General features: G+C 38.8%; 2 protein-coding genes across 2 annotated transcripts; both read left to right on the top strand.

Moving 5' to 3' along the window:
- The first annotated feature begins 11,557 nt into the window (after nucleotides 1-11,557).
- LOC103105059 (beta-microseminoprotein A1-like) lies at nucleotides 11,558-15,073 on the top strand. Its single transcript, XM_007478049.2, has 3 exons — nucleotides 11,558-12,055; nucleotides 13,143-13,248; nucleotides 14,588-15,073. Exons 1-3 carry the CDS (start codon nucleotides 12,025-12,027, stop codon nucleotides 14,715-14,717), a joined length of 267 nt encoding a protein of 88 aa, XP_007478111.2. The 5' UTR covers nucleotides 11,558-12,024; the 3' UTR covers nucleotides 14,718-15,073.
- A 1,950-nt stretch (nucleotides 15,074-17,023) lies between these two features.
- On the top strand, nucleotides 17,024-60,025 carry LOC103104884 (beta-microseminoprotein-like). The gene is made up of 5 exons (XM_056815157.1): nucleotides 17,024-17,121; nucleotides 37,008-37,095; nucleotides 53,647-53,752; nucleotides 54,823-54,928; nucleotides 59,598-60,025. Exons 1-5 carry the CDS (start codon nucleotides 17,024-17,026, stop codon nucleotides 59,725-59,727), a joined length of 528 nt encoding a protein of 175 aa, XP_056671135.1. The 3' UTR covers nucleotides 59,728-60,025.
- The last annotated feature ends 12,064 nt before the right edge of the window (nucleotides 60,026-72,089 follow it).

Raw genomic sequence — 72,089 nt, 5'->3', positions numbered from 1 at the left:
ACAGGTCAAACTGACCCTGTCTCTAGAGTGAACCACTGGTAGATACTGCAGCAAAACTCACTGTCTTAGAAGGGCACCTTGACAAATAGTAATAATTCAAATTTACCCATTTATTACAATGAACAGGAAGTGGAAAAATGGAAACAAAAGTTCAAACAAGACAGATCATTGGAGTGTGGGTGTCATGTGAAGGAAAGCCCCAGCTCCCTAGAAGTTTTTATCATCAATTTTGTTTATCCATTTACAAAAAAAAGTCACTTTGCCACCCAGGGCATTGTAGACTCTGTTAAAATAGTATGGATAGCCCCTGATTTTCTTCCTTTTTTATTTCTTGTTCTTGAAGTATATGTGACCAGTATTAATAACGTTTTAATTTTGAAGGATAAGTGTACAATCTATATTATCCCTAATATCAATGCATATCCAAAAACTTTAGACTATAGAAAACTGCCGTAAATCATTAAATATTGTGGGAATGTGATTCATAATTGTGTCTGATTCCAGGGGAAGGGATCACAAAAGAGCCATTGAACAGTTCCAGCAAAGCACAAGGTCAAGGAGACCAACAATCCTTGTGGGATTAATGAGATTTGCTCCAAGATAGAGGACTTGTTTGAGACTCAAGGTAGCAGGCTGTTTGACATATGTAAGAGGCAGGTATTTCTTGTGCAACATTTTGACTAGTACCTTAGTTTGACTGCCATTTTGGTTTCCAATCCCTGAGTGAAGGTAAAATCAGACCAGGGAAACATACTTCCCCTTTACATCAAAATCTAGTCCCTTTTTCTCTCTTGTAGAATGGCAACATTCTGTAGTTCTGGCTGCCAATGGATAAGGGCTTTATTACTACATTTCTTCTATAGACCTATGGGACAAAAATCACTAATTCAGCCCTAATGCAAAGACCTGTTATGGATTTACTCATAATTTTTATATACATATATTGTGATATTTTGGTTTTGATTTTAATTTTTCTCCCAAAATTTAATTTTTTTCTATTATGTTTTTGGTTTTTCTTTTGATGTTAAAAGTGTTAAAATTAATGATTTGACTAAATATATGAAAATTATAAATATTTTATTTACAAAAGAGGTAGAAAGAGTGAAAGAAGAGAAATACAAAAGGGTAGAGAAGACATTAACCTATCTATCAAAATATTGTTCCAGTGCTTGGCTCAGCCAGGACTTGTTAACCTTCAACTAGAATTAAACTATCTCCAGAAGACAGGAAGGGAAAACTAGCTATCCACTCATCCAAGTTCTCTTCAAGAGGTAGGTCAAGATGCTGACTAGAGCTGAAGGTGACTCCTGAGGTCAACTTTCTTCTTTGAGTTGACCTTCTTGGAGTGATTCTCTTCTTGGAGTACATTCCCCTTTAACTTCAGAAATTTAGGGCCTTTTACAGTGGCTTCTTGTCTCCTCCCCTCTTCAGAGGGGCCAACCACAGCTTCCAAATTGTCTAGCACTGCCCAGGGGGTTCAACGTTTCTGAGGGTATGAACTCTTTACAAGTTAGTTTCTGAGGGTGTGAACTCTCTTGTGAATTCTTTAAAAGGAAGTTTCTGACTTTGTGAGTTAGAAAAAAGGGTGGAGCTCTAAGTATCTTGCTGGTTTCTCACCTAGCACTAGGTATGAATTTACTAAGTGGTTTGCAAACTCTTCCAACTAGTTCAATCTTGTGTTGTTTCAAAGTTAGTGTTAAGCAAAGTGTTAACATCAACAAGCCAAAGACAATAAATGATTCCCTTTTCACAAGTGTGAATTCAAAGAGAACAAAAAGAACCAAGAATTTCCTTTCATAATACTTGACTCATATACTCCATAACTTAATCATGTACTACCCTGAGTTGATATGGGTGTTGGTCAACACCCTCCTGGGGGGGGGGGGGATTATATAACTTTCGTAAAATCCAAGATTAAAATTATTTTAGAGAAATTTCAGTAAAAGAAACTCTCTAACACCTTGAATTGGGAAAGCGAACTGTTTGGAGAGTGCTATAAGGAAACCTACACTGCATCAGAAGATCCAGAATGAACTTTGGGGCGTAATTGATTGAACAGAAGGGGTTTGACTAAATATATGAATTTATTTTGAATTGCCCCAATAGGCTTTTTATTAATGCCCCTAGCAAACATTGGTTTTGTTCTCTCTCTTTTATTTTCCTCTTATCTCCAACTATTGTAGTTTCCTCTTAGAAACTGCAATATTGTATGCACCTTTAGTTAGAAGATCTTTAGAGTTATAAGCTAGTTATGTTAAATGATTCATTGGGGATACTAGTCTCCCATAGAATCACAGGGGGAATGTGAAAATAGGATTAATTCTCACCTTACCTATTATTAGATAATCAAATCAAGAACTTAAAGTATCCCTACTTACAATTAAGTATAAGAGTTCACAAGTCACTTAATATAGTAAGCTCATACCTCCAAAGGCCACTGTTCCCCCCACCCCCATCCCCAACTTGGGCAGTGCTAGGCAAATTTAAAGACTGCCATTGGTCTCTGTGAATGAGGAGTGACAGGAAGTGATGTGGAAAAGAGGGGCATAAAAGAAGAGAACAGCATGGTCTTTTCTTCCTGGTGTTTGGAGTGAGTGACTGAGATCTCTGCCTTGGTTTTGAGGAGATTTTTCCCCTGGATCCTGCCTTAGCTTGCTGGATAAGTGGCTCAGATTCCTTCTGTGATATTGAAAAAGACTGCACTTGTGGAACTCTGGCTGAATACACTATGGGGACTTCTGAATGAGGATTTCTGGGAAATCCAGGTGGAGACAAGGGCTGGACTTCACCAGAGAAAGGCTGGTAGGCTTGTTAGGAATCTGTCTCCTTATTTAAAAATTTTCCACTTTTGCTCTTTCCACCTCTTTGTAAATAAAAGCTGCTAAAAGTCATTTTGACTTAAGCCATGATATTTTAAACCTAGTGACCATCGCATTACTTTATAACTCTCATATTTAGCATAAAACCCTAAATTTAAACCTTACAATTGCTATGATGAGTCCTTTTGGGACTGGACTGTGTTGGGGATCCCCTAAGTATTTAATTCATGCATTTCCTTGTCACCATGTCCTTGTGCTTGAGAAAGTGGGTCTTAGCCAGACCAGCTGTTGAATGACTGCCTGTAAATACTCCTCTGACTCAGTCCCTGCAAATTTGCCTAGAAAACACATTCATCTCTAAAGGCAGTGCCCCAGGAGAGGTGAGATCTTGATGGTCACCCACTGCCAGAGCTCCTGAGGTGTATCCATGGGCCTGCAGTGAGGAAGTCACTTTCATTCCTGGCAGTAACAGTCTGACTGAATGCAGATCTTTTGAGTATGAACATTCCTTCTGCATATTCTTCACATATGATTGCACAAAGACAATCCAAAATAGGCCCATAACATGATTTACTCTGAACTTAATAGATAACTGAGAAAGGAAAAACTTGAGGTCATCGTCCATTCTGATCCCCAGGATCGGGACTCAGGTTTCAACAGCAGTCACAGCTGTCAACAAGTGATGTGGGGCCTGAAATGCTCAGCCTGGCCTTGAAAGCCCTACATAGCTGGCCATTGCCCATGTTCCTGTCTACTTGAAATCTGGAGACCCCAAGTTTTCCCCTGTCCCATGAGAATTTAATCCCAGGGGAGTCTCAGATAGGCAGCTTCCAAATGAAGAATAGACTTTAAAATATGTGATTATATCAGCTAGGAGGGCTAGCAGATCTAATCCAATGTTAAGTACCTTTTGGTCTTAGTAGTTTCTCCCATTTTATCAAAGTCCTCTCCCAGGAGTCCTGGCCCTTGACTGGAACTTACGCTTTTGTGTCCATAGCAACACATCAGTCTCTCCCTGATAATCCTGTCTTGGACTTCTCATTTCCTTGTAACCATGTGTTAAATTTAAATTGTGGTTGGGACTGAAAATTTATATAGGTGGTTTTATTAGGTGGTCTCCTGGGATTTAATTTCTAAATCCCAAAATGAATTACTAAAGTACATGGAATTTATGGTAGTTTATTTACAATATTTACAATAGAAGGAAGATTATTAATGAGAGAGAGAGAGAGAGAGAGAGAGAGAGAGAGAGAGAGAGAGAGAGAGAGAGAGAGAGAGAGAGAGAGAGAGAGAGAGAGACTCTGGTTTCTTCTGATACCAGTTAGAATCTCTAAGCTCCAGCCAGGGGAAGAGAGTCTCAAGGAGATGGGCCTTATCTGGAGGTTTCACACCTCCAGAAAGGCGGGGTCACTATATCAGTTAGAATGTCTAAGTCCCAGCCAAGGGAAGAGAAAAGCAAATCCACTAAGTCAGTCTTTTACTCACCAATGATGACAGTCTAAAAAAGAAGTCTGGGTGTCAGTCTTCCACTTTCTCCTCTGTCCTTCACTCCAAGACTGGGTGACTGACTGTCTTTCTTCAGTCTTTGTTTCCTCTATTTAAAGACCTTTTTCTCTTGTGTCACCTCCCCTAAATTTTCACATCTACCAATTACAGCAGACGCTTTTCTCCAGGACTGCCCATTCTTTAGTTCTCACCTTCTTTGCTTAGATTTTCTCCAGGACTGCCCATTCTTTAGTTTTCACCTTCTTTGCTTAGATTATATCCTTTTGGGTTACTTAACACCTCTTTTGGTAAGTTCTCCTTTTGTAGTTATTAATACCTTTGTGGTTAATTCACCTTTTGTAGTTACTTAACACCTTTTGTAGTTAAAATCTAAAAATAGATTGTAGCTTACAATCTAGCTTCATTATAAAGGAAGAGCTAAGAACCTTCATTGTTACAATCAGGAGATAGCTAAATCCAATCTTCACACATAGAAATGTCAACCAATCATACTTCCTGGTTCTTAATTCCCCAAATGGTATATAAGTTCCCCAAGTTCTATTGTTCTTTGAAGAAATCATCTAGGGAGTTGCAATTTCCCAGCAATACATTCCCAGAGTCCCCAAGGAATAAGCCTGATGTAGTTTTCGGTACTGGGCTTGGTGTAGTGGCTTATCATTGAACCAAAATACTTTCCTAATTAAAGACTTAGTTTTTCTGAACTTTAATAGTTTTGTATTATTCTCCTGTTACCAAATGGAGGCCCCAGTGAGATTTGAAGTTGTGTCAACCTAATCTGGCTGCCAGGAGACTCCAGATATGTGGTACCCATGGAAACCACTGAAGTTCCCCTCCGGATTCAGTTTAACAGGTTGACTGGATAAATCATCACTTTGAAATAGAGAATTCAATCTTGTGTATTTTGGGAAGTGAACCACTCTTTAATCAGGACATAAATGGGCAACCATAGTTCTACAGGGGCCCTGGTGGACTCATTAGTGGGACTACTGCTATGGAGTTTATGTCCATAAAATATGGATCAGGTATATGTGAATGTTTGGAACAGTGCCAAAAATTCATAACTCTGATCTCAAATATATTTCTTAGGTGGAGGTATCTCTAATAATGATCTGCCATCTTGTAGACACAAAAGAGCAGGGCCATTTCCTCCAGAATCTAAGAAATACAGAGACTACTAAGCCACAGAGAAAGTGATCTGAGCACTAGATACCAAGGTGCAAAATTGTGCAATAGAGAGCTTTAGATAACCAGTTTTCCTATTGTATTTTAGCCAGCAAGGTGGCACAGGGGAGTTTTTGGAGACAGGAAGACCTGACTTCAAATTCTGCCTCAGGATGTTATTAGCTGTGTAGCTTTGGGTAAGTCATCTAATATTTGAGACCCCTTTTATCCTCAGCATCCCTACTTGTCAAGTTGGCAAAATGAGAGGACTCATCTCACAGGGTTTTTGTAAGGATAACATGAAATACCCCATGGAAAGCTTTGTAACTCTTAAACTGCTCTATCGATGTTTGCTGTTATATATGCCCCTGGGAAAACTCTCTGAGGGTCAGAAAAGGGGCCAAGTTTCTGATCATCAGCAGGGAGGGACATTCTAGGTTGCCTTCGCCATAAGTAAGAGCCAAGAAAGGGGCGGCATCTCTGTACTAGTATTTTTATTGGGAAGAGGAAAGAAAAAGGGGAGGTAGGGACAAACTCCACACATAGATATCTCAGGCAAAGGTTTTATAAGTCATAAAACACTTAATAAATCTGAGCTATTAAGGTCCTATGAAGGACATGGCCCTATAAAACTGCTTTGATGGTTGGCAAAGGAGCCAAGTTTCTTATCAGCATCAGTGAGAGACCTTGTAGGCTGGCTTTGGCACAGCAAAGGAGGGTCTGCATCTCTGCAGGGTGTAAAGATTAAAATTTAGGGGAGATGGGGAGATTGAGGCAGGTAGAAATTAGTTTCTCTCTGCAAGGAGTATTATATTTTTTAGAGGTTTATTAAAGTTAAGGATTAAAAGAAAATACAGGATAAGAAAAAACACGTGTCTAGGCCAGAGGCCTAGACAAGATAACCTAACTTACATTATGGAAAGAGCCATGTCTGCTCCAAAACGGAAGTCCAAAAAGAGCCAAGAGCCCTCAAAAGCCTTTGAATCAGCTTAAATGCCTTCTGGATCTCGGCCCAGGTGAGATTACAAGGCATCCTGGGGAAGTGGAGCAAAGGCTCATGGGGATTGTAGTCCTGTATTCGAGTCTATTTTTTACAAGGATAATTTCTATGGGGAAGAGTAAAGAAAAAAGAGGGACAGAGACAGGAAGCCCCCACTGAGGGCCCTGGAAGCTCTCTGATGCCTATGGTTGCTAGAAGTACTTACATCTGCTTCTAAAGACTTCCTGAAGCTGTGACATATCTCTTACTTGTAGAGATTTTAAGCAGAAATAATGGAACTTTTCCAGTGAAATATGATACAGAGAAGATGAGCTCTAAGGTCAAACAAGGGCCCACGTGGCACTGACTCTGACTGCTTCCATCCCTAATCTTAACTTCTCTTTCACTCCTCCCTCCTCTGAAGTTCCCAGTCCCCAGCTTGCTGCCCAGGAAATCCATTTGTGTGACATAAACCAAGCCTCCTCTGGGCCTTTTCCTGATAGAAAAAATTCCTGTCCTGCTCCATTTCCACTGAGCCTTGCTCCTACCTAATTGTGCTCCTGGGAAGCAGCGAGGTAGAGAAGGGAATAAATATTTACATAGCAATTACTATGGAACACATCCTGTACTAAATACTTTTAATAAACATCTGATTTGATGCTTCCCAAATCCCTGTGAGGTAGGTGTGGTTATTAATCCCATTTTAGAGTTGGGGAAACTGAGGCAAAGGAAGGTTAAGTGACTTGTATCAGGTCACACATCATTTTTTCAGAGACCAAATTTGAATTCAGATCTTCCTGACTCAATCTTTCAAACTCACAACCATCTACAGCCTCAGAAACATCTTCAGCCTAAACTGTTTCTCCCCTGGTGGTGCTCACATTCTAAGAGAAGGAATACTGGAGACATACAAAATATTTATATGCATAGTCAAGGATACATACCAAAGGGTACATAACTAAAAGAATATAGACATTCTCAGAAAGGAGGAAATTAAGAAAAGCTTCTGGCAGGATCACTCATGCATCTTGAAAGGAAGGAGGGGTTTCCAGAAGATAAGGAGAGGAGAAAAAGTCATTTCCAAGAATTGACAATGGGGACAAGAGCCTCATGCAATGGCTTGGAGATAGGAAATCAGAAAGGGTTTTAGGGGAACTTTTCTCTACAGAATGAATTATTTATGGAGAGAATTATGTTAAGTGTGGAGAGGAGCTCCTAAGTTTTTGAGGGTCATACAATGGTAGATGACCATGTTCTCACAAAACATTCCTTCAAAGCATTGTCAGAGCCATAATCCTGTACCATGTGAGACCATCATTTTGATCCAATGTGGTGATAATGGTATTTTAATATTTTATAGGGGCATAGAGAATTTAATATTAAATTAAATTAAATATTTTAATTTAATTAAATACAATTAATACTCCATTGTATAAACTAAAATTCATATTAAAATATAGGGTAATTTTAGTGAGGTTGAAGAGCAAGTTGATAATACATGGAATAATTCACATTCTCTCCAATTCTTTCCATTTGGCAATTTCCCTATGTTTATACAATAGTATTTGTCACTTTTTTGTGATGTGTTAGATTTCCTCTTTGTTATTGCGAAATGATTGCAATCACCCTCTATATAATCCTGACTTGGCTCCCTGTAAGACCAACATCTCTGTGGAAGAGAGAGACTGCAAAGACACCATGGTAAGTGACAGGTTCATATTGGAGAGGGAAGAGAAGGAAAACTGATGATTTGGGGGGAGTTTCTGCTGAAAGCTGGCAGAGCTCCCTGGGGCTGCTTGGTGATTTTTCTCCTGGGCTCTCTGAGGAGAGGCAGCATGATATAGTGGATGGGCAGCTGTCCTGGGAGTCAGGGTTCTGGTCCTGACTCTCATATATATCATTTGTCAATCTGCTGCTTAAATATCTCAGGCTAAAAGTAGCCAAGTAGTCCACTTGCCTTGGTAGAGACAATTGTTCCCTTGGAGCCCTCTACTGTCCCTTAAATCTCAGATGTTATTTTTTTTAAAACTCAATTGTAAACTGTCCCTTGGCACAATTACTACCAGGGTGGGCCATACCTAAAGTCTCATTGCCATAATGCCCCTCGCTCAGACCCCCACCCTACCAAGAATCTACCCACTCCCCTAATATGTAATTTGTAACATGAGATTACTAGAATCACTCGCCTAGAAGTTCCTCTCTAGCTCTATATCGATGGGGCTGGGACCAGTGAGACATGGGTTGAACTGGATTGACTGACACTGCTGTGCTGTTTTATGTCTTGCTACCCTTATTGTAGTTAACAGCTCAGAGAATTTTTTGAATATTCCCTCATTTGATCCACACAAAAACCCTGGGAAGCTATCATTGTGCCCATTTAACACACGAGGAAACTGATGCAAAATTGCTAAATGACTTGTCAGGGGACACACAACTAATTGTCTGAGACCAAATTTAATGACTTCCCCTCCAGTGTCCTAATGACTGAACTTCCTTGTAGTTATAAAAATCCCAAGGCTTTTCAGTCAAAAACAAGAAAAAGAAATACAAAATTAGAACCCATATTTTTTTTTTGGAAAGATAGTTGATTTTTTATTTAAAGAAACATTAACCAGTAGCACTCATCCATTTTATTCAGAATCTTAATAAGGAGTATGGGAGGACCTTGCATAAGCTTAATTGATGCATTAATTTTTTTTAAAGTACTTAAAATTTTTTCTTCCTTATTTATTTATTTTCAAATATTTTTCCATGTTTACATAATTAATTTTTTTCCTTTTCCCTCCCAGAGCCAACAAGCATTTCCACTGGGTTGTAAAATGTTGTCCCATGGTACCGATTTTTCATTTTATTCATTTTTGATAAAGAGTGATTTTTAAGGCCTAAACTCCAAATTACATACTCCTATATACATGTGATAAATGATTTATATGTTTTGCCTTTATATTTCTATTTCTATAGTACTTTCTCTCATTGTGGGCCACGTTCTTTCACATAAGTCCTTCAGGAGTGTCCTATTTTGTCACATTGCTACTAGTACAAAGTCCGTTACATTGGATTTTATTAAAATGTTTTGCTTTCTGTGCCCAATGTTCTTCTGGTTTTGCTTATTTCACTCTGCATCAGTTCATTGAGGTTCTCCCAGTTCACATGGAAAGCTTCCAGATCATCAATTCTTACAGAACAATATTATTCCATCACCATTATATACCACAATTTATTTAGCCATTCTCCAATCAAGGGAATGTCCTCTCATTTTCCACTTTTTGGTACCACAAAGAGCGCAGCTATGAATATTTTTGTATATGTATTTTTCCCCTTTATCTTTTTGAGGTACCATCCAGGCAGTCTTTTTTTTTTTAACAAAAAAAATTTAAAACCCTTACCTTCCATCTTGGAATTAATACTGTGTATTGGTTCCAAGGCAGAAGAGTGGTAAGGGCTAGGCAATGGGGGTCAAGTGACTTGCCCAGGGTAACACAGCTAGGAAGTGGCTGAGGCCAGATTTGAACCTAGGACCACCCATCTCTAGGCTTGGCTCTCAATCCACTGAGCCACCCAGCTGCTCCCCTCCCCTCCTTAATCCAGACAGTCTTTTAAAGTCCTTTGGCCATAATTCCAAATTGCCTTCCAGTATAGCTGGATTAATTTGCAAATTCAGCAGCAATATATTTGTGTCTCTATTTTGTCACATCCCCTCCAACATTTATTATTTTCCTTTTTTTTCATATTGGTGAATCTGCTTTGTGTGAGGTGGTACCTCAGTGTTGTTTTGGTTTGCATTTCTCAAATTACAAGACATTTAGAACACTATTTCATGTGCTTATTGATAGTTCTGATTTATTTATCTGAAAACTACCTATTCATGGCCTTTGGCCATTTGTCAATTGGGGAAATGTCTTGATTTTTTGTAAAATTGATTCAGCTCCTTATAAATGTAATAAATGAGAACTTTGTCAGAGGTTTTTGTTATAAAATTTCCCTCCAATCTGTTGTTTCACTTCTAATTTTGGTTGCACTGGTTTTGTTTGTACAGAAACTTTTTCAATTAATAAAATCATCAAAATTATTTATTTTATATTTTGTAGTGTTCTCTATCTCCTGTTTGGCCTTAAATTCCTTCTTTTCCCATAGATCTGAGAGATATGCTATTCTATGTTCATCTAATTTCTTTATGGTTTCCCTTTTTATATTTAAGGCATTTACCCAACTTAATCTTGGTAAAGGGTGTAAGATGTTGATCTAAGCCTAATGTCTCTAAGTCAGTACCATATAGTTTTGATGATCACTGCTTAACAGTTTGAGATCTGGTAAAGCTAGGCCACCCTCCACATTTTTTTTATGATTATGATTTATGATATTCTTGATCTTTTGTTCTTCCAGTTGTACTTTGTAATAATTTTTTTCTAATTCTATAAAAACAGTGTTTTGGTAGTTTGATAGATCTAGAACTGAATAAGTGAATTAATTTAGGTAGAATTGTCATTTTTATGATATGATCCCATCCTATCCAGGAGCAATTGATATTTTTCCAATAGTTTAGATCTAGTTTTATTTGTGGGAAGAGTGTTTCATAGTTGGGTTCATATAACTCCTGCATTTGTCATGGCAATTATATTCCCAGGTATTTTATTTTGTGTAGAGTAATTTTAAATGGAGTTTCTATTTATGACACTTGCTGATGGATTTTACTGGGAAAATGTAGGAATGCTGATGATTTATATGGATCTTTTTGTATCCTGCAACTTTGCTAAAGTTATTGAACCATCATGCCATCTGCAAAGAGTGATAGTTCCTCATTGCCTACTTTGATTCCTTAAATTTCTTTTTCTTCTCTGATTGCTATTGCTAGCATTTCTAGTACAATATTAAATAGTAGTGATGAGAATGGACACACCAGCTTCACTCCTGATCTTATTGGGAAGATCTTATCCACATTGCAGATGATACTCAAGCAGCTATATCTTAAAGGCCTGTTAAGATAGATGAGAGAAGTGGATCTTGCTCATTTCATTCACAAACTTCATGGAACTTATTGACCTACTCCTTGTAGTTCTAGAACACAGGAGACAGGAGTCCACATCACCTTGGGCTTTGGAGGACAGGCTTAAGCAGAATGGGAGTTATCACCATGGCCCTTCTCTCCTCAGTCCAGTTGCCCTACCTCTGAAGACTTGTGCCCAATAGGGGTGGACATGGTAGGGAAGAACTGTAGTGTGGCACCACCAGTTTCCTTTTGCAGATAAATGCCCAGATCTATTCAGGTGAAACCTGCTGGACCTCAGGGTTCTCATTCCCACTGCTTCTTCCATGTGTAGCTGAAACTGAGTCATAAAGGAAGAGTTTGTTGCTGGGAAGAGGATGAGTATATTGGGAGGTGAATGTTGAAAAAAAAAAGAGATGGTCAGAAATTAAAAAACAAAAACAACCAATTATTCTTCAACCTGACTAGCCTTATATTTTCCTTTTTTTTAAAAAAAATAGAATGCTCTACTAGCTGTTCTCCTTTCCTGGACTATCTTTGTGACATTGTGTGATGCTAACTGCACCTTTACTCAAATGAAGATCAATGGAGGCAATGAATCAGAAGGTAAATCTTTGATCACTATTTCTATTTTTAGGGGTAGGAGAATTTGTTTAGTATGAAAAAAGTGACTGGGACAGGCTTGGATAGTGTATCTGTGTCCATTGGTCCCAAGATCCATGGAATAGAAATAGTGGACAAAGGGTGGGAAAAGTGGATTTAAGCTATAGATGTGCCTGAGATGGAGAAAAGAAGCAAGTGTTAAAACACACATAAAAGGTCTTTCCTCCCCAATTTCCTTCTCTCCTAAAATGTCAAGATATGACATCTTTGTATGATATATTTTATACAAGGAAGCATGGTATAATGGATAGAGAGCTACAATTGGGGTCAGGAAGACCTAAGTTTAAGTCCCACCTCTGGCCCTGGGCTGCCTTTGGGCTGCTGGGTCAATCAAGAGACCTCCCTGTGACTCAGGCATTTACTTAGTCACTCAATTCAACAATCATCTATTAAGCAACTCCTGGGTGCAAAAGGTTGAAGCTTCAAAGCCAAAATTAATCATGGGAAGAAAATTAAGATGGAAAGAAAAAGAAACCCTAAGAAAAATCCTTGCCTTCATGGAGTTTATGTCCCACTGTTGATCTGCTATCATATATCTTCCAAAGAAGAGTATTGGACATTTCCACTTGTTACTATGAAGGCTTATTAACTGATTTTAGGGCTGTTGTTGACTTGATGGGCTGTGAAGTGTAGGAGGATGTTGCCAAGGGAAACTGTAGAACTTCCTTTGGAAGTCTTTAATAATGACCCATATTCGAGCAGCTATATGTCTCAGAGGATAGAATGCTAGGCCTAGAAGTGGGAGATCCTGGGTTCAAATCTGTCCTTAAGCACTTCCAAATTGTGTGACACTGGGCAAATACCTTTATACCCATTATCTAGCACTTATTGTTCTTCTGTCTTGGAAGGGATAGACACTATTGATTCTAAGATGGAAGGTAAGAGTTTTTTTTTTTTTTTAATGGCCCATATTTTCCATTGTTGGGGTGTTTGGATGTACTATTCAAGATAACCTTAAGAACTTGGTAAAATCTTTTCTAGAGGCATTATTTGCAGTTTAACAGAGGATTTGCCATTTGTTCTCTCTTAGGTTGCACAGATGGTCAAGGTGTATTTCATTACTTGTATTCTACATGGAGTGATGATGAATGTGAAACATGTGATTGTCTTGAAAATGGAATTGAGTGCTGTAACATGTGAGTTCAAAGCAAACCCTAAATGGTCAGACATAAAATCACAACATCCCTGAGTGGAAAGGGACTTCTTAGGCCATGGAGTAGAATTTGTCTGGGAACTAGAAGCCCTCACCTAATAAGTGGCCATTTGGCTTTTGTTGAATGCCTTTAGTGAGGGTAACGCTTCCTCCTTCTGGAGAGCTTTCAGGGTTTGGAAGCTTTCTTCACTTTGCCCTTCAAAACAAACTCTTCTAAGCCTTCATCCAGAGATCTCAGTTCTGCCCCTTGAGGCCAAGTAAGCTGAGCCAGTCTCTTCTTTCTTCCCTGAGTCACACATTTCCTTTCTCTGAGCTAGGATTCCTGCATTGACCCTTTTAGGGCATGTTTTATTTCCTATCATTTTGGTCCTCCTGTAAATAGGCAAGAGAATATGAAATTCTGGATGTGATTGCATCAGGGCAGGATACTGCAAGACTTTAACCTCCCCAGTGCAAACAATGCAAAGAGCATTGGGATTGGCATTGTGAAGGCCTGAGTTCAAGAATTTGCTCAGACATATACATTTTATCTGTGTGATAGTGGAATATTCATTTGATGTCTGTCAGTCTCTGTTTCCTCCTCTTAAAAAAGAGGAGTTTGGAATTGATTACTTCTAAAGTCCCTTCCTTTTTGAATGTAGCATCTATAATTCTTTTCTATTTAAATTCCAATTCATCACCTCATTATCCCTGTGACTCTGGCCAAGTTCTTTCTCTCTTCTCAGTTTCAGATTCCTAATTTGTCAAAAAAGATGGAGAAGGAGCATAATGAGCAGGAAGGGAAGAGGAGGGAAAGGAAGTGAAGCAGGAAGAGAAGGGAGGAGCGAGAGAAAAGTTTAGACTTGATGATTTCTAAGGTCCATTAATATTTGAAATCTAGGACCTGCAATACTTTTTCTATTTAAATCTCCAAAATTGATCATCTGTGTGACCTGACCAAGTTTCTTGACCACTTAGTCTCAGATTAGTGTCATATGTTAAAAAAAAAGGAAAGTTTGGACTTAGGTTCTTTCCTTTTTGTAATCTAATTTCTATTAGTCTTCTCTATTCAAATCCAAGATGAGAAGCTTATTAGTCATGTGACTCAGGACAAGTTTGGTGTTTAACTCTCAGCTTTAGAGCATACTAACTAGCACCTAGTGTCTATTGGGCTCTCCATCTATACTTCTGGGAGGATTAAAATGACTTCAGATGTGGCTGAAGAGAGAGAGAGAGTGGTTCATGATCAGAGGCTGTCTGGAATAAGGTTAAGAGTCTTAATAAATTGTTCATCAGTTTCACAAAATCCATTCTAATCTTTGCCCATTTTTTTCTGCCAACAGCATTATGAGGCCTATCGGGTATGATGAAGAAAAATGTGAGGAATTTCTGGACAAAAAGTTATGTCTTTACAGAGCTGTAGAGAAAGAAAACCACACTCAACTCTGTGAAATATCAGAATATATTATTTAGCCATTCTAGCTCCTGTTTTTGCTGCCTAAAGTCATCACCTCCCAATGGAACTCGTCCTCACTTCAAGCAATGATTCTCTTCCTGGAATTCAGAATAACAGGAGTTAATTATTAAAATGACTTTGGATTTCCATTCTACTGAGGCCTTTTTAAGTCTTAGGCACCCTGATTCAGACAAAAATTTGTCACCTCTCTGGCTTCTGAAATCCTTTTGGTACCTATGTCATGCACCTATCTCCAGTAACCTTTTGTCTAATGAATATCTAAAGAAATATATGTTCCTTTAGAATGAAATTGAAATAGCATGGAATTCGTCTCTTTTTTCTTTATAGCAATCGACATTCAAACTCATTACAGTAGTGGTAGCTTTTTCTATGGTTTTTCTTTGAGGCAATCCTAGGAGGTACTCTTTGAGGCTCAAAGGTTCAATGGTTTTTTGTGTCTACTCACCTCCCATTTTTGTGTTTGAGAATCATGGCACCACAAACCTGGTAGAATCAAGATTCCAAATAATCTAAGAGAAAATAGAGAGATACCATGTTCAAGGTGGTATATTTACCAATGACGATGACTTTCAATTGGGTATTATGACTAAAGATATCAAGTATGTATAGGAGTGATAGGGCCTCTAAGTTATAGGGTCCCTAAGTAAAGGACCAAATACATTGAAGATACGTGAATGAACTAGGAATGACCTAGGACTGAACCTAAGACATATTTGGGGTAAGAAGGGTGTGTTTAGGCTAACAGAACATGTTTGGGCTAGCAGAAGAGATATCATCTTGTGTGTGTTTTCCTGTATCTTATGGATACCCCTGAATCCTCTAATCACAGTGCAGATTGTACCCAATAGATTAATAACCTGACAGGTTGTATTGTCCTCCTCAAGACTCTCTGTGATTGGCTATCTGTTCCTATGAAAATATTGCCTGCAACCATGTGGATGGATATGTTTGGATAGTAACCCAGCTGCCTATAAATGTCAGCACTCCCCTCAATGAACTTGGCTTTGATTGTCAATGCATCACTGGTTCTCCTGGTTCTTTATTCACCTCACCACCTCTAGAAGACCCCCAGACTGTTGGTAGAGGCAGGGCATTGGCCAGCTAGCTCTTCCTGTCACTGTCATAGGAGGAGAAAGGAAGGTATCTCATTTATATAGTGAGAATGAGAAAAAAACAGATGGGCATACTTAACATTTCACTGGTATCCTTGAAATAATAAGTGAATGATAGCATATTTATTTTCCCTCCCACTCTAAGCCAAATATAGTTTGGGAAGTTTCTTTAAGACTTCTAGCAAGATAGCATGATATTATGTAAAAAGTGATGGATTTGGATTTAAGGAAATCTAGTTAGTGGTTATCCATCCTCTGATTGATGGTCCCCATGGAGGGAGACATCACCTATCTAGGGAACATCTTCCACTTCTAGAAAGCTCAAATTATTAGTATAAGAATTAAAATGAAGAGACTGGCCCTTGGAATTTTATAAAGTTTATTAGAATGATTTGGATAGGTAAGGGATGAGAAATATAAGAGATTTTAGCCTCATCTAAGTTCCCACATGGGTGCTCCCAACATGGCCTTTCATAGCTATCTTTTTGACCAGGAAGCAGACAAAGAGTATGAGAACTTCCTCCTTCAATTCTTTTTAACCTCTCCCTCTACATCTAGTTCAAATTCAGAGTCATGCAAATTAGGTTACATAACTAAGTGACCAGTCTAGTTGACATAATTGATGTAGCTCCAGGAAAGCAGAGATGCAGGCAGGACAACATCCTATATGTGATACTAGGAGATGATGTCCTTCACACAATTACCCCCCTTTGATTCTTTGGGAGACCAACATGTTAAAATCTCCTCACTTGGAGTTTCTGGGAGATGAACATGTCAGGTCTCCCCAATGAATCATTCCCCATATGTAGCATATACATCTAAAGATTATCAAACTAGAGGTGTATGAAATATTGTACCTTGAATAGAGGGAATTACAACTATTTTAGGGATAAGGTGGGAAGAAAAGAAAAAGGAGACAGGAAACCAAAAATATGATTGACAGATGCATTCAGAAAAACCCAATTAGGGGGCATTCCTTTTGGCATAAATTTACATTCAGAATAAATGATTTGTTCAACCTCTTTTAGTTCAGTTCCTTATATCCCAGAGTTCACTTTGGATCTTTTGATGTAGTGTGTGATTTCTATAGAAATCCTTATAATGTCTTCTATAGAAGATCCACTTTTCTTGATTCAGGATGTTGTGTAAGGGCAGGTTGCAAAGGAAAAGATGGAACATTTAATGAAGAGATGATTGACAGCCAGAGACTGTTGGTAATAGAGGATCATGGGAGGAACCTGGGGGAACTCTGGGAGGAACTCAGAGCCCTTGGTGTTGGGATTTCAAGGTGAGTGGAAATATCTCACCTTACCAGAGATTGGCCAAAAGTCTTACCAAAGATTTCCAAGTGTCCAGCTCCAGGATTTCTCCTGTAGAGTATTTCACCATCATTGTATAACTTCTAACTATAGTGTCAAGTTTCTTCAGACCTGTGAAGGTCTAGGATTCTCAGCCAGAGAGGGCCAGATTCTCCCTTAGGCTATTGCACCTACTCTGTTTATTCTTTGACTCTGTTGTACTAAATTAGGAGTGAGAGATAGAGGGAAAGGGAGGTGAAATTCTGGATTTTGCTTTGCAGCTGCCAGAAGCAAGGACCTCTTGGGATTAGAAATCAGGGACCCCAATGTCCTCAACCCAGCTCCCCATCTTTCTTTATATTCATTGTCCATTAAATCATTTTACTCACAGTCAAATATTTTCAAGTGGCTTATTCAAGGAGTTAAGGGAAAGCAACTTGTTGAGGCTACAGATCAGCCATAACCCGCAGATCAAGACTCCTCCCCTGCCGAGTTAGAAGACTGGGAGAGGCTTATCCTTCTGACCATTTTGTTCAAGGGAATTTGGGGGTACACCTTATACCACCTGATCAGGGAGACTTTCCTTCATCTTCCCATCACCCACTCATAACAGGAGAACCCCAATTTCTTGAGTAATGCCCCTTGACGGCACAACCCAGGAAGAGTGACAGAGAGTAGGAGCCTCTTCATCAAGGCTTCTACCACTCAACACCTCACCTCCTCTTCAACTAGCTCCTTTAGACCATCAAACATCATCCCCTAAGAAGCATCAGTGTCTGTTTCATAAATAATCATTACAGTTGGTGATTTTCTGTTCCTAAAATTGCTTTAAAAGATCTAAAACCTTGGATTTTAGGATAAATATACAATCCCTTCCTCAGGAAGTTGTTGACCAACACTCAAATTACCCTAGAATACATGACAGAGCTATGAGGTATATGTATTAATTCCCCCCCCCCCAAAAAAAAACCCTAAACTCCCCAAAAAAACCAAATAGAAGAGAAAAATATTAAATTCTGGGTAAAAATACATATACATCAAAATCCTATATGTATAAAATTATGAGTATAAATAAAACTGTAACAGATCCTTGAATCATGAGCAGGGTCAAATTAAAGTGGCTTATGTCTTACAAGCATGCAGAATAAGTGCAACAATATTGTACTTATCCATTGGCATACCGGATTATAAAAAATTGCCATTTTACAAAAGAAAAAGAGGACAAAAGTCTGAGGCAAAAAGGGAAGTATGATTCCTTGGTCTGATTTTATCTTCAGTCTTAGGGAAAGAAAGAATGTGGGTCACCTTTTGTTTTAATCTGAACAAGAACAGATGAATTGAGTAGGTCTTCATCAGAAGAAGATGTGGTCCAGAGAAACTTAGGTATATCAGCTGGGATTTCTAAGGTGGGGGTTTCTTTTGCCCCATGGCTGTCTGAAAGGAGGACTGGAAACAAAGTTAAGGATTACTCAGGCAATTCTGACATCATAGAACCATCTGGGGAGCTTGTTACTGTGGCTCTAATTTTGCATAAAGGATCTCTCCCTAACAAGTTTATAGGGGAATCAGGCATTAAAGGAAAGAATGTTCTACTGATAGGGGTTCCACAGATACTATTTGATTAGAGAGTTTTGGGACATTTTGGGATGTTCCTGACACACCTACTTTATTTAAAGAACCAATAGAATTACATTCAGAATCAGGTTTACTCAGCCAAACTGATCAGGTGGCAATCATAATATGTGTTCCCAACTTTCATGGTCATGTGAGGCTCTTTATTGTGGGGAAGAGAATGGCCTGTGATAACTGGCATTAATTCAATCTCTAATGCCAGGATTCCTTTCCCACCTCATACCATCATGAATATCTCTGTATATTACTCTGGGCCTTCCCACATTGAGAGAGGTTCCCATACTGCACACAGTGAGATCAAGCCCCATGATGGATGTTTGAGTGTCAGTTATGATTTGCTTCATTCAAATTATTAGCCCTATTGGGGTTTCTGTCATTATTATAATTCATCCAACTTCTGTTTTGTTGCAAAAATTTTCTCTTTGAGATAAGCAATTTAGATAAAATAAGTAAAATCTTCCAAACTATGGTAGTTTTTTATTGGAAAAGTGCCAAGTCCCCCAACAAAACTGGACCCTGAGCATCACACATCATGATAGTCATCAAGGACCTAGAAAAATGGGAGAGACTGATTTATATATGTTTACAATAAAGTTCTGAATATTTTCTTACAAGTATAAACTTTTTATCACAAGATATAGCATCATTTGACCTACTTAGGAAACAGTTACCTAATAGCAAAGCTGATTGGTTACTTCATTTAGGAAACTCCATATTAGTCCAAAGGATAGATCACAAGGCATTATCCTAATTTAGAGAAACATTAAGACTATTACATGAGACTCATTTGATCTCGGGGGAGAAGGATGTTGCTTGTGGTTAATTCCAAAAAGTGAAGGGTGTAGGTGTTGATTCTATATCTGGACATGAAACTCAGAGGTCAGCATCTTATGACTAAGAAAAGTGATTGCACTGTAACTAAGAAAAAAGGGACTGAAAATCCCTCTGCAAGCAGTTTTATGCTTTAGAAAACTATCAATTAGAAATTCTTATAAAAACCATGAATAATACTAATTGCAATTAGGATTATGATGGGATTGTACTGATCACTTTAGAATCCCAATATTGATTAGCTCAAAATTATCACTAATACTAAAATACAATCAAGTAAAGGGGGGTCTATCTCATCCACAATTTCTATTGTCCTCATTCCTCCTACAATTCAGAGCAACATTACCTTCTTTCCCACAAAAAGAGCAAGCCATTGGTTGCCTTGTGTATTCCTTTAAAGGAGCTATGACCTCTGTCTGTATTCCACCACTTTCTTTTAGTTTATTCTCTAATTAAGCATTTTACTTCTGTAATTTCTCCTCTAAATCAGTTTTTTCTTTCTTTAATCTCTCCTCTAATGCAGTTTTTTCCTTCCTTAATCTCTCTACTTCTCTACTAAACTCTCTCTTACTACTTTACTTTTGTAAAATAGTTCTTAATATCTTGAGAGCTGTACTTTACAAAATACAAAAAATCAGTCTAACATCTGATTCTCTGGAAAGGTCTGTGCCAAGATATCTAGATCCTAGTTCATCAAGTCTGTCAGAAAAATCTCTCTCTGGAGATGGAGCTGGCTGAACTGGTGTCTCTCTGAACACTAGAATCTTGCTTGGGACAAATCCTGTGGTGAGTGGATAAAAAACTGACTGATTTCTCTCTTAAGGCTGGCCTAAGCTGGTCTAGTCCTTTTCCTATTATTTTTTCTCTCTCTCTCTTTCATTTATTCCTTAATTTTGTATTAATTAAAATCTCTATAAAACCCAGCTGTCTTGGGTATATTTTAGTAATTGGGAATTTTTCCCTGGCAACCACCTTGTCTTGAAACCATATTTTCTGTGGTCACAATTTTAACAACCATTCTTATATCTACTACAGTTTATGTATTCCACTATTTTAATTATTACAGTTTATGGCTGACCACGAAGTTGGTGAGAAAACCCTCAAAAAGTTTCTGTGAAATCTCTTTCCTTTCTCTCTTTGCTCTATCAGTCAGTTTTTTTTTAAACATTGCTAATTTGGCTTGAAGAACACAGCTGCAAGAGCGAGTGAGTAAAAAACATTTTTAAATCTCCTTTCCTTTAGGGAACAACTGCCTAAATTAAGATTAAGACAAACCTTGGGAAAGTTTTGGCCTTGTCCTGCTCCCCATGTGTTTACTTTAGAAATATGGAGTTACAGCCAGTTCAGAACTTAGTTAACAACTAGCATTTCAGTAAATACTTTTTTTTTTAGTATAAGCATTGATCTGCAACTTACTTAACAGCTGGCTCATCAGCTCCATGACCAATCTTATAAATACAGAATTCCTTGTCTCTCTGAAAGGACTCAATCCATGGAACTTATGGCAAAATCTAATTGACATACTACTTTCCCTTGAGTTTTTGATTGTTGTAATTGTAATATTGGATCTCCTTGAAGAACTCATTTCTCAGTCAAACCAACCAATTGCTCCCTCTAACATTCAACAAAATGCAGAACTAAATACTTAGCAGGAGCTTAAAATCATTAAAAGAGAGTTAAGAACATTATCAGAATCTCTGTCCCAACTTGCCCTGGAAAATAACCCTCCTAGTCAACCCACTGCTCCTCCTGCCAACTCTGCCTTGGAACTCCCTGCTTTTAACCAACCCACCACTCCCCCTGCCCCATCAGCCTCAGAAAACCCTATATCTAACCAACCCACCCCTCCCCCTGCCCCACCAGCCTCAGAAAACCCTAGTTCTAGCCAACCCACTCCTCCCACTACTCATGCTTTGGACCCCACACCCTCAACTCTAAGTACACACCCCACCCATGCTTCCAACCCCACACCCATGCTTCTGACCCTACACAATCCATTCTAAGTACACACCCCACCCATGCTTCTAGCCCTACACAATCCACTCTAAGTTTACACACCACCCATGCTTCTGATCCTAATGCCTCCACATCACACCTTGCTGATTCCTCCAACCCTAACACCTCTGTATCCTTTCACAATTCTTCCTTAGCTCCTCCTTCCCACCCTGCTCAATTCAATTCTCAGATCCTTCTTACCTCTGATCTTTCTGGCACTATGAGACAACAACAAACTCTCTCCCTCAATGTGCCCAACTCTTCTATTTCTCATACTTACCCCACTGAGAATGGAGCAAGAAGCCTAGAAACAGGAGTACCAAATAATTCAGATAAGTTATTTCCTTTAAGGGAAGTACCCACTTTTAATAAAAATGGAAACTTGGTATCTGTGAGACATCATACACCTTTTAGCCCTGAGGATTTAAGTAAATTGAAGGAAGATATGCCATCATTTGAGGAAGAACCAATATTAATTATTAAAAAATTAGAGAACATATTCAGAACTTTTGACCCTACTTGGATGGATGTTGAGAATTTTTTAGAAGCATTTTCGACAAAGGGAGAGAAAAATAACATCGTCTTTCTGGCTAATCAAAAACGAGGTAGAAGAGGACATTATTGGCCAACTGAAGATCCACATTGGAACCCCAATGTTGAACTAGATCACACAAAACTAAACCAGGACAGAGAAGCATTATTGACAGCCATGAGAGCTTGCTCTGATCGACCTGAAAAATGGTCAAAATTTGAAAGAACCCGACAAGATATTGATGAAACACCCTCCCAGTTTATGGACAGACTTATTGACGTAGGGAATATATATATGGACCTTGATTTATCCAGAGAAAGAGACATTAAGCAAATACATAGGCAATTCGTTGAGAATTGTTGTTCAGTGCTAAAAGACTACTTTAAAACTAGCTGTCCTAATTGAGACTCTATGGACTTTGAAGAATTGAGGAGAGTAGCAACCTATGTTTATAAAGGCTGTGTAAAAAGACCTGGGGAAGGCAATATTTTAGTGGAAGACTTAAAGAAATTGAAATGTTAAAGAGACAATTGAAAAATAAGGGAGAGACTAGACTATAGCCCCTTTGTGGGAATTCACAAATAAATCAGTAACCTGCCACTTCTGTGAGAAGAAGGGCCACAAAATGATGGAATGTAAAACCTTTTTTAAGATGATTGGAAGGAATACACAGTTTAATAACAACTTTAAAAATAATAACTATAGAAATGATGATAATGATCATAGAAACCAGAATTTTAGAAATTTTAAAAATTATAACGATGATTATGGAAATAACTATAATGAATATAGAAATAAGAACTTTAGAAACCAGAATTTTAGAAATAGGAATTGGGAAAATAACAACAATGATCAAAATGAAGAAAATGATAATACCCAACAACAATATATAAGAAATGGTGCTCGTCTAAAAAATACTCGAGGTGCTAATGACCCTCAGAGGGGTGCCCTTCAGGGGATGCCCAAGATATATCCCAAACACAATGAAGGTGTCGGGGGGTGAATTTTAAAAGTCTCCATCTTGGTCTAGCACCCAAAAATTGTGCACACCCACACTACCCAGGCATGTGCTAGTCAATGACAAATCAGAAATAACTAACTGCCCACCTGGGCTGTCCTTAGCCAAGCTAGAGCCATCATTGGCACTTGTGAGGCACAGGAAGTGAGGTAGGGAATAGCCTCTGGAATTTGCGCACTTCCTGTGGAGAGAGTGAGACAGCAGTGGGTGTTAGGAGCTTGAACAGAGAGGAGGCCCGCAGACAGCTTCCCTTCAGATCGGTCACGTGAGTCAAGGACTAATTCCTTCCACCTTGGCCTTTGGGCCTAAACTCCCTCTGCCTTGGTCAGAGGTTGAGTAACCCCTTTCCCTTTTCTCCTCTCTCCTTCTCTCCCTCTCCTTTTCCCTACTCCCATTGTGATTAAACCTCCATAAACTCCATTCTGACTTGAGTGTTTCATTTTAGGAATTTCATAAGTAAATTCCTTGGCGGCCATTGTTCATTATAACAATCTTAAAAGGTGAAATTTTCTCCACCGGGGGTGGGGGGGGAGTGGGCTAGGGCACAGGAATCAGAGGATACAACCTTTGATTTTCCGTACCCTGATGTCCTACAACCCATTGTCCCCACCCACTGCCCTCCCCATACTAATGAACCCCATGTTACCTTAAAGGTGGGTAACACTTATAATGATTGCCTCTTAGACACTGGAGCTACCAGGTCTGTATTGAAGAATGTACAAGATTTAAATTGTTATTCCATTGACACACAAAGTGTAGTGGGAGTATCAGGAATACCCCAAAGAGTTAAAAAACTTGCACTTAGAATGGTGTCTGTAGGACCCCCAGAGGTACAACATTCCTTTCTTTCAATGCCTGACTCCCCTCTAAATTTGCTGGGGAGGGACCTTCTATGCAAACTCAGAGCCACAACAACTTGCTCCCCAGATGGTTCTTTAACATTGGAAGTACCAGAGGAATCCTTAAATTTACTTCCTGTACTTCTCTCAGAGAACCATGAGACAAAAGAGCCTTCCACTTTTGAAATATCTAAGGATATACTGGAGTCTCTTTGGGCCACATCTTCTTGTGATGTAGGCTTACTTAATTCTGCTGTTCCTGTGCAGATAAAAATTAAATCTAGTCTACCTCCTTCCTTTCCGCAGTATCCCCTCTCAAAGGAGGCAATTGAGGGTAGTACACTAGTTATTAACTCATTAATTGATCAGGGAATAATAATCCCTTGCAAATCTGAATACAACAGCCCATCCTGCCAGTTAAGAAACCAAAAAGGGGGCCTGATGGCAAGTACCTCTATAGATTTGTACAGGATCTGAGGGTGGTGAATAATCATGTTAAAAAGACACTCCGTAGTTTCTAACATAGGTGTATGGGGTGCTCAGGGAGAAGTAGTATCTCTGGTATGGAAGGCTTGTCGTGCCCTCCTAGGGCAGCTCTCCAACCTCTGACCCTCACCTGATACCCAGCTCTCACTTGTGGCTCCCAGTAGCTGCTAGCATGAGGCAGCGGCCACACCCCAGGCAACAGCTTCAACAGGCCGGCGAAACCTTGTGAGGGTAGCCATCAGGTCATTGTGGACCCCTAGTGAACCAGGGCTTTGCTCACCCAGCTTGTGAACACTGCTTAGGCCAAACAGATGGAAGAAACCAATAAGAAAGTTCAATGGCTGAGATGGCGATGCAGCAAAGCACGGTGGAGTGCTTAGGGCATGTTGGAGCACAAAAGACAACACAGCCATTCATTGCAGCTGAGGGAGTCTCCAGGTGTAACGACTTTTTGTGCCACTGGAACCAGGCTTCCAATGCCGAGAGAGTGGAACTGTCTCTGTGCATTGACTTTTCCACTTAAATCTTCATGCACAAGTGTCTTTGTGCACAAAAACACACAAAGACAATAGTCATCCTCGGTTACCGAGAGACTACTACTACTACAGTTTCTAACATAAATACTATTATTTCCTTTATTTCTAGCACAGCTACATACTTTACAGTAGTAGACCTGTGCTCAGCTTTCTTTTCCATACCTATACATGAGAACTCCAGGCATATTTTTGCTTTTACCTGGAAGGGCTCACATTTTACATGGAGTCTTCTGCCACAGGGTTATGTGGAAAGCCCGAGTTTATTTGAGCAAATTTTGATCCAAGACACAGACAATATAACATTTAAAAATAGTAAATTGATCAAATATGTAGATTATCTACTCTTGGCTTCAACAGAAGCAGAAACATGTCAAGAAGATAGTAAACACCTTCTTTTGGAATTGCACAAAAGAGAACATAAAATCTCAAAGGATAAGGTTCAGTGGTGTCTCCCTAAAGTAGAATATTTGGGATTCGTCCTGACTGTGGGTGCTCGTTATATTTCTCCAAAAAGAATTGAGAATATTCAAAATTTAAGCACTCCTACTACTAAGAAACAGTTGAGAGCAATTTTAGGAGCAACAGGGTTTTGCAGACAATGGATTCCTTGCTATAGGGAAATTACTAAACCCCATATAGCATTAACAAAGGATTAGGTTCCTGAACCCCTCAAATTAGAGCATGAACACTTGTCAACTCTATCAGATCTAAAAAAGGCTATCATGTCTTCCCCTACTCTAGGCATCCCAGATTATAAGGCATTTACTTTGTATGTACATGAGTGAAAAGGAATAGCTTCTGGTGTTTTAACTCAGACTTTGGGACCTTATCAGCGCCCAATTGCTTATTATTCTGCTCAACTTAACCCAGTAGCATCAGAAGCACTGCTATGTCTTAGAGGAGTAGCTGCTACAGCCTTACTAGTGACAAAAACTGTTGATCTAGTATTGGGATGTCCATTAACAATTTTGTTCCCACATGAGGTAGAAGCATTATTGCTAAAGCATAGAACACAGGCATTCTCGGATCAGAGAATTACAAGATATGAAATAACCTTATTAAATAGCGAAAACATTACCTTAAAATGTTGTACAACCCTTAACCCTGCCACCTTGCTTCCAGATTTTCCAACTTCAGGAGAACCATTACACAATTGTGAAACATTAGTGTCCATGGTAGAAAAGCCTCGAGATAATCTATTGGACACTCTCTTAAACAATGCAGATCTGATCTTATTTACTGATGGTTCCTCTTTTATGAGGGATGGCACACAATACACTGGAGCTGCCGTAGTCTCAGAATTTGCCACTGAATGGTCAGCTTCATTACCATGTAACATTAGTGTTCAAGCAGCAGAACTCATAGCTCTGAAGCACGATTGTATAATTGCCAAGGATAAAAAGGCAACAATTTATACGGATTCTAGATATGCTTTTGGAATTTGTCATTCAGTTGGAATGCTATGGCTCCAGAGAGGATTTTTAACCTCAGCTGGAAAATCTATAGCTAATGCAGAATTATTAATGAAGTTCTTTCTGCTGTCCAGCTTCCTGAAGCCCTAGCTTTAGTTCATTGCTCTGCCCATACAGGTGGCACTGACCCTGTCTCTAGAGGAAATGATTGAGTAGATGCCGCTGCAAAGCTAGCAGCCATAGAAGGGCCTGAATTAATTTTAACATTAACAACCACTGATGATTTAAATTTGTCACTTTCCTATAATGAAAAGGAAGTGGAAAAATGGAAACAAAAATTTAAAGCAAAACAGATTAATGGAGTATGGGTATCATCTGAAGGAAAACCCCTGCTCCCTAGAAGTTTCTATAACCAAATTTGCCAATCTATTCATAAAAATGGTCATTTTGGCAACCAGGGCATCGTGGACTCTGTTAAGAGAGTATGGATAGCCCCTGGTATAACTACCATAGCCTCTAAAGTGTATTCAGCCTGCTCTACCTGCCAGGCATATACCAACATACCTTTTGTGGCATAGCTTTCGGTGGGCGTCCTCTGGCTTACACACCTTTTTTTTTTTTAATTTTATAGTATTTTATTTGATCATTTCCATGTGTTTTTCATTAAAGACAAAGATCATTTTATTTTCCTCCCTCCCACCCCCCGTGGCTGACGCGTGATTCCACTGGTATCATATGTGTTCTTGACTCGAACCCATTGCCATGTTGTTAGGATTTGCATCAGAGTGTTTGCTCAGAGTCTTTCCTCTGTCATGTCCCCTCAGCCATTGTAGTCAGGCAGTTGCTTTTCCTCGGTGTTTCTGCTCCCTCAGTTTGTCCTCTGCTTATGGATGGTGGTTTTTTCTCCTTGATCCCTGCAGATTGTGCAGGGGCATTACACTGCCACTAATGGAGAAGTCCAGTACATTCGATTATACCACAGTGTGTCAATCTCTGTGTACAATGTTCTCCTGGTTCTGCTCCTTTCACTCTGCATCACTTCCTGGAGGTCGTTCAAGTCTCCATGGAACTCCTCCACTTTATTATTCCTTTTAGCACAATAGTATTCCATCACCAACATATACCACAGTTTGTTCAGCCACTCCCCAATTGATGGGCATCCCCTCGTTTTCCAATTTTTGGCCACCACAAAGAGCGCAGCTATGAATATTTTGGTACAAGTCTTTTTGTCCATTATCTCTTTGGGGTACAGACCCAGCAGTGCTATGGCTGGATCAAAGGGTAGACATTCTTTTATCGCCCTTTGTGCATAGTTCCAAATTGCCCTCCAGAATGGCTGGATCAGTTCACAACTCCACCAGCAATGAATTAATGTCCCCACTTTGCCACATCCCCTCCAGCATTCATTACTTTCCATAGCTGTCATGTTAGCCAATCTGCTAGGTGTGAGGTGATACCTCAGAGTTGTTTTGATTTGCATCTCTCTGATTATAAGAGATGTGGAGCACTTCTTCATGTGCTTATTAATAGTTTTGATTTCTTTATCTGAAAACTGCCTATCCATGTCCCTTGCCCATTTATCAATTGGGGAATGGCTTGATTTTTTGTACAATTGATTTAGCTCTTTATAAATTTGAGTAATTAAACCTTTGTCAGAGGTTTTTATGAAGATTTTTTCCCAATTTGTTGTTTTCCTTCTGATTTTAGTTACATTGGTTTTCTTTGTACAAAAGCCTTTTAATTTGATGTAGTCGAAATTATTTATTTTACATTTTGTGATTCTTTCTATGTCTTGCTTGGTTTTAAAGTCTTTCCCTTCCCAAAGGTCTGACATGTATACTATTCTGTGTTTACCCAATTTACTTATGGTTTCCTTCTTTATGTTTAAGTCTTTCACCCATTTTGAATATATCTTGGTGTAGGGTGTCAGGTGTTGATCAATTCCTAATCTCTTCCACACTGTCTTCCAATTTTCCCAGCAGTTCTTATCGAATAGTGGATTTTTGTCCCAAGACCTGGGATCTTTGGGTTTATCGTATACTATCTGGCTGAGGTCACTTGCCCCCAGTCTATTCCACTGATCCTCCTTTCTGTCTCTTAGCCAGTACCAAATTGTTTTGATGACTGCTGCTTTATAATATAGTTTGAGGTCTGGGACTGCTAGGCCCCCCTCATTAGTGTTTTTTTTTTCATTATTTCCCTGGATATCCTTGATCTTTTGTTATTCCAAATGAACTTTGTTATGGTTTTTTTCCAAATCAGTAAAGAAATTTTTTGGGAGTTCCATGGGTATGGCACTAAATAGATAAATAAGTTTGGGTAGGATGGTCATTTTTTATTATATTGGCTCGTCCTACCCATGAGCAGTTAATGTTTTTCCAATTGCTCAAGTCTAGTTTTAGTTGTGTGGCGAGTGTTTTGTAGTTGTATTCATATAGTTCCTGTGTTTGTCTTGGGAGGTATATTCCTAGGTATTTTATTTTGTCTAAGATGATTTTGAATGGGATTTCTCTTTCTAGTTTTTGCTGCTGAGCTGTGTTGGAGATATATAGAAAAGCTGATGACTTATGTGGGTTTATTTTGTATCCTGCAACTTTGCTAAAGTTGTTGATTATTTCAATTAGCTTTTTGGTTGAATCTCTAGTATTCTTTAAGTAGACCATCATGTCATCTGCAAAGAGTGATAACTTGGTCTCCTCCTTGCCTATTTTGATGCCTTCGATTTCTTTTTCTTCTCTAATTGCTACTGCTAGTGTTTCTAGTACGATGTCAAATAATAGAGGTGATAATGGGCATCCTTGTTTCACTCCTGATCTTATTGGGAATGCATCTAGTTTATCCCCATTGCAAATGATATTAGCTGATGGTTTTAGATATATGCTGTTTATTATTTTTAGGAATGACCCTTCTATTCCTATGCTTTCTAGTGTTTTTAATAGGAATGGGTGTTGTATTTTATCAAAGGCTTTTTCTGCATCTATTGAGATAATCATGTGGTTCTTGTTGGTTTGCTTGTTGATGTGGTCAATTATGTGGATGGTTTTTCTAATATTGAACCAGCCCTGCATCCCTGGTAAAAATCCTACTTGATCATGGTGGATGACCCTTCTGATCACTTGCTGAAGTCTTTTTGCTAGTATCCTATTTAAGATTTTTGCATCTATATTCATTAGGGAGATTGGTCTATAGTTTTCTTTCTCTGTTTTTGACCTGCCTGGTTTTGGAATCAGTACCATGTTTGTGTCGTAAAAGGAGTTTGGTAGAACTTCCTCTTTGCTTATTATGTCAAATAGTTTGTATAGTATTGGGATTAACTGTTCTCTGAATGTTTGATAGAATTCACTGGTGAATCCATCAGGCCCTGGGGATTTTTTCTTAGGGAGTGCTTTGATGGCCTGTTGGATTTCATTTTCTGATATGGGATTATTTAAGAATTCTATTTCCTCTTCTGTTAGTCTAGGCAGTTTGTATTTTTGTATATATTCATCCATATCACTTAAATTGGTATATTTATTGCCATATAATTGGGCAAAGTAATTTTTAATGATTGCCTTTCCTCTTCCTCAGGGGTGATGTCCCCCTTTTCATCTTTGATGCTTTTAATTTGCTTTTCTTCCTTCCTTTTTTTAATTAGATTGACCAGTACTTTGTCTATTTTGTTTGTTTTTTCAAAGTACCAGCTTCTTGTCTTATTTATTAAATCAATAGTTCTATCACTTTCAATTTTATTAATTTCTCCCTTAATTTTTAGGATTTATAGTTTGGTTTTCTGCTGGGGGGTTTTAATTTGGTCACTTTTGAGTTTTTTTATTTGTATTTCCAATTCATTGATCTCTGCTCTCCCTAGTTTGTTAATATATGCACTCAGGGATATGAATTTACCTCTGATTACTGCTTTGGCTGCATCCCAAAAGGTTTGAAAGGATGTCTCACCATTGTCATTTTCCTCGATGAAATTATTAATTGTTTCTATGATTTCTTCTCTAACTAAACAATTTTGGAGTATCATATTGTTTAGTTTCCAATTAGTTTTTGATTTGGTTTTCCATGTACCATTACTGATCGTTATTTTTATTGCCTTGTGGTCTGAAAAGGCTGCATTTATTATTTCTGCTTTTCTGCATTTGTGTGCCATGTTTCTGTGACCTAATGTATGGTCAATCTTTGTGAATGTGCCATGTGGTGCTGAGAAGAAGGTGTATTCCTTTTTATCCCTATTTATTTTTCTCCATATGTCTATTAATTCTAATTTTTCTAAGATTTCGTTCACTTCCTTTACCTCTTTCTTATTTATTTTTTGATTTGATTTATCTAAATTTGATAATGGTTGGTTCAAGTCTCCCACTAATATGGTTTTACTGTCTATTTCTTCCTTCAATTCTCCTAGTTTCTCCATTAGAAATTTGGGTGCTATATTATTTGGTGCATATATGTTGATTAGTGATATTTCCTCATTATCTAAAGTCCCTTTTAACAAAATATAATTACCTTCCCTATCCCTTTTGATCTGGTCTATTTTTGCTTTGGCTTTATCAGATATCATGATTGCCACTCCTGCCTTCTTTCTGTCAGTTGAGACCCAGAAGGTCTTACTCCATCCTTTAATTCTGACCTTGTGGGTGTCTACCCACCTCATGTGTGTTTCTTGGAGACAACATATGGTAGGGTTTTGGATTCTAATCCATTCTTCTATTTGTCTACGTTTTATGGGTGAGTTCATCCCATTCACGTTCAATGTTATGACTGTCACTTGTGGACTCCCTGGCATTTTGATATCCTTCCCTAATTCTAACCTTTCTTCTTCAGCTCTACCTTTTAGTCCAGTGATTTACTTTAAATCAGTCCCCCTTGTATTTCCCTTTCTACCCCCCTCCCTTCTTATTCCCTCCCTTATTTTCCCCTGTAGTCTTTTTAAAAATCCCCCCCCACCCTCTCCCTCCCTTGTACTGCTTCCCTCCCCACCAGTCTGTTTTTTACCTTTCTACTCCCCTATAGGGCACAAATCTATTCTCTTCCCCAATGGATTGGATTGTTCTTCCCTCTTTGGGTCAGTTTCAAAGTACGTAAGAGTTGAATATTTCCTATCTCCAACCTCTTTACCCTTCCAGTGTATCGATGTTCTCCCCCCTCCCGCCATGAGCTTCTTTGTGACATATAAATTTACCCCCATTTGTTTCTTTTCCCATTTCTTTTAGTCATAACCTCTTTTCTTTTTTAGCTTTAGTCATGTATATATATAAAAATATATATACATACACATGTATATGTATTTATGCATGCATATCTCTATATACCTATTTATGTCTTGTCCTTTCATCCTATACAGTTTGTCACTGTTCCCTCTGAGTGTAGTTCTTCTAGCTGCTTAGGTGATAGCAACAGTTTTTAAGAGTTGCCAATGACCTCTTTTCTTATAGGGATACATATCATTTTAACTTATTGAGTCTCTTAAAAAAAAAACCTTTGTTGTTGTTGTTGTTTTTCCCTTCTTTTTTAATTACCTTTTGATGATTCTCTTGAGTTCTGTGGTTGGACTTCGAATTTTCTGTTCAGGTCTGGTCTTATATTTATGAATGCTTGGAATTCCTCTGTTGTGTTAAATGACCATACTTTCCCTGTAAGAATATAGTCAGTTTTGATGGGTATTTTATTCTTGGCTGTAGGCCTAATTCCCTTGCTTTCCGGAATATCATATTCCATGCCTTTTGGTCCTTCAGTGTGGATGCAGACAGATCCTGTGTTATCCTCACCATGTTTCCATGGTATCTGAATGGTTTCTTCTTGGCAGCTTGTAATACCTGTTCTTTTATCTGATTGTTTTTGAATTTGGCTATAACATTTCTTGGTGTTGTCAGTTGGGGATTAAAAACAGGGGGTGATCTGTGGATTCTTTCAATCTCCACTTTCCCCTTTTGTTCTAGGATTTCGGGACAGTTTTCCTGGATAATTTCCTCTAATATTCTGTCCAGACTTTTTCTTTTGTCGTGGTCTTCTGGTAGTCCAATTATTCTTAAATTGTCTCTTCTTGAACGATTTTCTAAATCGTCTGTTTTGTGAATGAGATGCTTCACATTTTCCTCAATTTTTTCATTCTTTTTGTTTTGTTTTATAGTGTCCTGCTGCCTTGTGAGGTCACTTGATTCTAGTTGTTACTAGAATTAGTTACTCTGGTTCTTAAAGATTGGATTTCATCTTTGGCTTTTTGGTCGTCTTTTTCCTTCTGGTCTGAGTTTCTTTGAAGATTGTCTTTCATCCTCTTTATCTCGTCTTTCATCTCCTTTGCCTTATCTTTCATCTCCTTTGCCTCATTTTCCAGCTGGATGATTTTGGCTTTCAGGACACTATTTTCTTGTTTTAGTTCAAGTGCCTCTGTTTCCAGATGACTTATCTTAATTTTTAAGTTCTTTTCCCAATTGTCTTCAGCCTCTCTTAGTTGTGTTTTGAGTTCTTCCACAGCCTGTATCCAATTCGCTGGGATTTCTGGTTTATAGTTTGCTGATCTCTCCCCCTCTGTTCCATTTGGTGAGTAGTAACTGTCTATTGTAGTTTCTTTCTTCTGTTTCTGTTGTTTGTTCAAATTCACCCCTTCTTTCCTCCCTGTATTTGTCTGTGCTCTTGTTCCTCTCATTTTTTTGTTTTTTAGGGACTTCTATCAGTCTCCCCTCTTGGAGCTTTAACAGAGGATCTCTTGGTGTAATCTCTGAGGGAGGGTTGTTGGGGGTTTGAGCTTTCCTGTCCTCTGGAGGCTTTTGATTGGCTTAAAGTCCAGCAGTCAATGAGGATGGGTGGGGAGCCTGGGCTTCCCTGTGTTCTGGAGACTTTTTATGGGATTGAGTTCAGCTTAGTTGGGCTGGGTTTATTCTGAGTTTTAAACTTCCTGGACGGCTGGAACAGATATGGAGGATCTCTAAAGCTCTGGCCAGGCTGCCAGGTCTATGCTCCTTCTAGGCTGCCATCTTGACTTTGCCTCTAGGTTTCTGTTTTTTCAGAAGACCCAGCTCTCTAAGGGGGGAGGGGTTGTGGCTTGCCTGGACTCTGAGGGCTCCTGATGAGATTAGGTTCAGGTGGTGTGGGCCGAAAGATCCCGGAGCCAAAAAAAGGAAGAAAAAAAAAGCAGCCACCTCCTCTTCCACAGTCTGTGTTGAATGCCCAGAAACTGGCCCGGGTTACTTTCAAGGCAAGCTCCCCGGAGCAACCCCCTTGCCAGCCCTGAGTTCTCCGTCCTCTCAGCAGCTCTAAGGGCTCCTGATGGGATTAGGTTCAGCTGGTTCTTTCAGAAGACCCTGCTCTCTAAGGGGGGAGGGGTAGTGGCTTTCCTGGACTCTGATGGCTCCTGATGGGATTAGGTTCAGGTGGTGTGGGCCGAATGATCCCGGAGCCAAAAAAAGGAAGAAAAAGAAAAGCAGCAACCTCCTCTTCCACAGTCTGTGTTGAGTGCCCAGAAACTGGCCCGGGTTACTTTCAAGGTAGGCTCTTCAGAGCCACCCCTTTGCCAGCCCTGAGCCCTCTGTCCTTTCAGTAGCTCTGAGGGTTCCCGATGGGATTGGGCTCAGCTGGTGCCCCAAAGCTGGGACCTCCCCCGAGACCCAGATGGAAGAACCCAGCCAGGGGGCCACAGGCTTCCCCCTTCTCTCTATGCTTCCCTGCCGTCTGAGTTGGGCACTCCAGAGACTGGCTCGGGTTGCTTTCAAGGTGAGTCCTCAGAGCCCTGAGGTTCCCGCTGCTGCCTTGGGCTCAGCACTCTGGGTTGGGGGGGATGGGTCCTGGGACCTTCTTTCTGTCTACCCCTTAGATCCGAGTGATCTAGGGTTCTGGCTTTCGGGGTGTGGTACCTTTTGATCCAGGTCCAGGAGGAGGTTTCCCCAGGTCTATCCTGTTGTTCAGCTTGAATTTCGGTGGCCTAGGAGCACTCTGTTTGCAATCGGTAGGGAAGGGTTTCTGAGGTCTGAACTTTCGCTGCTTCTACACCGCCATCTTGACTGGAAGTCCTGCCTTACACACCTTTTGAGCACCTACAGATAGATTTCATAACAATGCCAAAGGCCAGACATTATAAATTTTGTCTAGTCATAGTAGATCAACTGGCCAGATGGCCGGAAGTATTTTCTGAGACCTGAGCCTCAGTGGCTTTTGTTGCTAAAGTGCTTTTAAAAGAAATGATTCCTCATTTTGGCCTGCCAGCACGAATTGATTCAGATAGAGGAAGTCATTTTACTGATTCTGTCTTAAACCAAATATATTCTTGCTTGGGGATAACTCCCAAATTCCATATTCCATATCATCCCCAGAGCTCAGGCTAAGTTGAAATGATGAATAAAGAACTTAAAACTATGATTGGCAAATTTTGTACTGAGACCCATTTAAAATGGCCTGAAATTCTCCCTCTGGCCCTATTTTATCTTAGAAGCAGGCCTAGATGATACTTACATATCTCACCATTTGAGATGCTTTTTGGACATCTGCCTACACAGGCTAAGCCTTTTCCCCGGCATATACATCACTATTAGGGAGAGATACTACTATTGCTTCCTATATACAGGAATTACAGCATAAACTGTGTGAACTTCATGAATCCGGAACTGTAGTACAAACCGGACCACTAGACTTTTCACTTCATGACCTGAACCCAGGAGACAAGGTGTATATTAAGAATTTCCAGCATACTGGAACAACTCAGCCTTCCTGGGAAGGACCATTCCAAATATTGTTAACTACTCCAACATCTATAAAGGTTGGAGAGAAGGACTCTTGGATTCATTGCTCACATGTAAAGAGAGCATCTTCTGTTGAGACTGATTGACTGTATCCTATCACATGCATTGAAGATAATAATCCATTGATAAGTGGATGCTGTTTTTCAAAAACACATTGAATTCCTGGTTTGTTTTTCTTCTCTTTTCCTTATTTTTTTTATTATTGCTTTTCTTTTGAATATATTCTTTTGAATATTTGATTTTCCCCCTTTTCCTCATTTCTTGTACAAAAGGTACATACAATTAAATTGTTTTTCTCTCTCTCTGCAGTAATATAAGTTTAAATATACATACTTGCTATATTATTAATACATGCCCAAACAGCTTTAGACTGTGGGAACCTACCAATTATTGATAAAATGTTATGGGACTATGATTAATGTTTGTGTCTGATTCCAGGAAATGGGATAAAACCAAGGAGCACAGACTTAACCTGAATAGTGACAAAAGAGCACACAGGAAATATTAATGTGGACTCGAGGTTGCAAAGCTTGACATATGTTAAGTTATAGGACTTCTTTGTATCTACACTCTTTATGAAGTACTCATACAAGTATCAACATTTGACTATCTTGCTGGCTCCGTATATCCCTGAGAATGACAAAAGTCAGACCAGAGAATTATGCTTCCCTATCAAAATGGAATTCTAGTTCCTTTCCTTCTTATAGTATGGCAACTTCCTGTAGTCTTGGCTGCAAATGGGTAAGTGAAATATTACTGTATTCCATCCTACAGATTTGTGGGATAGAAATTACTTTAAATTGGACCTGTACAAGAGCCTATTATGAATTTATTCTTGCTTACTCATCATTTTATATTAATAGATTTTGGTATTTTGATACTGATTTTTTACTTTTTTTCTTCCCTTTCTCCCAAAAGTTTAACTTTCTTCCATATTTTTCCCTTTATATATTTTTGTTTTGTTTTTTGTTTGTTTTGTTTTTATTGTTTTTGAATTCTCTTAATAACTGACTCATACACCCCCATAACTCAAAAAAGCATCCTGAGCTGAACTGGATTTTTTAACACCCACTTCAGAGGGGATTGTATTTTAATAAAAATCCAAGATTTTGAAGTTTGTTTTTTTTTGTTTGAGAAAGATCTTCAAGGAAGAAGCTTGCTAACTTCTAAATCCAGAGAATTAACTGTTGCAAAAAGATGCCAGAAAACCTACATTACATCAAGATCAAGAATGAACCTTGAGGAGTGGTTGATTGAACTGAAGGTTGATTGAATTTATTTTGAATGTACACTCTTCTGCCAAAGGGGACTGCCCCCAATTGGCTTTTGTCAATGTGCCCAGCAAAACATTGGTTTTGTTGTCTGTCTCTGTCTCTGTCTCTGTCTCTGTCTCTGCCTCTGCCTCTGTCTCTGTCTCTGTCTCTGTCTCTGTCTCTGTCTCTCTCTCTCTCTCTCTGTCTCTCTCCTATTTTTCCCTTATCTTAACTATTGTAATTTCATAGCTGGTATGTTTACAAGACCCTTTGGAGAGACTAGTATTCCTGGAGCCTCAGGGGGTTATGAATTTCAAAACTACTCCACCCTATTCAGACCATTCTTTAGAAGATCTGATTTAGCTATTTCCTGATCAATAACAATAGAGATACTTGGAATAAAAGAATCAGGTCTTAGAAACTACCATCTCCACCCTACTCAGTGTAACAAGATTAGGTAAGGAAGGGCTGCAGCAAACTCAAGATTTAATTATTTGAGAATATGGCCTTCAACAGACATGTGCAAAAAAAGGACAGACCTCTGGGAGGTCCTAGGTCAAGCTAGAGCCACCATTGGCACATGTGAGACACAGGAAGTGAGGTAGAGAACAGCCTCTGGAGTTCTCAGGACTTCCTGGGAGGAGGGCAAGAGGCTGTTGGAGGCTGGTGCTTGGAGTTGGAGGAGCCTGCAGACTGCTTTCCTTCAGATTGGCCACGTGAGTGATAAGGACTGATCCCTTTAGACTATCCCTGATAGCCTTGGTTATCCAGGGCTTTAAAGCCCACTTTGGCTCAGTCTGAGCCAGAGTTGGTATTTAAACTTCTTTCCTTTTCTCCCTTATCCTCCTTCTCTCTCTCTCTCTCTCTCTCTCTCTCTCTCTCTCTCTCTCTCTCTCTCTCTCTCTCTCTCTCTCTCTCTCCTCCCTCCCTCGGACACTTTCTTCCTCCTGTTTGTAATTAAAACACCATAAAAAAAATTTGGCAGCTGACTTGAATGTTTCATTTCGGAATTACATAAGTGAATTCCTTGGCAACCTTAAATTAATATATATAATATATATATATATATATATATATATCAATCAGTCTTTTTAATATGATTTCAATATCACAATACTCCATGTATAAGTATTAATTAGTAAATAGAGAGAAAGAAAGAAAGAAAGAAAGAAAGAACATTTCCAGCCTTTCTAACTTAAACAGAATTGGATGCTGCATTCCAGCCCAGGTGAAATACCCTAAATCTCACCACTTGCTTGAGATTATAAGCCAGATAAAAATTAGAGACAGACAGACAGAGATAGACAAAGAGGGAAGGAGACAGAGACAGAGATACAGAGACAAAGAGACAGAGAGACAGGGAGACAGGGAGACAGAGAGACAGAGAGACAGAATAGAGACAGAGACAGACAGAAAGATAAACAGTCAAATAGATGATAGAGAAGGATCAAAGCAAAGAAAAGGAATGATTTTCCTACTGTTAGAAGAGAATTTCTCCCTCCATTATGCCCCCCCCTTGCTTAATGTCACCTCTGTGTAATTGGAATCTGAACCCCAGAACTATAATTCCCAGCACCCTAGTCTCCTTATGTTGACAGGCAGGATATAAAATTTAAGGATATCCACCACTTGGTTTCTCTTCCTCTGATCAGTTTGGTGGAAGTAGTGTGAGGTAAGATCCAGGAGACTAATGCTCATATGGTCTTAATTTTTTTAGATGATTAAGTTTTTTTACTTCTATTTCCTTTTTATTCCTTCTACTTCAAGTGATTATTAATAAACTTTATAGCATATAATTCTTTTTTTAAATTAATTTATTTAGTCAATTTAGAATATTATTCCTTGGTTACAAGAATCACATTATTTCCCTCCCTCACTTCCCCCCATCCTTCCCGAAGCCAACACACAATTTCATTGGGTATTACTTGTGTCCTTGATCAGAACCTATTTCCATGTTGTTGGTGTTTTCATTAGGATGTTTATTTAGCGTCTACATTCCCAGCAATATCCCCTCGACCCATGTATTCAAGCAATTGTTTTTCTTCAGTGTTTCTACTCTCACAGTTTTCCCTCTGAATGTGGATAATGTTTTTACTCGTAGATTCCTCCAATTTGTTCAGGATCACTGCATTGCCACTGATGGAGAAGTCCATTACATTCGATTGTACCACAGTGTATTGGTCTCTGTGTACAATGTTCTCCTGGTTCTGCTCCTCTCACTCTGCATCAATTCCTGGAGGTTGTTCCAGTCCCCATGGAATTCCTCCACTTTATTATTCCTTTGAGCACAATGGTTTTCCATTACCAATATACTATAATTTGTTCAACCATTCCCCAATTGAAGGGCATCCCCTCATTTTCCATTTTTTTTTTTGCCACCACAAAGAGTGCAGCTATGAATATTTTTGTACATGTCTTTTTCCTTATTATCTCTTTGGGGTACTATGCTGTGCTATAGCTGGATCAAAAGGCAGACAGTCTTTCAGCACCCCTTTGGGGCATAGTTTCAAATTGCTATCCAGAATGGTTGGATCAATTCTCAACTCCACCAGCAATGCATTAATGTCTCGACTTTGCCACGTCCCCTCCAGCATTCATTACTTTCCATTGCTGTCATGTTAGCCAATCTGCTAGGTGTGAGGTGATACCTCAGAGTTGTTTGGATTTCATTTCTCTGATTATAAGAGATGTAGAGCACTTTTTCATGTGCTTATTAATAATTTTGATTTCTTTAACTGAAAATTGCCTGTTCATGTCCCTTGCCCATTTATCAATTGAAAAATGGCTTGATTTTTTGTACAATTGGTTTAGTTCTTTATATATTTGAGTAATTAAACCTTTGTCAGAGGTTTTCGTTATGAAGATTGTTTCCCAATGTGTTGCTTCCCTTCTAATTTTGGTTCCATTCATTTTGTTTGTACAAACACTTTTTAATTTGATGTAATCAAAATGATTGATTTTACATTTTGTGTTTTTTTTTCTTGCTCTTGCTTGGTTTTAAAGTCTTTCCATTCCCAAAGATCTGACATGTATACTATTCTGTGTTACCCCAATTTACTTATGGTTTCCTTCTTTATATTCAAGTCATTCACCCATTCTGAGTTTATTTTAGTGTAGGGTGTGAGATGTTGAACCAAACCTAATCTCTCCCATACTATCTCCCAATTTTCCCAGCAGTTTTTATGGAATAGTGGGTTTTGGTGCCAAAAGCTGGGATCTTTGGATTTGTCATAGACTGTCTTGCTAAGGTCATTTACCCCAAGTCTATTCCACTGATCCTCCTTTCTGTCTCTTAGCCAGTAGCAAATTGTTTTGATGACCACTGTTTTATAGTATAGTTTGAGATCTGGGACTGCAAAGCCTCCTTCCTTCACTTTTTTTTTTTGTGATTTTCCTGGATATCCTTGATCTTTTGTTCTTTCAAATGAACTTTGTTATGTTTTTTTTTTCTAATTTAGTAAAAGAAGGTTTTTGGTAGTTCAATGGGTATGGCACTGAATAAGTAAATTAATTTGGGTAGGATGGTCATTTTTATTATGTTAGCTCATCCCACCCATGAGCAGTCAATGTTTTTTCCAATTGTTTAGATCTAGTTTTAATTGTGTGGAGAGTGTTTTGTAGTTGTATTCATATAGTTCTTGTGTTTGTCTCGGCAGATAGATTCCTAAGTATTTTATATTGTCTAGGGTGATTTTAAATGGAATTTCTCTTTCTAATTCTTGCTGATGAGATGTGTTGGATTTATATAGAAATGCTGATGATGTATGTAGGTTTATTTTGTATCCTGCAACTTTGCTCAAGTTGTTGATATTTTGACTAGCTTTTTGGTTGATTCTCTGGGGTTCTTAAAGTAGACCATCATGTCATCTGCAAAGAGTGATAGCTTGGTCTCCTCATTGCCTCTTTTAATATCTTCAATTTCTTTTTCTTCTCTAATTGATAAAGCTAGTGTTTCCAGCACAAAGTTAAATAATAGAAGTGATAATTGGGCATCCTTGTTTCACACCTGATCTTATTGGGAAGGCTTCTAATTGCAAATGATGTTTGCTGATGGTTTTAGATATGTACTGTTTATTATTTTTAGGAAAGGCCCTTCTATTCTTATGCTTTCTAGTGTTTTCAATAAGAATGAGTGTTGTATTTTGTCAAAGGCTTTTTCTGCATCTATTAAGATAATCATATGCAATATAATTCTTGGAGTATTGGACATTGATTTAAATCCTATAATTTTGGTGATCCAGATGGGATTTTAGGACCCTTACTAAGTGAGTAGATTAGTTTGAAAAAAAAAATAAAACTGAGTTTCTCTCCTGCTTTGGTGTTTTCATGCCCTCCTCAGCCACCCACCCCCAACCCCCACCCCCACTCTGGGGAACTCAAGCTGCTATTACTATTGCTGTTGCTGCTGTGAGTCTGCCACCTTGTCTCTTGAACACACAGTCTGGGAGTCCTTGAGAGCCACTTTCCAAGCAACTGGTAAAGTATAAATCCCTCTTTCTCTTACATTGCTAACATCTGAGTGCTTGCTGTGCCCTGGTAAGCTGGGTGTGTTGTTTTTTTTTTCTTAGCAACAATTAGTCTCTAACCCTTCTTACTCCATTCACCTGGGGGAAGTAAACCTGATCCCCCAACAAGCTACCATCTTCAGCCCAGAATCCCAGAGTGTTGGAGGAAGTTAATAATTTCTGATCAGTTTTTGTTATTGTTGTTGTTATTAGAAGGTATTAATTATTGGACTAAATTGAAAAAGTTTAGTCTTAATCTTACTCCTAGAAGTTTTCTCTTTCTTTAAGGTCTTTCCTATCACATATATTGTATTTGCTGATTTTTTGTTTTAAGATTTAATTTTTTTTAAGTTCACATATTGAACTAATCTATACTCCTCTATCACGGAACTGGAGAAAATATCATTGTAAAAGTCCATAAAGAACTTGGACAAACCTTTTTCAGTGGAAAAACCATAGGTCCTCATGGATGCTGGGTTTGTCACCATATCCATTGAGGTCACATTGCCTATACAGCCTTTTGTTCCTTTTTGCCTTTGTTAATAGTCACATAGATGATGATGGACTCCATCAAACTGGTTGATACCTAGATATACCTTTTGGAAAATTTAATGACCTAATAATTTAAACTGATTTTAAGGGGTCTTCCTAAGTGATTTTAAAAAACCCTTACCTTCCATCTTGGAATCAATATTAAGTATTGGTTCCAAGGCAGAAGAGTGGTAGGGGCTAGGCAATGAGAGTTAAGTGACTTGCCCAGGGTCACACAGCTAGAAGTGTCTGAGGCCAGATCTGTACCTAGAACCTCCTGTCTCTGGGCCTGGCTCTCAATCCACTGAGCTACCCAGCTGCCCCCTTAAGTGATTTTTAAGGTGTCTAGTAGCACCACTACCTCTGACTGATTATTTGCCTACCTTTGAGTTGTTTGTAACAAAAGGTAAAGGGTCTATTTAGTATGTTAAGTGAAGTGCTATGGCACTATTGTATTTCCCACCTCCACATTTATAAAAATGTAATGGATGAGACATATAAAAACATGGTTTTTTAAGGCTGTTACAGTCTCATCTGGGAGGTGCAAAGGTTTTCCTAGGGGGCATGGTACCTATGGATGACTCTAGAGAGGGAGCATTACTCACTAGCCTAGTGGCTTCTGGATGATTTTTATATTTATAACACTTCAGATTACTCTACCCTTCCACCAGAATTATCTGGATTCTTGGTGAAGTTTTAGACCCAAAAGGTTTTCATCAGAAATTCAGAGGTTTATGTTTTTCTGGGATCTTCTGTCATATTTTGGAATTATGGCAGTAATATCTCAGTCAAGGTTGAAAGAAAGGCTAGAGCTAGAGAACATGTGACAAGTATCCATGATCTTTAGTGGCTATAGAGACTCATGGGAATCTTAATAATAGCAGATTTGTTTGCTATTATCATTAAATGGGCTCTTATGATTTGGGGAATTTTGGTATTTCTTGACTGTGCATTAGCTCTACTACTGTTACCTGGTAAAAAAAATTATGCACACTCACATTGTGGACCATGGCCAAGTTAAAAAGGAAATGGGTCTCATTTTGGGGTGAGAAACCTTTGTATTCCGCCTCTTCTTGGAAAACATAGTGTGTCACTGATTGTGAACTATGTTTTTGATTAAAAATATACTATTGTATTTCTTTATATACACAATAGAGTATTTGAATTTTCTTTTCTTTCTCATTTTTATACTTGATGCACATGTTACCAGATTAATAGTTTTTTTTTGATTTTGCAATAATATAAGTTTACAATGTCTATTAGCCCTAATATTAATGCATACCCAAAAGATTTAGACTATGAAAACCTATTATTTATTGTTTAATATTATGGGGCTTTGATTAATGATTGCATCTGATTCCAGGAGAAGGGATCACAAAAAAAAAAAAATTATACAGTGCCAAGAAGCACAAGGTCAAAGAGACCAACCAGTCCTGGTGGGATTAATGAGAATCTCCACTAAGACAGAGAACTTGTTTTGGGGTTCGAGGAAGCAACTGTTCGACAATGTCAGATGTAGGATTTCCCCATGCCAGGTTCAGACAAAGTTCCTCACTTTGGCTATCATTCTGGCTCCCCTATCCCTGAGAGTGAAGGCAAAATCAGACCAGCGAATGATATTTCCCATTTGCTTCTAAAATCTATTCCCTTTTCTGTCTTTAATACTGTGGCAATTTTCTGTAATCTTGGCTGCTGATTGGGTAAGTGCATATTGCTGCAATGGTCCTATAGGCTTATAACACATATATCCCTTTATTGAAATATAATTATAGGACCTATTATGGGTTTATTTTTGATTAGAAATATTTTTATATACTATTTAATTTTGATTTTTTCTTTTCTTCTAGTTTTTTTTTAAACCCTTACCTTCCGTCTTGGAGTCAATACTGTGTATTGGCTCCAAGGCAGAAGAGTGGTAAGGGCTAGGCAATGGGGGTCAAGTGACTTGCCCAGGGTCACACAGCTGGGAAGTGTCTGAGGCTAGATTTGAACCTAGGACCTCCCGTCTCTAGGACTGGCTCTCAATCCACTGAGCTACCCCGCTGCCCCCTTCTTCTAGTTTTTTAAATGTTCTTGATGTCCTTTTAACAATTGATTCACATACCTCATGACTTAGCCATGTATCCCTTCGTTATCCATGTGTTTGTCAATGTTGTGGTAGAGGCATGAAGAAAGAGAGGATTTATAAGCCAAGCCAAATTGATAATAAGGAAAAAGACTTGTACAAAAATATTTATAGCCGTGCTCTTTGTTGTGGCAAAAATCTGGAAAATGAGGGAGTGTCCATCAATAGGAGAATGGCTGAACAAATTGTGGTATCTGATGGAATATTATTGTGCTGAAAGGAATGATGAACTGGAAGAATTCCATGTGAACTGGAATGACCTCCAGGAATTGATGCAGAGTGAAAGAAGCATAACCAGGAGAACATTATACATGGAGACTGATACATCGTAGCATGATCAAATGTAACTGACTTTGTTCAGAGGAACTTATGGAAAAAAAAAAACTCTTTCCACATCCAGAGAAAGAACTGTGGGAGCAGAAACACAGAAGAAAAACATATGATCAATCATATAGTTAGATATGGATATGATTGGAGTTTTGATGTTAAAGGATCACTCTACTGCAAATATTAACATGGCAATAGGTTATGAACAATGATACATGTATAACCCAGTGAAATTGCTTGTCAGCTTCAGGAGGGGGAGGGGAGAGTAGGGATGAGGATCATGAATCATGTAATCTTGGAAAAATAAACTAAATAAAAAAAAAAGAAATGTCCCATGGAAAGCTTTGTAAATCTTAAATTGCTCTATCAATATTTGCTATTATACATAGACCTGGAAAAACTCTCTGATGGTCAAAAAAGGAGCCAAGTTTCTGAAAAGCAGCAGTGAGGGACAGTCTAGGTTGCCTTTGTCACAGGAAATAGCCAAGAAAGAGAGGTGGCATCTCTGTTCTAGTATTTGTGTTGAGAAGAAGAAAGAAAATGGGAAGGCAGGGACAAGCTCCCCACAGAGATATCCCAGGTAAAGGCTTTATAAGTCATAAAATGCTTAATAAATATGAGCTATTATATTTCTCTGAAGGACATGGCCCTACAAAAATGCCTTAATGGTTGGCAAAGGAACCAAGTTTCTGATCAGCAACAGTGAGAGACATTGCAGGCTGTCTTTGGCACAGCGAAGGAGGGACAGAGCCATGAAGCCCCCACAAAAGGCCCTGGAAGCTCACTGATCCCTATGGTTGCTGAAAGTACTTACATTGGCTTCTAAAGACTTCCTGAAGCGGTGGCAGATCTCTTACTTGTAGAGATTTTAAGCAGAAATAATGGAACTTTTGCAGTGAAACAGGGTACAGAGAAGATGGACGCTAAGATCAAATAAGTGGCACTGACTTTTCCTTTGAAATGCCCAGCAGCTTACTGCCCAGGAAACCCATCTGTGTGACACAAACCAAGCCTCCTCTGCACCTTTTTTTGATAGAAAAACTTCCTGTCCTGCCCCATTCCCACTGAGTCTTGCTCCTACCTAATTGTCCTTCTGAGAAGCCACAAAGTAGAGAAGAGAATAAGTATTTATATAGCAATTACTATGGAACACATCCTTTCCTAAATACTTTTAACAAACATCTGATTTGATGCTGTGTAATTAATTTCTGTACCCTTGAACTATGATTCCCAGCATCCCACTTTCATCCTCATGTTACATCCTTATGGTTTGGAGATAAAGTTTCTGTAACCCCACCCTCTCTCTCTCTCTCTTCTCCCATGAAAGTGGATGGGGAAAACTGCTCTTTACTCAGACTTTACTTTTCCTCTACTTTAAGAGATTATTAATTAATCTTATAAGATATAATAGTTGGAGTTATTGGATATTAATTTTAATCTTACATTTTTGGCAACTACTATAGAAAAAAATAATCCTTAATTTTCTTTTAAGAAAGCCTTTGAGTAAATAATAGGTAGTAGATTCACTTTGCTTAGCCATGTTTCTCTCTTGTTGCTTCTGGTGGCTCTCTGCTTGCTCCTGCCATTTTTAAATTTGTGTGACTTCAGAAAGGGATAAGCTGCAGCCTGTTGCATTTAAAAGAGTGGGAGCCATAAACTGTAAGAGTTAAAATGGTTGGGTGTCATAAACTCTAAGAGTTAAAATGTTTGAGGTTGTAAACTGTAGTGAGTAAAATAGTGGAAGATACAAATTGTGATAGATATAAAGAGTGGATGAGTAAGTTGTGACCGCAGGAAATATGTTTTCACTACAGTATTTTGTTTTTAAATCAAATATAAGGTGGTCCCCAGGGAAATATTCCCAATTATTCAAATATACCCAAGTCAGCTGGGTTTTATAGAGATTTTAATTAATACAATGAGGAATTAAAGAAAGAGAGAAAGAGTAAGAAAGGAATAAGTATGAAGGGCCTTAAGCCAACATGGCCTAGACCTGAGTCTTAAGAGAGAGAGATCAGTCAGTCTTTTATCACTCACCACAAGATCTGTCTAAGCAAGGATATAGACACCAGTTCAGCATCATCTCAGCTGCCTCCACCAGCTCAATCCTCTCTCTGAATGTCTCTGAGCTCCTATTTAAAGGGCATTTTCTCCTATGTCACCTCCCCCAAGTTCTTCCATCTACCAATGACAGTAGACATTTTTCAAAGGACAGACCATTCTTAGTTCACACCTAAGAAGGTGTGGATTTTCGAGTAATTCACACCAGGAAAGCTCTGAGTAAGTTTCCCAGTTCTTTGTTCCTTGTAAATTCACAAGTTGCCTGACCTTTATAGGTACTTATCAACCTTTTGTATTAATGCTAAAAATAGGCATGGCTCAAGTATGGGTTTAAGTACTTTTCATTGTTCAGCAAGGAGTTTTCTCCCCTAAAGCAGTCTTACGTATGGGTGGAGTAGAGGTCTTCACATTTCTGATCTAAGTAGAGTTCTCACATTTTAGATCAGGAATGGTCCCTAATACGGAATTGTCCCAATAGGGAATTCCTCAATGGGGAATTTTTTAACATTAACAAGTCTGAGAAATTTCAAGATTCACAAGCCTCTGGAGCACTGCTGATCCCCTGAGGTTCCTGCTGGAAGGATGGGATCCAAATCCCTTTGGTCTACCCCTCTCTACAACCATGTGGGTCTCAAGCCTGTACTAGCCAGTTTTCAGCAGGGGAACACAGCGTGAAGCAGCCTTTCCATGCTATCTATCCCAATCCAAGCCTGGCTAACCCAGGGGTGGCTTCCATGCTCCTGATTGTTGGGGTGGTGACTGAGGCACAATGTGGCACCTGGTGTTTTTCCCCATGGGGGAAAGGGAAGGAAGGTTACTCTTCTAAACAGGAAGTAGATTTGCAAACAATTTAATAAGTAGAATTGCAATCATGGCCCAGTTTCCTGCCTATCTCAAATAGCTTTATTCTGGGAGAGCATTATAGACCTCACACAACTCAAAATTTTGGGGTATCTTCTCTTATTACTGTTAATAGGTACACTGGTCTTTGAGATTAGCTTAAGTAATCCTGAGATTCAGGGGGGTTGATTCATCTCCCTACACCTCTTTGCCATTTTGGCCTGTCCAGTCTCTGCAACACACCCAAATGAAGTTTCTCCACACCACACCTAGTGTGGGTATGGGGAACCCCAGAGATGTGACCAAAGGAATCGAGGTGAATGATGATACTTGGGAGGGGAAGGAACCCTAAAGAGTCTGGAGGTGAATTCCTAAGCCTTTTCAGACTTCATTGCTAACTCTTTCAGTTTTGTTTCCCTCCAAATAGTGAAGAAGTCTGTAACATAGCTATTGCAATTGAAGAAAAGGATTCTTGAATTCAGTGCCTGTATCCTATCACATATATTGCATTCGGTGATTGTTATAAGCTTTAATTTTGTTGTGTTAAGTTCACATATTAATTTTCTGTTACACTATGTCATTTTCTCTTTTTCTATTTTGGCCATTAGCTATATGTTCTGTTACATTGTTTTTATTTTTACCTCCCCTATGACTGAACTGGAGAAAATATCATTGTAAAAGCCCATAGTCTACTTGAACAAACACTTTTCTGTGGCAAAAATATAAGTCCTTATGGATACTGGGTTTGCCACCGGAGCCATCAAGGTCACATGTTGCCTAAATGGACTTTTGTTTCTTTTTGCCTTTGTTAACTGTCACATAGATGATCGTGTATGGACTCCATAAAATTGGTTACAACCTATATACAGCCTTTTGAGAATTTAATGACCTAATAATTTAAATTGATTTTAAGGGGTCTTCCTAAGTGATTTTCAGATATCTAGGAGTACCACTACCTCTGACTGACCATTTTCCTGCCTTTGAGTTATTTGTAACAAGAGGTAAGGGTCCATTTAGTAGTTGCAGTGCAATGGCACTATTTTATTCCCCACCTCTGCATTTATTAAAAGTGTAAGGGATGAGACATCTGAAGTGATTTTCACAATTGTAGTCCTTGCCTCCACATTGCAATTTTTGGGACATATAAAGATATGTCTTTTATGCTGTAACAGTATAACACCAGAGGAGGGAGGTTTCCCCAAGGGGGAAAACCCATGTGTTGGGTTATAATTTCATCTGGGAGGTGGGAAGGACTTTTCTAGGGGGATTGGTGGCTCCTGAATGTTTTTTTTTTAATATTTCTAATTCTTCAAATTACTATACCCTTCCACCAGAATAATCCAGATTCTTGGTGACATTTTAGACCCAAAAGATTTTCATCAGCAGTACAGAGGTTGGTTTTTTTTTTCTGGGCTCCTCTGCCACATTTTGGAATGATCACAATAATAGACTTTGTTTAAAATATCTCAGCCAAAGTTGAAAGATCATAGATCTGTAGAACTTGTGAGAAGTATGCATGAACTTCAAAAGTTTTTTTTCTTTAAATGTCACATGGCAACTCATGTGAATCCAAATGATAGTGGGTTTGTTTGTTATTGTTATTAAATATGCACTTGTGATTTTGGGGATTTTGGTCTACCTACTGTACTGTTTTATAAAGCTGTTACTTGGTGAAAGCCATTTGCATTCACACTGTGGATCCTGGCCAAGTTAAAAAAGAAATTGGTCTTATTTTGGGGTGAGAAACATTTGTATTCTGCCTCTACTTTGCAGACACTTTTTCACTGATTGTGAACTATATATTTTTATTAAAATTTTTTTATTATTGTTTTTCCTTGTATGTGCAATAGAGTATTTGATTTTCTTTTTTCTCTCATTTTTTTGTACTTGAAACATATGTTAACAGTATTAATGTTTGTTTGTTTTGTACTACGGTAAGTTTAAAATGCCCATTAGGCCTAATTACAATGCATACCCCAAAGCTTTAGATTATGGAAACCTGACATTGATTGTTAAATATTATGGGACTTCACTTAATGATTGTGTCTGATTCCAGGGGAAGAGATTACAAAAGAGCCACTGCATAGTTCCAAGGAATAAAAAGTTAATCTGCACAGTGACAAGCACAAGGTCAAAGAGACCAATCAATCCTGGTGGAATTGATGAGATTCTGTGCCAAGACAAGGGACTTGATTTTATTTTGGGGTTTGAGGAAGCGGTTGTTTGCAAAGTCAGACTCAGGATTCCCTCCTGCCAAATCCACACTTCTACCAAGTACCTCACTTTGGTGGGAATTCTGGCTCCTCTATCCCTGAGAGTGAAGGTAAAATCAGACCAGGGAATATTTCCCATTTGCTGCAAAAATCTAGTCCTTTTTCTTTCTTTCATAGTGTGACAATTTTCTGTAGTCCTAACTGCTGATTGGGTAAGTGCATAATTGCTACGATAGGCTTCTGGGACATAAATCATTTTAATTGTGCTCTGATTCAAGGACCTGTTATAGGTTTATTTTTTCTTACTTAGTATTTTTACTCATGAGCCTTTGATATTTTATTTTCATCCAGAAGTTATTTTTTCTCTTTTACTTGAATTTTTTGATGTTTTTGATTCCTTTTGACAATTGATTGATATACCCCATAACTCAGCCATGTATCCCTGAGTGATTTGTGTGTTTGTCAACATCCTCCCCTGGAGGGATTGTATTATTATCCTATAATGCAAAGTTTAAATTCTTTTGAGAGTAATTTTAGGATAAGAAACTTTCTACCTCCCAGAATCAAGAAAGTGAACTGTTTGGAGAAAACGCCATGAAGATGCCTGCAGAAGACACTGCTCTTTTGAATGTGTACTCTTATGCCAAAGGGGACTGCTCTCAAATTGTTTTTTTGTCAATGCACTTACAATCATTGGCTTTGTTATTTTTTCTCTTTTATTTCCCTCTTATCCCCAACTTATTATAATTTCCCCTTAGTGCAATATTGTATGTACCTCTAGTTGAAGACCTTTTAAGTTGGTTGGTTATATGTACTGATTCTATGGGGAAACTTGGCATATAAATCTGGGAGATTTCTACATGCTCATTTTCTATGGGAATCACAGGGGGGGATTGTGTAATTAATTTCTGTGTCCTTGAACTATGATTCCCAGCATCCCACTTTTGTCCTCATGTTACATCCTTACATTTTGGAGATAAAGTGTCTGTAACTCCACTCTCTCTCTCTCTCTCTCTCTCTCTCTCTCTCTCTCTCTCTCTCTCTCTCTCTCTCTCTCTCTCTCCTTCCATGAACTTGGTCTTTACTCAGGCTTTACTTTTCCTCTACTTCAAGTAATTATTAATAAATCTTATAAAATATAATACTTGGAGTTGCTAGATATTAATTTTAATCTTACAATGCTCCCCCAAACCCTGTGAGATAGATATGGTTATTAATCCCATTTAGAGTTGGGGAAATAAAGGCAAATAAAGGTTAATTGACTTTTCTAAGGTCACACATCATTTGCCAGAGACCAAATTTGAATTCAGATTTTCCTGACTCAACCCTTCAAACTCAGAACCAGATGCTCCAGAAGCATCTACCACCTAAAATGTTTCTCCCCTGGTGGTGCTCACATTTTAAGAGGTGGAATACTGGAGGCACACAAAATGGTTATATGCATACTCAAGGATACATACCATAGGCTACATAACTAAAAGAATATATACATTCTCAGAAAGGAGGAAATTAAGAAGAGCTTCTGAGAGTATCACTTGTGTATCTTCAAAGGAAGGAGGGGTTACCAGAGGATAAGGCATTTCAAGAATAGACATAGGGGACAAGAGCCTCATGCAATGGTTTGGAGGTAGGAAGTGGGAAATGAGCTCTAGGGAAACTTTTCTCTTCAGAATGAATTCTGGATTATTAGAAAGGAGAAGGACGGAGTATTTGGAGAGAAGCTCTTAAGTTGTTGAGGGCCATACCATGGAGGATGAACATGTTCTCACAAGACATCCCTTCAAAGCTTTGTCAGAGCCAGAATCCTGTACCACATGAGACCACCACTTTGATCCAATGTGGTGATAATGGCATTTTAATATTTTATGGGTATAGATAATAATATTCAACTACTTTAAATATTTAATTTTAATAAATTGAATTAATACAATTAATAATACATTCAACAAATCAAATTTAATATTAAAATATAGAGTAATTTAGTGAGGTTAGAGAGCAAGTTGATAATACATGAAATAATTCACACTCTCCAATTCTTTCCATTTGGCAACCTGCCCTCAGTTTATACGATAGTATTTGTCATTTTTTTGGATGTGTTATATTTCCTCCTTGTTATTGCGAAATGATTGCAATCACCCTCCATATAATACTGACCTGGCTCTCTGTAAGACCCACAGCCCTGTGGAAGAGAGAGGCTGCTAAGACACCATGGTAAGTAACAGGTTCATATTGGAGAGAAAAGAGAAGGAACATTGATGGGTTTTTGGGAAGTGGGCATTTGGGTTTCTGCTGAAAGCTGCCGCTGATCAACGGGGCTGCTTGTTGATTTTCCTCCTGGGCTCCCTGAAGAGAGGCAGCATGATATAGTGGATGGGCAGCTGACTTGGGAGTCAGGAAGTCCAGGGTTCTGGTCCTGACTCTCATATATATATATATATATATATATATATATATATATATTTTGTCAATCTCCTGCTTAACTATCTCAGGCTAAAAGCAGCCCAGTAGTTCACTTGCTTTGATAGAGACAATTGGTCCCCTGCAGCCCCCTACTATCCATTAAATCTTAGATATGTTATTGTTTTCTTTTAATCAATTATAAACTGTCCCTCGGCACAATTATTACCAGAATGAGCCATACCTAAAGTCTCTATCATAATGCCCCTCTCCCAGTCCCCCAGCCCAGCAAGAATCTATCCATTTCCCCAATATGCCTGGACCCATTGTCAGGCAGTTCTTACTCTGTGTCAACATCACCTTCCCTGTCAATTTCCCTCCTTCTTTTCCAAACCTCTTTTCTTTCCAAAGGAATTTGTTCTAAGTACAAGAATTCGTAGTCCTGATCTGATTTAAATTGTGACATGTGAATAGAATGGTGCATTAAGAGCCTTTATGAAATGACAAATATGAGGAAAGCAGGGAAATATGGAGAAATCTGAATGATTTGATGCAGAGTAAAGAAAGCAGGAAAATAGTGTCAATAAGTAGTAATGGACAAAAAAGAAAAAAATAATTAAAAGTCTTCTAAACAAAGATGAAATGTAATAATCAATTTTGTTTCCAAAGCATAAAAGACAAAATATATTAACTATTATTATTTTATTTCAAAAAGTCTTAACTTCCTGTCTCAGAATTGATACTCAGTTTTGGTTCCATGTCAGAAGAGTAGTAATGGCTAGACAATTTGACTTAATTGAGTTGCCAGGGTTTCACAAATAGGAAGTGTGTAACCAGATTTGAACCCAGGACATCCCTTCTCCAGGCCTGGATCTCTGTGTCTACTGAGATCTACTGAGACACATAGAAAACCCCAAATGTTTAATAATAATAAACTTATTGTGATACTATTCTATAGGCTTTTTGTAGTAATAATAACTGGCCTTTATATGATGTCTACTATGTAACAGCCACAATTATTTTCTCATTTGATTCTTATAATCCCCAACTGGGAGGTGAGTACTATTATCTCCAATTTCCAGTGTCAGAAACTGAAGCAAACAGAGACAAAAGTGCCTGGGTCAGGGTTACACAGCATTTTTTTTCTCCTGTCAGAAATGTGAGTGATTATGGAGGCAGGAGGTAATATACTTATATATAATATATATATATATAGAAATATATATATATATAATAGAGAGACATTGGATATTTGGAGGCATATGACATTAGCTGGTGTATATAAGCAAGTCAAGTCTTGTCAGGGTCTTGTCAAGGTCTCAGTTTCTTGATCTGTAACATGAGAATGCTAGAATCACTGACTAGAAGTTCCTCTCTAGCTGTAGATCGATGGGGCTAGGACCAGCGAGACATGGGTTGAACTGGGTTGGTTGACTTTGCTGTGCTGCTTTACGTCTTGCTATCATTATTGTAGTTAACACCTCATAGCACTTTTTGAATGTTCTCTCATTTGATCCACAGAACAATCCTGGGAAGCTATAATTGTCCCCATTTAACAGATGAGAAAAGTGAGGCAGAGTTACTAAATGACTTGTCAAGGGTCAGTTAACTAATTGTCTGAGACCAAATTTGATGACTTCACCTCCAGTATCCTAAAGACTGAGCTTCGTTGTACTTATAAAAATACCGAGTCTTTTTGGCCAAAGACAAGAAGAAAAAGAAAAGACATAACCAGCACCTAGAACTTAAGGGCTTGCTCAGACAGATGAGAGAAGTGGATCTCACTCTTTTCATTCATGGAGCTTACTAACCCACTCCTTGTGGTTCTAGAGTGAGGGTGGGGCAGGATTCCACATCACCTTGGGCTTTGGAAAACAGATTTGAGCAGCATGGGAGTGATCACCATGGCCCTTCCTTCCTCAGTCCAGTTGCCCCATCTCTGGAGATTTGTGTCCACCACACAGGGGTAGACAGAATAGGGGAAGAGCTGGTTCTAGAGGCTCTAGTGTGGCACCATCTGTTTCATTTTGCAGATAAATGCCCAGATCTATTCAGGGGAAACCTGCTGGGCCTTAGGGTTCTCATTCCCACTGCTTATTCCATGTGTAGCTGCAACTGAATCATAAAGGAAGAAGGGTTCATTTCTGGGAAGAGGATCTGTATATTGGGTGCTAAATGTTTAATAAAAAGAGGTCATAAATTAAAAAAAAAAAACAAATCCACTCATTCTTCCGCTTGACTAGTCTTTCACCTTTTTTTTTTTAATAGAATGCTATAATAGGTGTTTTCCTTACCTGGAATATCATTGTGACATCATGTAATACTCAGTGTAAAATTACTCCCTTGGAGATCTTTAAACAAATAACATCAAAAGGTAAATCTTTGACTTCTCTTTCCTATTTCTAGGGATATGGAGAATGTGTTTAGTATAAAAAGTGACTGGGACAGGCTTGAATAGTGTATCTGTCCCCATTGGACTCAAGTTCCATGGGACAGAAGTAGTAGGCAAAGGGTGGGAAAGGTGGATTTGAACTATAGATGTGCCTGAGATAGAGAAAAGAGCCACCTGTTGAAAGATACATAAAAGGTCTTTCTTCCCCAATCTCCTTCTATCCTAAAATGTCAAGATATGACCTCTCTGTATGATATTTTTCTAGAAGGAAGTGTGGTATAAAGATTAGAGAGCTCAGATTAGGGTCAGAAAGACCCAAGTTTAAATCACACCTTTGGCCTTTGGCTACCTTTGGGCTGCTGGGTCAATCAAGAGACCTCTCTGTGGCTTGGACACTTATCTAGTCACTGAATTCAATAAGTACCTATTAAACAACTCCTGGGTGAAAAAGGTTGTAGCTTCAAAGGCAAGATTAATCATTGGAAGAAAATTAAAATGGAAAGAAAAAGAAACCCTAAGAAAAATTCTTGCCTTCATTGAGTTTATGTCCCACTGTTGATCTGCTATCACATATCTTGCAAAGAATAGTATTGGGTATTTCCAGTTGTTACTATGAAGGCTTATTAAGTGATTTTAGGGCTGTTTTTGACTTGATGGGCTGTGAAGTGTTGGAGGATGTTGCCAAGGGAAACTAGAACTTCCTTTGGAAGCCTTTAATAATGACCCATATTTGAGTAGCTATATGTCTCAGAGGATAGAGTGCTAGACCTTAAGGTGGGAGATCCTGGTTCTCAGACACTTCCTAGCTGTGTGACCTTGGCCAAGTCCATTAACCCCATTACCTAGCACATACTGCTCTTCTGTCTTGGAAGGGATATACAATATTTATTCTAAGAAGGAAGGTAAGAGTTTTTTTTTTTTTTAATGTCCCAGATTTCTATTGTTAGAATGCTTTGATGTACCATTCAAGATAGCCTTAAGAAGTTGGTAAAATCTTTTCTAGAGTTATTATTTGCAGTTTAACAGAAGATTTGCCATATATTCTTTCTCAGGTTGCAAGGATCCTCATGGTCTAAAGCATGCGTTGCATAGTCAGTGGCAAAGTGATAGGTGTGAGAACTGTGCATGTACTGAAAAAGGAATGGTTTGCTGTAGCATGTGAGTACAAAGTATACCCTAAATGGACAAACATGAAATCACAGCATCCCCAAGTTGGAAGGGACTTCTGGATGCCATGGAGTAGAATTGATCTAGGAACTAGAAGCCCTCGCATAATAATTACCCATTTAGACTTTGTTGAAGGTCTTCAGTGAAAGTAGATCCTCCTCCTGGAGAGTTTTCAGGATTTGAAAGATTTCCTCACTTTGTAGTTCAAAACAGACTCTTCTAAACCTTCATCCAGATCTCTTCTTCCAAAGGTCTCAGTTCTGCTCCTTGAGGCCAAGCAAGCTGAGCAAGTCTTCTTTCTTCCCTGACTCTCCCCCCCCCACCCAAAAAAAGGGAAGTTTGGACTTAGGTTCTTTCCTCTTTGTAATCTAAATTCTATTAGTCTTCTCTATTCAAATCCAAAATGAGAAACTTATTAGCCATGTGACTCAGGACAAGTTTGGTGTTTAACTTTCAGCTTTAGAGTATACTAATTAGCACCTAGCACCCATTGGGCTCTCCATTTATACTTGTAAAGATTAAACTTTAGGGGAGACTGAGGCAGGTAGAAATTAGTTTCTCTCTGCAAGGAGTATTATATTTTTAGAGGTTTATTGAAGATTAAGGATTAAAGAAAATACAGGATAAGGAAAATGTGCCTAGGCCAGAGAGGCCTAGACAAGACCTCACCTACATTATGGAAAGAGCCACGTCTGCCCCAAAATGGAAGTCCAAAAGAGCCTCAAAAGCCTTTGCAATCAGCTTAAATTCCTTCTCGATCTCGGCCCACCTCAGAATTCCATGAGATTACAAAGCATTTTGGGGAAGTGGAGCAAGAGCTTGTGGGGATTGAAGTCCAGAGTTCGAGTCTATTTTTTACATTTCCCCCATTTGATCATTTGAAAAAAATAATTTTTTCCCAAAGAATCATGAAAACATAATCAATTTAAAGATTACAATAATTTGAGGATAAGAGAGAAAAAAAAGAATAAAACCAATAATTGCTGAATGCATTGACAAAAAGCCAATTGGGGGGCAGTCCCCTTTGGCATGAAAGTATAGATACAAATAAATGTTCAATCAACCACATCCAAAGTTTAGTTTTGGTGCAGCTGGCTGGTCTGGAAGCTTCTTCATGGTATCTTCTCCAACAGTTCAGTTCTGGATTCAGAGAGGTAGCATCTTCTTTACCTAAAATTCTTATCAAAAGGAATTTAAACTTTGCAATTTAAATAATGATATTTTTACATTCCCCCCATTAAGAGGGTGATTTGAAAAAAAAAGGATCACTTAGGGATGCATGGCTGAGGTATGAGGTATATGAACCAATTGGTAAGAGATATTAAAAAGACATCAGAAAAATCCAAATAAAAAATTCTGGATGAAAGTATAGACTATCAAAGTCTTATGTGTAAAAATTCCAAGTAAAAAGAAAAATAAATCTATAACATGTCCTTGAATCAGGGCTCAATCTAAATGATCTAAGCAATGATGCATTTACCCAGTCAGTAGCCAGGACTACAGAAAGGTACCACACTATGGGAGGCAGAAAAGGGGACCATCTTTATAGGAGCCAAGGTTTTGGGGATACTCGTCTGTGAGTATCTTCAGAGTGAGTGTGGACACAAGGAAAGCCTATGTCTAACAATGTTAAACACAGTAACCTCGAGTCTTCACACTAGGTTCAAGACCTTTGTATTGGCCTAGAAGTGCATCAATCCATCCTGGATTGGCTTTTCTTTGGCTCTGTGAAATGGCTCTTGTGTGTATATCTTGTCCTGGAATCAGACAGAATCATTAAGCAAAGTCCCATAATTTATTTAAATAATTAGTAGCATCGTTTTTATAGTCACAAGCTTTTTAGGGCATGCATTGGCAAATGTATCTTAAACTTATAGTACTGAAAAATCAAAAAGTTAAAGAAAATCTTAATGCTGGTGACATGTGCTTTAAATATAAAAAGGAGAGAAAAAATTTTAAAAAAAACCTGAAAAAGTATATTGCACATGCAAGAAAAATATAATAAAAGTCTTTAAAAAATTCAAAAATGTAGCTTATAATCATTGACACACTGTGTCAGCTAAGAAAATATAGAATACAAGGCTTTCTCACCAAAAATGAGATCCATTTCCTGCTCCACTGTGAGTAGAAGGCAAATGAATTGAACAGTAGTACAAATATGTAGTTTCAATATCCCCAAAATTCTCAATAGCCCAATTAATTACAATAGCAAACAAACACACTATCATATTTCACATAAGTTGCTGTATGGCATTTTTAAAACCTATGAATTGATGGACATTTGTCACAGTTTTTACAAAAGTAGCAAATCTTTCAACCTTGGTAATAAACATATATATATATACATATATATATATATATATATATATATATATATATTTTTTTTTTTTAAACAAGGTAAAACTCATCTTGGGTTATGAACATAATCAAGAAATCTATATATCATTCTGGTGCAAGTAAAGTAGTAAGCTGAAGAGTATAAATAAAGGGGTGCTCCTTTTTTGGAGGCTTATAGGGATACAAATGCCCTGAGATTAACTGCCCCAACTTCCATTCATATATTTGGAAATGTGGGAAGGTTGGGGGTTATAAATAAATTGTATTTCACTTCAGCTACTAGAATGGGCCTTACCTCGTAGTAGGGGCAGGCAAAATAACCAGAGATTGTTAAAAAAATTACAAAAATTATATTTAAAATACCCTTAAAATCAGTTGAGATATTTAGCACATCAATTTTCCAAAGGTTGTTCTACAATTGTAACCAGTCCTGAAGTCCATCTATCCTCTATGTGATAATTTACAAAGACAAAATAGAAAGGCTGTTTTTTTTATATGGGCTTAATACAATAATATTTGTTCAGCACAGTTATAGGGGAAAAACAACAGAATTTAACAGTAGTTAACTCAGTACATTAAATGAACAGCATAACAGAATAATATTGAATCCAGTAATATAGGAACTCAAAATCACAAAGTTAAACCTTAAACAAAAAATGAAATAGAATAAAGAGATTTTTATAAACCATTGGAGTCTGAAATGCCTTAAAACCATAACCTCCAGTCTTTAGGGTTCCTTGTGTTTTTTTTTTGTTTGTTTGTTTTTAATTATCCATTTAAATGTCTATTGTACGAAGGCAGAGTGGTAAGGGCTAGGCAATGGGGGTTAAGGGACTCGTCCAGCGCCCCACAGCTGGGAAGTATCTGAGGCCAGATTTTAACCCAGGACTGCATGTCTGTAGGCCTGGCTATCAGTTCCCTGAGCCACCCATTTGCCCCTTCAAAGTTGAATCTTTGGGCTGAATCTTTCTTCTGGCATGCAGGTGAAATCAGTGAAATTACCAGAACAGTCAAAAGGTATCCTTTTAAATAGCCCATTGCTTTTTAAGTTCCTGCTTGAAAAATCTGTTTCTTCTCCTCCCTTTTCTCTCTCCCCTGCTACCATCCACCCACGTGGCCAATAGTTACCAGCTGGTAGAAATGAGTCCTGAGCGGTCTGCTCCAAGGATCTAGGTGATAAGCCGGATGGGGTTGTGCTTGTGGGTCTGGGGCGCAGAAACAGGCAGGCAGGGCCAGGAGATCAGGCACCAGGTGAGAGGCCAGGAGCAGGAACCAGAGCTGGGACCAGGTGAGGACAGAGAGAGGTCAGGATCGGGGGCTGAATGCAGGAAGCAGCCGGAAGCCAGAGCAGATAGCTGGGGTGGGCAGGTGAGCTGCAATCTGCGAATAGATCTGGATCAGGGGCTGAATGCCCGCAGGCAGAAGTGGCTGAGTCAGGTGGGGGAGCTATCTAATGGCTGGAATGAGCAGCAGCTTTGTGAGGGTAAAAAAAACCTCGGCCAGAGAAACGTGGATCAAAAAAAAAAATTCTAGGCACTAGCTATTACAAATTAACCAAAGGTCAGAAAAGAATCAGAAGATTATGATATTTCATTTACCCAAAGTGGTTACGCCAATTGTTGTAGTGAAAATTTCACCTTTTAAGATTGTTATGATATTGAACAATGGCCGCCAAGGAATTTACTTATGAAATTCCTAAAATGAAACACTCAGGTCAGAATGGAGTTTATGGTGGTTTAATCACAATGGGAGTAGGGAAAAGGAGAGGGAGCGAAGGAGAGAGGAGAAAAAGGAAAGGGGTTACTCAACCTCTGACCAAGGCAGAGGGAGATTAGGCCCAAAGGTCCAAGGTAGAAAGGAATCAATCCTTGACTCATGTGACCAATCTGAAGGGAAGCTGTCTGCGGTCCTCCTCTCTGTTCAAGCTCCTAACACCAACTGCCATCTGGCCCTGTCCACAGGAAGTGAACGAATTCCAGAGGCTGCTTTCTCCGTCACTTCCTGTGCCTCACAAGTGCCAATGGTGGCTCAAGCTTGGCTTAGGACAGCCCAGGTGGGCAGTTAGTTATTTCTGATTTGTCACTGACTAGCACATGCCCGTGTGGTGTGGGTGTGCACAATATTTTTGTGCTAGAACAAGCAAGATGGAGAGTTTTAAAATTCACATACTTATGGGAGGATTAGGGTGATTTAAGATGTGGTTGGGGAGAGAGAGTGGTTCATGATCAGAGGCTGTCTGGAAAATGGGTAAGAGTCTTAATAAATTGTTCATCAGTTTCAATAAGTCCAACCTAATCTTTGCTCAATTTTCTTCTATCAACAGTATTATGAGGCCTATCGGATATAACACAGCTTCATGCAAGTTAATTTTTGACAAGAAACATTGTGTTTATGTAGCTGTAATGAAAAATAATCCGTCTCAGACCTGTAAATTCTCATCATATACTACTTAGCAATTCCATCTCCTCCTGTTTTTCCTTCCAAAGTCATCACCTCCCAGTGCAACTTGTCCTCACTTCAAGCAATGACTCTCCCTGGAATTCAGAACAAGAGGAGGCTGTGAGCCAGGTGGGCATGACCTTGGATTTCCATTCTCCTGAAGGTCTTGTCAAGTCTCAGGCACCCTGATTCAGACCACAAAATGTCATCTCTCTGTCTTCTGAAATCCTTTAGGCACATATGTTGTACACATACCTCCTGTAACCTGTCTGATGAATATCTAAAGAAAATATATGTTCCTCTAGCATGAAATGGAATTCTGCTCTTTTCCTTTACAGAAATCGACATCCAAACTCATTACTACAGTTAAAGCTTTTTAATGGTCTTTCTCTGAGGCAATCCCTATGATGTACTCTTTGAGGTTCAAAGGTTCAATGGTTTTTTTTTTTACATTTACTCACCTTACATTTCTGTATTTGAGAACCCTGGCACCACAAACTCCATAGAATCAAGATTCCTAATAGTTTAAGAGAAAATAGAAAGAGAGCTACCATGTTTAAGGTGGTATGTTTACCAATGATGTTGACTTTCATTTGGGTAGGATCACAAAAGGTATCAAGTATGTGTAGGAGAACAAAGGGAGGTATCTCATTTATATAGTGAGAATGAGAGACAATAGATGGGCATCTTTAACATTTCACTGGTAGACTTGAAATAATAAGTGAATGATAGTATATATTATTTTCCCTTTTACTCTAAGCCAAATGTAGGTGGGTAAGTTTCTATTAAGACTTCTAGCAAGATAGCATGATATTGTATAAAAAGTGATGGATTTGGATTTGAGCAAACCTAGCTAGTGGTAATCCATCCTCTATTTGACAGCTTCCAAGGAGGGAGAGGTCATCTCTCTTGGGAGCATTTTCTACTTCTGGAAAGCTCAAATTATTAGGAAGGGGGTTGATCTTGACATTCAGCCTAAAGTATTTCTTTGCTGTTCCACCTACAGATATTGGTTCTTTTTTGCTTCCTCCCTTGTCTGATTATTTGGCAAAGTGTTAGATTCATAGCTAGAGTTGGAAGGAACTCTCGGTTATTGTCTAGTTCAACCTCTAACCTCATTCAGGAATGACCTCTACGATATCCCTAACAAATGACTCTTCAGCTTCTTAATGAACACTTCTACTTGAAGGGAACTCATTACTTCCCTAGGCCATTTTTAGGATGAGTATAGTTAATATCAAGAGGCAACATGCTCTTGGTATTGTTGCCAGTGGAGTTTTGGACCCCAAATGGTTATAGTCATAAATTCTTAGGTCTAAATACCTGACACAATCTGGATGGATGTCCCTAGGCAATTCACTTCATCTCTTAGTGCCTCTAGGTGACCCTCCAAGATTATAGTCTACAAAGTAGGAGCTTATTAGTATGGGTAGATTGGATTCCTTATTAGAACTTCCCTGAAACAATGAAATCATATGTCTGGTCCAAAGAGAAAATTTTTGCTGTCAAGTTTTTCTACATATTGAATATCTATTACTTGAATTTAGTGTATAGTTCAGAATAAATCTTTGCCTCTTCCACAAGCCATCCCTTTCAATATATGAATAGATCTACCTATCAATTATTGCTGATGGTGCATGATATAGCAAATTTGAAGGCTAAAGCCCAAAACTGAGGCCCCCACCAACAATGATTACATATTGTAATAAAAGAGTAAACTGAGTGAAAACTGTTACTTGTTGAACTAGAGAAGATAAACTGAGGGGAACCTGTTTCTCCCACAGTGACTGTTGTTCTCTGGCTGGTTGTGACTAGAGAGGGCTGCCTACAGGAACCTGATGCTACTTATTGGTAATGGAGGTAGAACAGAAATGATGAGGTTCAAGGATGCCACCCCACAGGGATACTGGTACACAGGGGAACTACTTATAAAGGAATGCCCTGGGGTTTACTCTGGGATTTGCCTATTGATCCCTAATGATTGCTGATTGATCAATCTATTTCCTAACCTCCTTCCTCTCTCACTCCATCCCTTTACCAACCCTTTCCATCCAGTTCTTATTGAAGCCTTTGACTCCTTTCCTCCCTCCTGAGTGAAATATAAAGATACTCTAGTTGCTTTCTCAGTCAAGGGGTTTATTGGGATAACAGGATGGGAAACTGAGGTAAGAGAGATGAGGATTTTCCTAGACTACAGGGATAATTTAGAAAGGTTTGAGGAAGTATTCCAGTCACAAACTATGACTCTGAGACAGTTAGGAAGATGGAGGTCAATGGCTTTTCAAGATCTTCTTTCTTCTTCACAAAAAATCAGTAAGGTCTCTCAGCTTACCCCCAGAAAGAAACAAAGATCAAAGTCTCTCCTTTTCTCCTGGCCAGCTCAACTCTCTTATAGACCACCACCTCAAAAGCTTCTCCTTTGATCAGCTTCCACTGCTCAGAGCCAGAGACAAAGTCCAAAAAACCAAGTCAGCCCCACAAAAGTCTTTCATTCAGCTTCAAACCTCCAGGGAGAGAGAGTGTGTCTCCCAGTCAGAGACAAAGTCCCCTCCCCCTGAGAGCTCAACTACCAACAACTGGGGACATTCTGTTGGAACCCTGGTTCTTGCATTCTTGCATCTTGGTCCACAAGCCCTGCAAAACCTCTCTCTCTTCATGTCTTTATCACAATATGCTAAAGCAGTCATTCACTCAATTCAAAACCTCAGTAGTTACACCAAAATAATCACAAAAGGCCCACTAAAATTATCACCCATGCTACCATGATTCCACTATCTCAGAATTACAATTATGATGAACTCAATACCACTGCCAACAATAAAATCCAATCCTCATATAAGGGGTAGGGGATTTCTCATGCACATGGACAAAGTTGGATATTTATGTCTGGATGATTGGATGTCCCTCAAGGGATTGGCATCTCTGTCTCTGGGGGGTGAAAAGTCCTTGGGATTGATGGTCAGTGATGTGGGAGGTCATTTGTCTAATCCTGACAGCAAAGTCCTGGTATTCTGCCAAATTTTATTGGAACTGCCAGGTGCTGTGGGAAAGGGGAAAGGGGAAGGTTGGTCCTGGCAGGGATTGGCAAAAGGGGAAGTTTTGGTTCCAGGATCTATCAAGATCAATCATTAAAAAAACCCAACTAAAAACCCTTACCTTCTATTTTGAAATTGATACTAAGTGTGGATTCCAAGACAGATGAGTGGTAGGGGCTAGACAACTGGGATTAAGTGACTTGTTTACGGTCACAGAGATAAATATCTGAAGACAGATTTGAATCCAGGTTGGTTTTTTATCATTAAATTCTTACCTTCCATCTTAGAATTTATACTATGTATTGGTCTCAAGTCAGAGGAGAACTAGGGCTAGGCAAGGAGAGTTAAGTGACTTGCCCAGGGTCATGCAGTTAGGAATTGTCTGAGGCCAGAATTGAACCCAGGACCTCCTATCTCTAGGCCTGGCTCTCAATCCATGGAGCAACCTAGCTGCCTTGAATCTAGTTTCTTCACTGTCTAAACCTGGAGTGCTATGCACTTTGCTAGCTAGCTTCCCCTCTACCACATTAATCTTAAATTTCATCTTTAATAATGACAGTTTCAATTCAGTAAGCGTCGATACTTTCCCTTTGATGTCTAAGCATGAAATCCAAACTATTCTGCCTGCCTTTCTAGTCTAGCTCTGCTCTATCCTTTCCAATTTATTTCTCTTTATTCTCCACCAACCACTCTCTGACTTAGTCAGACTGATTTCCTCCTTGTGCCTTACCTAGAGGCAAATTATCAATCCCACTTTTATAATCTACTTCCTTTTCCCCTTGAATGACCCACTTTCCTTTCTTCTGTTTACATAATTTTTTTTTCTACTCAACATTTCAGTTTTCATTTAAATCCTTCCTTCATCACCAATCTGCCTTTTAATAACTCATCTTTCACTCTGCCTGTTTCCTCCTAAGTATATAATTTAAGATATCTAGTTCCCGATTCTACAGTCCTACAATTAAAGTTGGTTACCATTGCTTTCTGATTTATGTATTTGAATTTATCCAGTTCTCTAGTTTTGAGGAGCAAAATTTCATACCGCTTAATACATTGCCCTTGGTTTCACATAATTGTATACAGTTCTTAGCTATGTTTGGTTCCAATTTTTTGAAATTTGCATCTTGAGAATTATTAGTAGTTGCAAGAATGACCTGTCTGTCCCTCTCAGTAAGTAAAGCATACAGGATATCTATTAAATCAATCCAGCTTGGGTTCTAAGTCCTCAAAATATTTTCAAGCCCCTTGATCACAAGCAAGTGATTCGCATCAAAGGAAGGAGTATAATCTATCCATCTATCAAGATCACAGCCCCTGAAGGGGAGGTGATATCTTATTGTTATTGTTTCCTCTATGATTATACATGGTAACTTCCCTTAGAGGAAACTTGCCTGTATTGGGGGCTTCAAAACTTCTACTACCAAGTCTGGAGTCTGAGAAGAGACAGAAAAGAAGACAGGTGGAGTGTGTGTGTGTGTGTGTGGGGGGGGGAGTCAAGAGAAGGAGGAAGAGTAGAAGGAGGGGGAAGGGGAAGAAGACAAGAAAGAGAGGGGGAGAAAGATAAGAAGGAGAGGGGGAGGAAGAGGAGAAAGAGCAAGAGAAGGGGGAGGAAGAGGAGGAGGAAGGAGCAGGAATAGGAGGGGCTGAAAGTGGAAGGGAAGGGTAGAGGAGAGGAGTTGCAGAAGGAGGAAGAGGAGAGGAAACAGGAGGAGGTAGAGGAGACAGGGCTCAGACACTGGGAGGAATGGAGGCAGGGGCAGCAGGAAAGGATATTGGGGTGGGGGAGGAAAAGGAGGAGAACTGAAAGATGTAGTCCCATGGGGAGAGCCAGATCTTCTTCAGAAAGAAATAAAGCAAGAGCAGGAGTGATATGGGGGGGGGTACATGCTTCCCTAAAACACCCCCAACCTCCTGAAACGTTCTAGGCCAAAGAGGTCATGCAAAACTCCTTTCTGCTTTCAAAAGAAGCATCCCTAGACCTTCAATTGATATAGATATCTACCTCCTGGTTCTATTCTGATAAAACATGGGATGGTACTTAATCTAATCATCCTTTGAATTCTATAGACCATCCCTACACCTCTAACCTCAATGAAATTTCCTCATTCCTAACTCACCCTACCCCTTTTTTTCTTATTCCATAACCCCTGCTGTGAAAGGGGCATAAAATTAGCCCATCTCCTGGAGGAGGCAGACTCCATCTGCACAATCTCCCAGGCATATCAACATGAATTACAGATTAATAAATTTCTCTTTTTATTTTTAAGCTAAGTTTTGGAGTCTTGCATTCTTGCAAAGGGTACTGTCCTAAACCTGGGATTCACCTCAAGTTACCCCACAAAAGGAGGAGGCTGAATAGAAAGTTTAGTGGAGTAGGGGGATAGAGACATTGGCTGAGTAGAACTATCAAGTGAAAAACCTCAAATAAACCTATAAAATGTTCCTTGGGATTATCCTTTATAGCCATCTTTAACTACCTTAATGACTAATAGTCAAATGAACCATATCTAGGCCATGAGAAAACTGGTTTTGACCAAGATTTACAGAAATAATTGCTTCCTTTCCCTTCATCCATGGTTCTTTGGGTATTCCCTCATCTTCCCAAGAAATCAGCACCTTATAGAGGACTGTCTTTAGGAATTCATTTTGGAATTTTCTTGAGGGTCCCTGGAGCATTTCCCGCTGTCTAAACTTAAAAATTTCCTAAAAAGAGAAAAATGGGGAAAACAAAAAATTGAGTTTTCTACAAGTTATGCTTTAATAATCTGTTCCTAAAGGAGGGTTTTTTTTAATCTTCTTTAAACTTCCTTCTTAAGTTGTCATAAATTCTCTGTGAACCGACCCTAAGCATTGGATACTTTTAAAGTGAAAATGAAAATAAAAAGGAAAGTCATCTCTTTATCACTCAAATGACACTGATCCCTCCCTTTCTGGGGCTAAACTAAAAGCATTCCACTCTTCTACTCCCATAGGCTAACAGTCTAATTTAAAAGAATGCAAGATTGAGATCTTATCAAATTGATCCTCAGTGTTGTGTCTCAGGAACTGAGAACTTGAAATTTTTTTTTTCTATTTTCTAGTAAGCAACTTTTGTGAAGAGAAAGATAGAAAAAAAATCAGAAAAAATCTATAGTTCACAGTTTCCATATTTTATAAATAAAAATTGATATTGTGGGTTTCATAAGTAATTCATTAAGTAAGTATTTTTTAGTAAAAAGAGAGAAAGAATGAAATATGGTTTCCATCCTTTCTAAAAAGTAGGATTGAGTCCTGAATTCCAGTCCAGGTGAGGTCTCCTCAATGTCACCAATTTCCAGAGATTGTAAGCCACATAAAAGTTAGAGAGAGAGAGGGACAGAGAGAGACAGACAGACAGACAGGCAAACAGACAGACAGACAGAGATAGAGAGAGACAAAGAGAGATAGAGAGAGTAAGATCAGGGAGAAGGAGCAGAGCAAAGAAAGGGAATGAATTTACTATATTGGCTTTTTGAAACTAAACTCCTCTCCCTGGATCCTTTCTTTGGCAAATGGCTTTCATATGTTAGGCCTGTATCATCAGGCCTTCAGACATGTGACTGGCTGCCATGATGACTCCTTTTGGGCTTGGACTGAGTTGGAGGTCCCATAGATATTTAATTCACACATTTCCTAGTCGCCATGTTCTTCTGCTTGAGAAAATGAGTCTCAGCCAGATCAGCTGCTGAATGACTGTTCCTAAGTTCTTTCTGTATGGGGTAGAAATTTTGGGGGGTCATTGATATCAAAGATTCATTTCCTTTAACTACTCTAATAAACTTGAGAGGCCATTAGGAATGCAAAACAGAAATGGCTTTATTTGTTGGTGAGGATGAGTGGGGAACACTTCCTAGAGCTAGGCTCAAGAATTCCCTCAGTACAAACAAAAACCCTCCCCATAGGAAAATACAATATTGAGTTTAACTGACATCATATGGACACATCCATCATTGTCACATTCTGACCTTCCAGATTGGGTATCCTTCAAATGAACATTTTTTTAGGGACTGTGGTGTGAAGGAATTTGCATACAAATCCAGACCTTTTTGGTACAGGATGATTGCTTTTGACAGGCTGCTCTTGTGTTTTCCCAGAGCCTCTATCACACTTGGGTCTTTACAGTCAGGCACCATTTGAAAGCAAATAGAACAGACTGGGCTTAGATAAAGGTGAATGGGGTGAGGTTTACAGAAATTGGGATTCCTAAATCATTAAACTATGGTTTTAACCATTTTCAAAGCACAAGTTTAAAATTCTCATTCTCAAATTCCCCAATTACTTTATAATAAAGACACTGATTATTTCTAGTCTCCCTCAGAAAAAAGGAGATTAAGAAGGGATTTTGCATTAAGGGTGGAAGTAGGACAATTTTTCCTGTGGGGAGACACACTGACTCTTAAAATATTAGGGTTACAAGCCAAAATGTTACTCTAAGAATTATACACTGATTTCATCTCACATATCTCCCTACTCAGTCCCTGAGAATTTTCCTAGAAACCACAATCAACTCTAAAGGCAGTGACCCATGAGAGTTGGTGTGTAAAGGGAGCTCCTTCCTCCCAAGATTGTAAACTTTCTGCTCTTCTGAGCCAGTCCATTAGCTTGACTGGAAAGCTCCAAACAGATGTCACAGGTGTGAAGATTGGATTTGGTTATCCCCTGATTATAACAATGAAGGTACTTAGCTCATCCTTTATTGTGAAGACTAAATTGTAATCCCCTGTCTATTTTTTAGATCTTAATCCCCAAAGTGTTAACTCAGCATTTAAAGTAGATCTACCCATTTTAACTACAAAAGGTGTCAAATAACCAAAAAAATGTATTAACTAACCACAAAAAGGTGTTAACTACTACAAAAGGTACATACATTGAGTGGGCAGTCTTGGAGAGGAGCATCTGGTGTGATTTGTAGACACAAAAATTTAGGGGAGGTGACATAAGAGATAAAGGTCTTTAAATAGAGGAAACAGAGACACACAGGAGGAGTGGAATCGAGAGACATAGATTGAAGGATTAGTCACTTGGAGCTGGACTGGAGATCAATGACTTAGGCTTGGAGTGAAGAAGAGTCACTCAGAGGAAAGACTGGAAGACAGACACTCAGACCTTGAATGAAGACACTTGGCTGTGGAACTGGACCCCTGGAGGAGCTTGTGCAGGAAACCTCAGTCTGCTTTCCTTTTAGACAGTTACTGTGGTGAGTGAAAGGCTGACTTAATTTCCTTGCCTTTCTGGAGGTGTGAACCTTTGAGAAAGGCCCATTGTTTTGAGACTCCTTTCCCCTGGCTGGGACTTAGAATTTCTACCTATCTCAGAGGAAGTCAGAGCTTTCTCTCTCCCTTTCGTCTCTTCCTTAATGTCTTCCCTCTATTGTGAATAAACTATCATAAATTCCATTCTACCTTAGTAATTCATTTTGGGATTTAGAAATTAAATCCCTGGTGACCACCAATTAAATATATTAAGTCCATATAAAATTTAACACAGGTTAAGAGCCCTAGAAACATAGGGTTACAGGTCCAGGTCAGAAAGACTTTGATTCCTGAAATGTGGTAGATCAGCACACAGGGAAAGGAAGTGACATGAAAAAAGAGAACTATAAAAATGAGACAGAGAAGATCAGGTTCTGCTCTGGATGTCTTTGGCTGGGGGTCTTTCTGTAATTTGGCATTGGTGGCTCCTGTGGAAGACATTCTCATGGGCTGGTAAGATTAGGGTAGTAAACTGGGAAATATTTTTCTATTTCCTTCCCTTCTTATTTCTTTCTTAGACTATATTTTAAAATTAAATTGTTAAAAGCTACTATCATCCTTGTGACTTAAGGATTAATTATTTTACAAAAGGTGACCACAATAATTTTTTAAACTCACATTATATTTCCAAACCAATTTCTAAATATTACATTTGGCATATTATCAATTTTAAATATTACAGTAAGATTTTGATGGGCACCCATTGCCTGAGCCCCTGAGGTGTATCTGTGGAACTGTAGTGAGGGAGCCACACATTTCCATTCCTGGGAGTAATAAATTGACTGAATGAAGAATGGAGATTTTTTGAGGGTGAAAGTTCCTTCTGAATATTCCTCATACATGATCTCACAAAGACAATCCATATATGTCCATAACAGGAGGTTTTTTGAACTTAGCAGATAACCAAGAAAGGAAAAACTTGAGGTCATTGTCCAGTCTGTTCCCCAGGATCTGGGTCCAGGTTTCTACAGCAACCATAACTATCAACAGATGATGTGGGGCCTGAAATGCTCAATTGGCCTTGAAGGTCCTCCACAATTCTATGTTCCTGCCCTCCATAGTCTCTAGAATCCACTCTCCTGGCCTCCTTGCCCTTCTCTCTGACCCCTCTCTACCGCAATTCTATTTCTCTATGCTGACTGCCTCCCAGGCCTGCAGGGCTTGTCCCCTCCACCTCTTAGCTGCCCTGGCTTCTTTCAAGGCTCACTTTCAATCCCATCTTCTGTAGAAAGCTTCTTCCAGTTCCCCAGCTGCTAGGACCACCCCTCTGAGGGAGATCTCTAATTTATCCTGTACTATCTGTCTTGTTTGTATATAATTGCTTGTATGTTTTCTCCCTCATTAGACTAGAAGGTGTCTCGAGGGCCAGAAATCTGTCTTTGTTTTTCTTTGTATTCTCAGAACTCACTTAGCACAGTTCCTAGTAGGTGCTTCCTAAACGCTAATAGACTGACTGACCTGACACCAAACAGAGTAATTATTCCCCTTTGCCTATATGATGTTTTTGATTTCTGTTGAGTTTACTTTGATAAGGAGAAGAGCTGAGACAAGTGAGAAGGATGCTGAAGAAGGCAGAGCATTTTTCATGTGGGAAACTGAAAAAGGCCAAGTCTCTGGAGCCTAGAGAAAGGAGGCTGAGAGATCTGTGGCCTGCTCAGGTGCTCCCTCTCAGGTAAGACCCAGAGGAGGTCCCAGAACATTCTCTCAGACAAAAATCTATGCCCTGAGCTAAGAACACAACTTTATTTCTATCTTAAAATCCATACTATGTGTCCATTCCAAGACAGAAGATCAGTAAGGGCTAGGCACTTGGTGTTAAGTGACTTCTTCGGTTACACTCTTAATAATGGCGACAGACAGTGGCAGTGAGGGGTAGTATGTGAATGTGAAATTCCCTACCCCCCTTCTGTGACTCTATCACACCAAATGTGACTTTAGCATAGTTAAGTAAATGTAAGCAATGTTAGCATATGTGATTCTAGCGTAGTTAACTGTTTAACATACATTCAAGCTAATGTTAGAAATTTTTTTAGTATTATCATTGCAAAAATAGTTATCACCCATAGTGACATTTGTGTCTTTTTTAGCCGATTTAACATAATTTTCCCTCTCTATTTAAGCCACATACATGACTGTTTACTATTAGAACATGACCATTTTCTGATTCTACCACCACTGATGCTTGTTCTGATGTGACTGTCTATTGGAGCATAGTTTTGGAGTATGTAAGGAGGCCACTTTCAAGGCTCAAGGTCTTTGGTCTTGACCAGAGTCCAGCTTTATTGTAAGATTGACCCTCTCTTGATAAACCTATTTCTTTTTGGCTTGGAGACTTTATTATTTGGTGTCTCTGCTAATAAAATTTTACCACAAGTAATAGGAATAAGACCCTGATACTCTAAAGTCTTGTATTTCTCACTAGTTATCATTGGTTAAACACCAATTGCAAAATCTGTAGTTTCAGCATTAGTCAAGCATGAATTACAGATTTATCAGTTACCCATTCTCTGTATTGGATCTGTAATATTCTATACTGGGCATCAGTTTTGTGCCTAATCTGTTTTATTAATGTAATGATGGGGAGTAAGACAAGAGAACCCTTGGGGGAAATTGGAATGTAGGAACCACAGTTAGAAACTAAACAAGGACTTCTGGGAAATTTTCCTGAGGAGCAGGGCCTTGGGTGTGGGGACACAGAAGGGAGTGGAAGGAGGCTGGGTCATTTTCAAGACACCTATGGAGATTTCTGATACTGACAGAAATTTTAACATCATAAGTTCCTGTCAAGAAACATAATTTCTTCAAAGACTTTCATTCCATGAACTATTGAGATACTGGACTCAAATCGGTGAGCAGTGTTCTTCCCTTTTTTCTACCTCTCCCCTGGCTACAAGAAAACCTTGTTCTTCAGTAATTAGATTTATTTAGAAAGATATTTAGGGTGACCCTACAACCCCTCTAACCTCTACCCTTTACACCAATCAACAATTAAATCAAATAAGCAGATAGTGAATTAAATCTCATTTATTTACATCTAGAGAGTAAGCCCATTGGCAGACTCCATCTTGTTGCCAGTTTCCAAGAAGACATGAGGGGGAGGTTTGTGAGTGCCCCAAAGCAGTGCATATCCAGATTGAGGTCCCACATTCCTTTCCTTGTAGAGAAGACTTCCCTGCCACCCTTGAGAGCCAGCACAGCCACCAAGGGGCAAGCCTTTACTGAAGGGAGATCTCCATTTTGTTTCCCTCAAGTAATTCAGGGATTCCAGGAGGGAGTAGTGAGGGAAACCATTTTTATCAACCCTTTCCTCATTGCTTTCAACCCTTATTTCTCCATCTAAGGAGTGTGATTCCCACCAAATTACATTAATTACTTATGTTGTTCTTTATTTTACTTCAGAACCATAAGACATAATTAATTACCTACAGTGGTCCTCCAATGTACTTGTGTCAAGGGAAGTTCATTCCCTCCTGCTCCTCGAGGGCCCACTGATTGATCCATATTTTAAAAATACCATAGTTAGGTCCTGGTAACTGAACAGGGCTTGTGGCAGGAACTGTGGGAGAGAGAAGAGAGAGAAAGGTTAATGGAAGCTAGGCTAAATGTGGCCTGAGAATTTAAAGTAAAGAAAGACATTTAATTCTGTGCTGATCTACCTTTCCTATTAATAAACTTTATGAAAAATAATAACTGGTAGAGATGTATTAATTCTAAATATAACAGCATGGCAACAACTGGACAGGTTTATTTTGGATTCTTAAATTTTTCTGAGAGAAGTTCTGAGAACTGCTTAGGTAAGTATAGGAGAAGAGAAGCAGCTTCAGTTGCTTGTCTGCTTTGATCACCTTGGCCAGGACACAGAAGTCCAGGTTTTTCTTTTCAAATCTGACACCCCCTCCCTCCCCTGATTGCATCTGATTGGTGAGCATTTCCCTCCCTGTTTCCCTCCCCTTCTATTTCTTTTGGCTTGGATAAGGGTGGTGGAGGAGGTTTTTTTTCACATACGGAACCAAGGGGGTTTTAGGACCCAGACAGGGAAGCAGCTACTGTTTTTTTTTTTTTAATTTTTCT

Source organism: Monodelphis domestica, chromosome 1, assembly GCF_027887165.1.
Source record: "Monodelphis domestica isolate mMonDom1 chromosome 1, mMonDom1.pri, whole genome shotgun sequence".
NCBI classification, from domain to species: domain Eukaryota; kingdom Metazoa; phylum Chordata; class Mammalia; order Didelphimorphia; family Didelphidae; genus Monodelphis; species Monodelphis domestica.
The sequence above is the reverse complement of the archived record's forward strand: the minus strand, read 5'-3'. Positions and strand labels throughout refer to the sequence as shown.

Excerpts from the sequence above, each read along its gene's own strand:
- LOC103105059 (XM_007478049.2), top strand. The coding sequence starts at position 12,025 with ATGAAGATCAATGGAGGCAATGAATCAGAAG. Across the intron at positions 12,056-13,142 it reads TGGAGGCAATGAATCAGAAG|GTTGCACAGATGGTCAAGGT; the intron begins GTAAATCTTTGA and ends GTTCTCTCTTAG. Across the intron at positions 13,249-14,587 it reads GGAATTGAGTGCTGTAACAT|CATTATGAGGCCTATCGGGT; the intron begins GTGAGTTCAAAG and ends TTCTGCCAACAG.
- LOC103104884 (XM_056815157.1), top strand. The coding sequence starts at position 17,024 with ATGATTGACAGCCAGAGACTGTTGGTAATAGAGGATCATGGGAGGAAC. Across the intron at positions 37,096-53,646 it reads CTTTCCTTCAGATTGGCCAC|AATGCTATAATAGGTGTTTT; the intron begins GTGAGTGATAAG and ends TTTTTTTAATAG. Across the intron at positions 54,929-59,597 it reads GGAATGGTTTGCTGTAGCAT|TATTATGAGGCCTATCGGAT; the intron begins GTGAGTACAAAG and ends TTCTATCAACAG.